The following is a 72,089-nucleotide window of genomic DNA, read 5'->3' on the forward strand; positions in this document are numbered from 1 at the left end:
TGCACCCCTACTGGGGACCTGGCCTGCAACCCAGGAATGTGCCTTGACTGGGGATTAAACTGGCAACCCTTTGGTTTACAGGCCAACACTCAATTCACTGAGCCACACCAGCCAGGGCTATTCACTGTATTCTAAGTGGACATATACAATTAATCATTTTATGTAATAAGAAATCTTTGTCTAACTCAAGATTAGATTTTTTCTTATTTAATATAGAAATTTTAAAGTTTCAGGTTTTATATTTATCTGTAAGATCCATTTTGAATTACTTTTTTGCATGTGGTATGAAATGAAGCTTGAGGTTCATTTTCAGGGGAGTGGGGGCACATGCATGTCCATTTTGTTGAAAAGAATATCCTTCCTCCATTATCCCCTACACCTTGGTCACATGTCCTTTGACTGTCAGTTCTGTTCCACTGACCTGTATGTTTGTTCTAATGCCACTTCTGCATTGTCTTGATTACTGCAACTGTGAAATAAAATGATTCTTCTATATTTTAATTCTATTTTTAATTCTAGATTCTGTGTTTTCCCATATAAATTGTATAGTCAGCCAATCAGTTTCTGGGTGGCCATGTCAACTACCTGCCAGTAGTGTGCAGGAAGATGTCCAGGGCACAGCTGTATTTGTCAAAGTGAAGGCCAGTCTGCTTGTTATCCACAATGTGTGTTATTGGAAGCCTGGGAAAGGGTGGGGACTGGAAGAGAGATGACTTGGGCTCCATACCATGGCAAATGCAGGTACTTACTCATCACAGACTTGACTTTGCCCTTGACTTTTCTATATTTCTCCTCTAAAACCCAGATGTGTCTTATGGTCCAGTGCATCTTGTAGTCCTAAAAATATGGTACTTTTTAGATAAGACAATGATTTGATAAGAAAAGAGAAGAGTGCAGGTGTTCAGGGGCTCCCTTTTTAAAATACTGGGGCCCCATATGTATCGATACGTTTTCTGTAAACAGACGCCTATTGGTTTCACTGGCTTGAATTGAAAAGATTAGACTGGGAATCTGCTATAAGTAAAGGCATTTATATAAAATTGACAGAGCAACCCATAAACTAATACTTTTTAAAAATAAGTTTATTTTTTAATTAAATTATAGTCCAATAGACTTTTATTGGACACAGTTCCATGGATTTTATCAAATAACTATGGATCCTCATGTCCCTTCCTCCCCCAGTACCTTCCCTTCCTCCCCCAAATTTCCCTCCTGCTGTCCAACTGTAGACAAAACCTCCCCTCTGCACTGGCTCTTGGCAACTACTGACAGGTTCAGTCACCCGAGTTTTGTCTTTTGCAGAATGCTGTGTAATTGAAATCACACGATGTAACAATTTTAGGCTTTTTTCACTCAACATGATGACTTGGTGAATCGTCCAAAGAATCCAGAAGTGTCCCAATTAAGACATTTTGCTTATTCATTTACCTGGTGAAAGACATGTTAATTGTTGCTACCTCTTAAAAATTATGTGTATAACTTCTAAAGCTCTGAGTTTAGGTGACATAGAATCCCTTCTCTCACCAGTCCCTTGGGGTAGGTACAGTCACTACCAGCTTCATTGTGAATGCATCATCAGGATAACTTTTGAAAGAATAAACACTTTTAACCAACTAATATTGTAAAAATCTTAATAATATAAGGCAGAATAAGAAATATTAAACTACACAATAAGAGCAAAGTCAATGTTTGCAGATTTTTTTGTGTAATAACATTTATAAATTAAACAAAATAAGAGCTCTGCATGATTCTTAGAGACTGAATTCCATTCAGCCCTACTGTCTCTAGCAAAATTTATTTCGCAATTTCTCCCCTGTAGTGAAGATGAAATAAAAGCAGACTGCCAACTCTGCCATCTCAAAATTTCATGAGAAGGGGAAACATAAAAATTATGTCAATGATAAATCATTTTAATACAAATGTAAAAGAAAAATACACAAAGACAAAGAAACTAGTGGATTTTTGAGAAATAACTGACTAACCTGCAAACATGATGTTTCTTCATCGACTTCATTTGAAAGTGAACATTATTTTTTGTTGTCGATGAGCAATATACTGACTGCAGCAGCAGCCCAGGAAGGTCGGTGAGGAGAAATCACTGTTCCTCTACAGTAACTGTAAGGCTTTGAAAATTTAACCATGACAGCTTTTGAGAAGTCACTTGTAGCTATAAGTTTATTTAGTAATGTTTCCAATTTATTCTTGATTATGTTCCAGTTTATTTTTGATCTTGAAAAGTCATAAAGGATTTTAATATTCTAGGTTAAGCAGAATATTTTGATAACCCCTGGTTTTTAGGCATTTGGACAAAATGCTTGTTCAGAGCATCTCTAAATGTACATGTTCATAGGATGATATGGAGAAATTCAGAAAAGAAATTATTCATTAGCTCTATTATCTTTAGACCTTGATGTGTGCCTCAGTTCTTATTATTTTCTGTCATCAAATGGTTGTAATTTGAGAGACTTGACTGGTCAAAGGGTAAATAACAATAAAAATGACTAGTGTTACTTTAATAATAAGATAAAATTCCCTGGTATTGAGATTGGCTAGTGTAGTGAACCAAATCGCTAACTCCAAATATAATTATAGTAAACAAAAATCTATTTTCACACAACTTAAATCATGTCCATTGCTGTTGATCTCAAAATCACAGTTATAAAGGAATTATTCACACAACAGATATTTGTGAATTACAAATCATGTGGCAGGTACCATGTTAGGGATTACGAAAGAAAAAGTTCATAATATTAACAGCCATAGCAGCTATAGTTTCCCGAGAGTATCTTATGTGTTAGGCCTTATCCAAATGCATTATATACTTTTCAATATGTGCAATAACAATTTTGTATTTTAAAGGTAAGGAAAATAAGACTAAGTGGATAACTTTTTCAAGGCCATATAGCAACAAATATAAGCACCAATACCTCCAACACCAATATGCTCGACACCAGTGTATAATATATATTGTTCGTTCCTCCTCAATGCACATCGAATGGGGGTACAAATCTAACACTTATCAAATAGTTTGTGAGCAAGGGCAGAGGTTTAAATTGTGAGCCAAATACAACATGTGTGATTAGAACTGAAATCTCACTGTGGGCTGGGCTTCAAGGATGAGCAGGGTTTTATTTAGAAGAAGAAAAGAGGGAAAACATTTTAGGTAAATAATCAATTATGTGAACAAAGGTATCTGAAAAGGCTGATGTTTCTAGGGAAGTAGGGAAATGTTTTGGGGTAGAAAGAGTAGTGAGTCAACTTTTCACATTATTTCTGTAAGTGTATTCCAAAATTTTTAGTTTTTATGGTTTGAATGTCCTGTCATTTAATGACTTACAATAATGATACAGATGACAATTGGGCTCTTGAAGGCATTTCAAAGTAAATAGAGCACTATGTTAAAACCGATGATGGATGGATTGAAGTTAATAAAATGGGACAAGGAATAAAAGTGATACTAGGTTTTGGGGAATAGTTTTTCTTTTTCTATCATTGCAATGAGGTAGATCACTGAGGAGATATTTTTCATTTACAGATAAAGATACCCTAACAAAGGGAGTAGTTTGCTCAAGACCACATAGCTACTTATCAGAAGAGAAAACATTCTAAACTTGAGACTTTTGGGAGCCAGCGTAAGTCAAATTTTTATGGAGACTTATAGCTCTTTCTCATATATATTTTAAGCCTTCTAACAATCCCATTTTCTACAAAGAAAACTAAGTTCAACTCTTACAATCCCCTCACTTAAAAAATTGTCTACCACTTTGGCATTGTCTCAACATTTGATTCCTGAGACTAAAATAATAAAAAATGAATGTAAGCATAGGACCTGTAGTTGGGTCAGTTAATGAGGAATAGTTATCATTAAATGTTTACTGTTTTCAGCTTTAAATTGTTCCATTGAAAATATTTCAGAGAAGGTCACAGATGTGCTATATAACCATACAACTGCTATTTATTTATTTATTCCTTCCAGGCTCGCTTTTAATCAAGAAAAGTCCAACATTTGTTACAATAAGATCAGGCAGTTCATATTGGATTTGGAGCAGGAACAATACTAGAATTAAATGATAATGTTTCAAGTTCTTATTCCGCCATCATGGACCAGAAACACACAGGTAGATAGGGATATCCATGGTCATCAGTGGGTACTTCTGGGAAGCAGTGTCGTGGAGAGCAGTGAGAGGGGAGGCCACTTCCAGCTGGGCGCTGCTAATCCCCCACTCTATCCTGAGGGGTAGAAAAGGTGAGCAAAGGAGACTTGGTTTCTTATCCGCAAAGAAGATTGATAACAGTAGGTTTGTACTAGAAATTTGCATAAATAATTTGCAAACATTTCTGCAGAATTATTTCATAAGTTCTAGAAAGCTGCCTAAATGTGTAATAATCATTAGAGCTAACACACATAGTTTATAGAATTCATCAACAAGAATTTGGAGATCTCTCTCTTTTTTATTTTTTTATTGTTGTTCAAGTATAGTTGTCTTCATTTTCACCCCCCTGCCCCACCTATTCCTGCATCCCACCTTGGGACCTACCCCCTTTGGCTTTGTTGATGTGTTCTTCATACATGTTTCTCGATGAACCTTTCCCTATTTTCCTTCATTCCCCCACTCCCCTGTCCCCTCTGGTTACTGTCAGTTTGTTCTCTATTTCAGTGTTCTGATTCTATTTTGCTTGCTTGTTTGTTTTGTTGATTAGGTTCCACTTATAGGTGAGATCCTACGGTATTTGTCTTTCTTGATATAAAGTTTTTCTATACTATTTACTTTTTATAACATCGAAGAGTTTCTGCTCACATCCAGGATGCCTCAGGAAAACCACAGGAATAATTTTGCAGTCACTCTCTTTAGCTTTAGGTATCTTATCAGGAAACTGAATATGGAATGGTATTCTATCAAGATCACACAGAGATTGAAGTGAGCCAATGTGAGAAATGAATGGGAAGGAAATACACGAAAATAAAAACAGCAGTTGTATTAAGGTGATGAGTATTTTTCTTTCTTAATTAAATAACATTCACATAACTTATTTAATCAATTTCCTATATTAATAAAAGTCACATAAATTGGGAGAGAATAAATACTCCTGTGTTTAATAGATATTAATGTTGCTTCATAACAAAGTTTTGGAATATAAAGTCTATCATAGATACACAGTTATGATAATTACATAGTTTTTCCTTTTTATATTTTTAAACCACAGCAATTCTGTAATATTTGAAGGAGTAAGCCAGAGTAGCTTTAGAGGAAGGCTTGTGTCAATAAATGACTTCATTAGCATTCTCATGAATACCATTTAGTGCATTGCATGCAGTAAGAAATAATATTGCTGCAAATTAGATACTATAATTAGGCATTTTTCCAGCTTTAATTTTCATTACGAAAATATGATTACCCCCACATCTAAATTTGCTTTCATTTCCCCGACTTAAGAGCAGGCTGCACCATAGGTCAGTTGTGCACATTGAGAATATCTATAACTTCATGGAAGAACGATCTGTATTTACAGTCTGCAAAGCAACTTCAGTAGAAAATCTGATGTTATGTTTCTGCTGATTTAATGCCAGCTTTATGCTATGCTATCACATGCCTCTTGCACTTTTATAGTCTAGGTTAGTTTCAGGTTAATTCACATTTAATGAAAAGTGAAGTGAATTGTAGTGGGCATATCCAAGGTAACTGCTATCGCCAGAGTGAACTGGCTCTTATATTATATATACAGATCTCTAAAGTACAACCCTATACTATTATAATTGATAAAGCAGAATTTAAAATTTATTATAAGTTTCAGATGAGATAAAAACAGATTTGTTTGTCTTATCTAAAGATATCTCTGCCTTTTTTCTAGGGTAAGCAGGGCTGAGGATGCTGAGTCTGACAGATGTTCTCTCCTCTCTTGAAACAAAAATACTCACCTCTGCTTTGGAAAGAAAAATTCATGGAGGAAGAGACAAATGAGCTTCACAATGTCATACAATAACATTGTACTATGCCAACAGGGTACATTTTAAAGGAACTGTTTATCTTTTGTTGAGAAAACCACTGCAAAAACGGACTTCATAAAATGTCATCTATATAAATGCAAATATAATACATAGAGCACCTGAACTGCCTTGTGAGGTAGATGGAGGGTATGGAATCCCGGTCTCTGTAGTGACTCGGAATGGAGACCTGGGCTCCAAACTAGACTGCACTTTTTCTTTACAGGAATATGTGGTTTTCTTATTAGCACAACACAGGGCTGTCTGAGATTGTCTCAAAGGTCACCTGATGTCTTTAACTCTGTTATTTAGAATAAAACCTTCAGGTCAAGGATAACCCTACAATATCTTACATCTTCAGTGTTTGTTATTTTGCTTAACCAAATTCACCAATTCTGATAAAGATTATTTCTAGTTTTATCTTTCAGTTTTTCTAAGCATCCTAGTACCCTTTGATGCTAGTCAAAGCTTTTTTTAAAAGTATGTGGGAAAAGATCAGATTGAATAAATGATTTAGAAGAATAAACAAAGTAATTTTAGTACAGAGACTATATGAGCAAAAGAAGCATGCAAATAAAATAGGAAGATACTATAATTACACCTTTTTCATAAGTAAATAATCATATTAGTACAGAGACTACATTTACAAATTATGTCTAATCTAAATTTTGAAGGAAAAAATCACAGATTATAATCCTTGCTTTCTTCCTATACATTTTTTTTAAAGAATAATTGTAATTGGGAGAAGTTGGACCTTGGCTTTGGATCTGGAAAAGTTAGCAATATTATCTGCTGCCACTATACTTCTGTGTCTAAATTAAGCTACCAATTATCTTGGGAAAACGGTCTGTATGCAGGTACTTTGGGAGTGCAGTGAGTTTAAATCCTGTGTGGGAAATGAATCTCTGAGTTTTTGATGGCTAAAAAAAAAGAAAAAGAAAGTGAAAAATGTGTATCAATATTTCTTCCACTTAAAATATCATATTAAAACTGTTTTTAAGGTTCTTGACTTTCTTCTTTGAAAAACACCAATCGTTTAATTGGTTATACAAAGTGAAACAGTATCTATTTGAAAATATCAAAGTTTGTGATAGTCAAGAGTTAATTGCCTCTCCAGGTGTTGAAAGACAAATACCATATGATCTCACCTTTAACAGGAAGCTAAACAATAAAACAAACAAGGAAGCAGAATAAAAACAAAGACACTGAAATAGAGAACAAGGGGACAGTGACCAGAGGGGAGAGGGAATGGAATTTAAGGGGGAAAAAGGGGAGGGATTTGGAGAAGCAAATATGAAGGACACAGGGATGAGAACTGGGGGTGGGTGGAAATGGGAGGGAGGGGGGGAGCATGGGGCAGGGGGGGCTGGGATGGGAGAAACAGGCAAAAAACTGTACTTGAAAAATAACTAAATAAAATTATTGAGAAAAAAGATTATATATTAAAAATAAAAGAAAAAACACTGCTAAAAGATAAAAACTTCAGCTAATGAATCTTAGCAGCATAATTTGAAATACAGGCACGAACGAAGCCATCATATTTAAAAAGAAAGGAGTTAATTGCCTCTCACAAAAATGTGAAAGGAGTGTACTTCTTGAATGAAGAGATGATTATAATGTGAAATTATTTTTGGCTTCTTGCAATTGGGCCAGAGGCTGCAATTTGAAGCTTGGAGTTTGAGAGATAGAGTGCAGCAGACAGGGGATGCTAACAGGAGAGATAGGAAAATATCGATAACCTGGCACAAGGTCAAAGACAGGACATGGCCAAGCAGATAATGTGGCAAAGAAGGGAATTCTAGTTGGGGTAATAATTTGAAAAATGTTTAGGTGTGTTTCCTTTCCTACATCACAATCTCATTATGCCATATGAAAGTCTTAGTATCAGTCCTGGCTGGTGCGGCTCAGTGGATTGAGTGCCGGCCTTGAACCAAAGGGTGGCTGGTTGGATTCCCAGTCAGGGCACATGCCTGGGTTTCAGGCCAGGTCCCCAGTGGGGGGCATGTGAGAGGCAACCACACATTGATGTTTCTCTCCCACTCTTTCTCCTTCCCTTCCCCTCTCTCTAAAAATAAATAAATAAAATCTTTAAAAATTAAAAAAAAGAAAGTCTTATTATCATCTGTTGAATGCTTTAACCTTTTGTTAGTTTTGTGCTGAGGAATAAAAGGAAGGATGGCATTTAGCATTCTTGGGTCCGATGAACCTGGGAGAAGGGAAGCACATGAATTTTTTTGTGAAGGGTAAAGGTGGTAAGTAGAGAAGGGTGGAGTGAAGGGGACAGTAATGTTGGTATCTAACATTTCTCAAGCATTTGGTACATTCAGGCATTGTACTAGGTTCTGCTGAGACCCCTATGCATCCATCCTCAGCAATACTTGGGAGGTGCCTAGACGTCCTATAGAAACACAGTGTATGTCTTGGAGATTTACTACTAATAAATTAAAGGGAAGGGGAGACAAAAGGTTTGGGATGCCAGGGAACCTTAGGATGATTCTAACCTATTTACATAGAAGGAAAGTACTCATATACATGGTCTTTTCTACTGGATGACAGAACAGGAGGACTTCAGGAAGTGGAGAAATAGTCAAGGACTTGGCAGATAATCCTATTGTCTATTGTAAGAGCTAAAGCTGTCCTGTCAGAAAATCCAGCATCTAAAAATTAGAGTTCCTATCACAAATTTACAATATATGAGTTATGAATGCTGTGGCAAGCCTCATGACTTGCTTGAATGTGATTTTTCATATCTACTAACAGGTTTGCTAAGAAGATGAAATGAAATTATATGTACAGATGTTAAATACAAAGTCCTATACAGTATTAGCCATTTTCATTTTCTTATTTTTATCTTCTTTTCTAGTTATACCATTAAAGATAGTGGAATGATAAGTTCAGAGAATGGGATGAGGAAGAGATGAGATTAGTGAAGATGTTAAGTTAACAGAAGTTCTTATTTATAATATTCTAAAGGTTCCCCTCAATTTTTCAAGCACTGGGGCATGATATTTAGAAAAACTTACAAAGTCACATACCTTAGTTTTTTCCTTCAAAATACTAGCCCTATGTAGATTATTCATGACCATATTTTTTCCAGTTTTTAATATTACAAAGCTACAGTATTCAAAAGAATAGGCTAAATTAGGATTAACCATTGAGAATCTAGTTAAGAAGTATTTGTTAATAAACAGAAAACAGCATTACCTGAGATTACTGTATCAGTGGCATATTATATATACGGGGTGGAGTGAAAAGTTGGTTTACAGTTGTGAGTACACAAAACATAGTTTATTCTTGTATTATTATTTATTAATTATTGTATTATTTTCCATATGATCAATAGTAAACCTACTTTTTACAAACTCCGTCTATTGCTCTACAGTTTCCCCAATAAGAAATAAGGACTGTTATCAATTAGAATACAAACAATAACAAAAATAAAGATCAGAATAAATCAGGAGTAAAAAAGGTTTAAAGGACACCCAGCCCCTCTTGGTCATAAAAAAACCTATAATATCTAGGGTTATACTATACCAGAAATATGTTAAAAGATTATGAGTGACTAGGTTAGTGATTTAACAGAACTAAATATATGTTTGAAACTCTTTAATGTTTTATGTTAAAGTGGAATATGTGTGGTGGTTCATATAAACAAATTAGAAAAAAGTAATCTCATTTTTGGAATATAAAATTTCACAATTCATGCAGATTTTAGTGTATTATTTGCATGGATTTATGAAGGTACTTTGTACTTAGTAATGCCTCTGCTCCTGGAGTGGTTGACAAAATGATTAATGTCCTGTCCTGTTTAATCAAAATCATTTTTATTTCTTTATAAAAATAAAAATGACAATAGTTTTCAATAGTGGAACTTTTCACTCCAGATCAGAATGACTCAGTCAGAAAGATACTATTTTTCTTACCCTAAGCAAAATTAATTAATTGGTCATTTATAATTCAGACTTCTAAGAAACAGACATAAGTCCAAAGAATTTATGAACAATCACTTTCCAGATTAAATTTAGTTATTTATTTATGCAGAAATGTTAGTGGATTGCCCAACATCACTCAAATAAACAGTGAAAATATAAAAACTAATTCACATCTCCTGATTTATCCTCCAATGCTTTTCCCATTATATTTTATAGCCTCTTATATAGTCATTCTTTTATGTTTTAATGTATTAGAGTCTACCCTGCCAGCTTTCTATATTTATTTTTTATCATTTACTGAATGTACTCTTTTTCTAGATTAATGTTCTTTAGAGAGAAAAGAAGTATTTCTCTGACATTTGTGAGGAAAGGTTTAATTTATTGAAGACAATTCCCCTACAGGTTGGTGCCCTAGGAAAAAAACTGTCCTCCTACAAGACTCCATGGAAACCAGCTACAAGTGAATGCACCCAGCATATTGAGCGCAAGGCTTGGATTTTGTTCCCATGCACGCTGCCACTCACCTGGTGCTGAGCTAGTGGGTGGGGCTGGGGCCAGGTCTCTGCCAAATCACAGCACTGTTGCATTATAGCCTGTGGTTACATGGCAGGGATGCTAAATGTTCTAATCTTATAGTTGCAAACCCCATAGTCCAGGATTCAAGTTCTTCTTCCAGAGTTTGCCATCGGGTGCTGTCAGGTTACTGTCAGGGGCCCTTTTCTTTTCTTTAGAGAAGAACTACTGCAGGGACAATGTGCCCTTCATGTCCCTCCCTGACTCTATTTCTTCTTTTCTCCCATTACTACTGAGATGAACTCTAGGGAAATTTCTGAGATACACAGTATTTTTCTTCCTTTGTATTATGCTTTCATAAACCTTATGTAGTATTATTGTCTTAGTAATTCTTATATTTTAATAAAAATATATATGTCAGTAATTTTTACATTCTTGGGTATGATAACAGCATTGTTGATATTCAGAAAAATGTTCTTGTTATTTGGATATATATATAGTATTTATATATGAAGTGCCATGAAGTTTAGAAACTACTTTCAAATGTTTCATGAAGACATGTGTAGAGAAATAACAAATGTGATAAAATGGTAACAGTTGGTTACTATAGGTTGAGAATTTATGGGTGTTCATCTTACTATTCTTTTAACTTTTTTATATATTTGAAATATAAAAATTTGAGAATTTTAAAGCACCATATAACTAGCATCACCCTATATGTTTTAATAAATAGCTCATGTATCTATTTCAACTCACATATATAATACTATTGAATACCAACCTTTTCTCTCTTAAAGGAGAATTAGGTTGTTTTTTATTTGAATAACGTTACAGCAGGCATCTTTGTGAATTACTCCCTGTGCTAAGAGCAGCAGTATCTGGAGAACCGGTCCATGTAAGGTAGTATATGTATCTTTAACTGCGTTTTGGAGAAAACTCAGAACATTACACACTGTTTCATGTTGGTTTGACATAATAACTGGGAACTGCTTAGATTGGAGGCCTCCCTGATGTCATATGCTGCAGGCCGTATTGGGTCATATCCAAGACTAGAAATGCATACCCCATGGAAACGAAAGGTGATTGGACGGTGATTTCTGGCCCTCCTTCTGTTTATTTCTGGGGTTTATTTAGTTGATTTTCAGCCCCGTCGATGCCTCTCTCCTTTCTTGCTCTGTCTGGAATGTCCTCCTGATTCTATGCTCTCAGTCCAAATGGATGATCTTCTAAACAAAGGGGAACCTTCTTTGCTACTGTTGAGATCAAGAGACTATAGGAAGAGCAGGTGTACAAGTACTAATGCTCTTTTGATAAGTACTCAAACTGATGTTTTCAAGGTAAAATGTATCAAATACTAAATTTAATGGAACAAGACATCTTTAATCTTGTTCAACTTAATGTTGCTTTATTTCATTATTGAAATGCATCCATGATCATTTAAATTTTAACTTCCCCCTTCAGCAAACAATAACTTTTCAAAAAATGCTAATCTTAACAATGTAATATAGATCTCTTCTCAATGCAAAATGGTACATTTACTTTGGAAAAATGTTTGGTAGTATTTCAAAATGTTAAGCATGTAGTTAGTTACCATATGACCCAGCAATTATAGAATCATAGGTGTGTACCCAACCAAAATAAAAACATACATTTACACAGAGAAAAACTTGCACATAAATGTTCATAATAGAATTATTCCCATTATCCAAATGAGAAAACATTCCAAATACCCATGAGCTGATGAATGCATAAAAATGCGTGGCATACGATGAACTCAGCAGTAAAAAGAAGTGATGTTGAGACACATGATACTTATTGCTTAACCTTAAAAATATTATATTAAGTGATAGAAGCCAGTCACACACACACAAACATGTTGTATAATTCCATTTATTTGAAACTTCCAGAATAGACAAATTCATAGAGACAGGAAGTACATTAGTGGTTGTGCCTGGGACTGGGGTGAAGATATTAGGAGTGACTGCTAATGGAATAGAGTTTGTGTTAGGAGATGATGAAATGTTCTAAAATTAGATTATAATAGTGATTATACAACTCTGAATATAATAAGAACACAGAATTATGTTTTTTAAATATGTGAATTTTATGGAATATGAACTCAATAAGCTGTTAAAATATTCTTTTCATGAAGTTAAGCAACATAAATATTTTAAGACTAATTGCATATGTGAAACTATAACTGTCTTTGCTTATTTTAGATCTTATTAAAATGATAACTTTAATACACTTAAAGGTGAGAAATAATATCAATGTCAGGGATAAGTAATTAAAGTTGACATTGTAGATTTATCTAAAAATACAGCAGTTGTACCATTTGTTGATAATATTTTTGTTTAGTACTTTAGTATAAAGACTCTAGATATTCTTCAGAAGTGCATCTCTTGTTGTTAACTTACATTTGCTTTAATTTTTGACTAAAAGGAAAGAGAAACATTGCCCTGACTGGGTGGCTCAGTTTGGTTGGAGCATCATTGTGTACACCAAAGGGTTGCAGGTTCAGTTCCCAGTCAGGGAGCATACCTAGGATCTTCAGTTGGGGCATGGACGGGAGGCAACTGATTGATATTTCTCTTTCATATTGGTGTTTCTCTCTCACTCTCTCCCCTCACTTCCTCTCTCTCTTAAATAGATAAAAGCATATCCTCGGGTAAGGATTTGCAAAAAGAAAGAAAAGAAACATTGAAATAATAATGATATGTATTATGAAAAATGATTGCTTCTGATTTTTCTCTTTCAGAGGAGTAATTTATATTACAGTTGTATATTGACGTTTTTAATAAATTAAAAGTCTCCTGATTCAGAAACAGTGCTTAGGAAACTTACTCACTTAAGCCAGGGGATGCTTTAACTTTTATGCAGTGAAGCAGAAACATTAAACAAAAACCCTTATAAGACTTACTTTCCAGGAGTGGATACAGAATATAAACAATAAACATAATAAATAATTGAATTACATAGTATGTTAAAAATAACAAGAGAATTGAAAAAAATAAGAAAAGTGGAGAAAAGGGTTTAAGAATGCAAGGGCAAAAGCTTCCAGTTGCTACTCTGGAGATGGGTAGACTATAGGAAGAGCAGGCTTTGGTATGTCAATGTAGGCGATTGAGAATCCGATCTGACATGTTGGTTTGAGATATCTAGTGCACAGCCAAGTGGGCATGCTGAGTTGGCACTTGCATAGGTGTGTGTGGGATTCTGGGAAGTGCTGTAGGCTGGAGGCATGGACTGCAATATGGAAGCACATAGGAGTTGGCACTTACAGACATGACACTGGGTGAAATCACTAAGGGAGTAAATGTAGGTAGAGCACTGCTCCGAGGTGTTAGAGAAGAGGAAAAATCAGCACAGGGGACTGAGAAAAGCAGCTGTTCATTTAGCTGCAAATGAAGAGAACAACATGCCCTGTCAAAAGAGGGTGTCGCTCAAAACTGGCCCTCGGATATAACTTTGGCGATACCAGCACCTACAGTTGATAAAGACACAAGTGAGCTCAGAATTTCTTTTGCTGTTCAAGTTTAAGCTATGCACACAGTAGATTTAATTGGAACATCCATCTGGCCTCAAATTTTGGTGCTTACGATGATCAGTTTCAGCAGAGACATGTGGGTATCTAAACAGCAGTTGGGGAATTGTGTTACTAGGTTAGGAAAAATTTGGGGGGAGAAGAGAAAAACATACTGAGAGTTGAAGGTTGGCGGCTAGTAGTTATATTAATTTCACTGTTAAAATCTATTTGTACCTCATATTTGTGAAACTGGTCTATTTATTAAAATGAAAATTTCACATTCTAGTAAAATACTTTATATAAAATAGTATTCATTTAGTATATTCAAAATACCCATAATGCCATTGTATTTCATGCTAATAGGCTAATAATGGCATGGTTAGAAAAAATTTCAGAGACTTAAAATTAATAAAATAAATATTGCGCAATCTTGCCAGACATGCAGTGTAGGTAGACAGTAAAGATAGTAATATCTAGATATATCCATAATGAAATAAGAATTAAAACACATAAAAATTAGCCACACTTAAATTGGTGAGTGAGGATTCTGTTCTTTTTAATCCATAGAAGGTCCAAGCTGAGGGACACATACACAGTGCATGCCCCATCATCTCAATATGAGGCTGCCAGGTTCCCCAAGACTAGAGTCCAGCATAGAGACTGGGAATTGGATGTTAAAGGCTCACGATTACACCCATCTCTTCAACTTGTGTTTTCTTGACCGAATAAGCCACTTGGCTATGCTTATTTTTCTGGACACAAACAAGTGTATCTTCCCTGTGCCTGGAATCAGAGAAGAACCAGGTATGTTGGGAAATGCCAGTGTTGTCTTTTAGATCCCTGTCTCCACTGTGCCTTGAGAATAATCAGAACTACCAAGCTGGTACCTCTTGTACTTCTCTTCTACATCTTTAAGCTCTGTATTTGAACTGTATTGAGGGCGGTGAGGAAAGGAAAGCAGTTCACTATGAACCTTAGGGAGTTTATCAGAAAAATGAATGGGGTGGTAGCAGGAAAGGGTAGAGGGTCAATACTTTTTTAAAAAGAGAGGCATAATTTGCCTTTGAAACAGAGAATGTTGAACTATTAAATGGTATTATTCCTGCTTCTTCCCCCATCACATTTATTTGTTTTTCTTACTAGGAGGTCCTCCCTGACAGTCAGAAGGAGCCATGTCATCCATTGGTCTGGGTAATCAAATAATAGCAGCCAAAATAAATTTAAGTTTATAAATTCAACTTGAAATCTCAGATGTAAAATAGAAAGATTCGGATCTACCTGAGCAAAACGGATGCTTTCCCCATTTTCTGACTAGGTTAAGACTTCTTTGACTGGGGAGGGATATCAGAGTAAGCCCACAGACAGAGGGCATGAACGGAAAGGGAGGGCAGAGAAGAGAGACTCTGTTCAAAGGTTTTCTGCAGCCTCAGATGAAAAGCGTCATGGAAGGAGACGTATCTGCAGTAAGTTGGAGTATAGTGGGGATGTGAACGACCCTTAAGTAGAATTTGGAAATATGAGCTGCTGACACCAAAAAAGAAATCAGTGAGGCATGATGAGTGGGCTCACAGGGCCAAAAGGAATTTAGAGCTGTAAACTCGGTGCGAGCCAGATAGGCTCTCACATGAAAATCTCTCTCTACTCGCCAGAAACAGGATAGGGTAGGGGAATGCTGGCGAGGTGGTTGGGGGTGTGGTAGCAAAGGTCTGATCAGGGCAGCCTAACAGAAAATCCTGGGGGCAGCCTAACAGAAAAAAATGACTGCCTGGAAGTCACAATAAAATGGTCCTAACAGAATTACTATAATTCTGTAATACACCTTTAAATACTGTAATACACTTTAAAATTTTTTAAGAAGCAAAACTTTCAGAGAGGAAAAAGTTGTTTTTCTTAGAATGTCATTTTAGAAATTTATGAATTGTTTATTCATTTTATAAACTCTGGAAATGTGAAAAGCCTTTCGGGAGTATGTTGATGCTGAAAGAAATTAATAAACTCCACATGCTTCTGTGATTTTCTATAAAGTTCATGTTATTTTACTCATAAAAAGTAACACATTGAATCCTTCTGACTGCATTCACTTCATCTCTAGAGCCTGTGCAGTTTCCCTGGATGAGAGGCAGCATGGTCTGCTATTAAACACAAGCACCCGGTGGGCAGACACGTTTGCTGGATGTGCGCCGTTCGTTTCCCAGGAATGGAATGGTGCTCAGGGTGCACACATCGTGATGCAGGTTCACATCGTGTTGTGAAGACTGGGAATGATGTGGGTGAAGTCCTCAGCAAAGTGCCTGCCACATAAAAGACTTTTGGCAAAGGTAGATACTATTTTTTGTTAGAAGAGATTTTGGTCTTTATAGCACTTATTCTATTTGCATAAAAAATGTTTTCCTGCCCTGGCTGGTGTAGCTCAGTTTGAGCACGGGCCTGTGAACCAAAGGATCTCAGTTCAATTCCCAGTCAGGGCACATGCCTGGGTTGCAGGCCAGTTCCCAGGAAGGGATCCATGAGAGGCAACCGTGCATCGATATTTCTCTTTCTCTCTCCTTCCCTTCCCCTCTAAAGATAAATAAATAAAATCTTTAAAAAATATATTTTCCTGTTTTGGCTGGTGTGGCTCAGTTGGTTAGGTTATTGTTCTGTAAACTGAAAGATAACAGGTTCAATTCCTGGTTAGGGCACATGCTTGGGTTGCAGGTTTGGTCCCTGGTCAGGGTGTGTATGAGTGGCGACCGATCATTGTTTCTTTCTTACATTGATGCTTCTCTCCCTGTCTCCTACCATCCCTCCCCCTCTCTAAGCATGCTCTTGGGTGAGGATTAAAAAATTGTGTTTTGTTTACAAAAAACAATAGAATATAGAGTCAGAGAGATCTCGCTAGCATGGACTTTAATATTCCACCAGAACTGGGCTTGTGTCTTTAGAGTGCCAAACGACATCTGCCAAACCGACCTCAAGCGATTTCATTGTTAGTATGTGCATGACTGTAGGTAGGTGCTAAAGTGGAGAGAACAGAGATTCATCTACTAAAGCACTACTTTTCTTAAATCAGTTCCTCACCTCTGAGAGTCCCACACACTGGTATTTATTCTGCTTCTGGGACTATAATGAAAAAAAAAAGCCTCTCCTATCCTCTACATGAAAATCCTTGAAATAAAAAATTTAAAACATTTCCCCTATACCTTTTCCTTGGGGTAAAAAAACTTTATTATGCATGTGGATTATAGTGTAAAATTTTAATCTTTTAGTAAATACTCATTTCTGAAGCACAATTCAATATAAAATGCACTTAAAAATGATTACCTCTCATTTTTCTTCCTCTGAAGTAATTTTTTTCTCCTGAATTACATAACATCTAGATCTGTGGATAATGAAATAAAAACTTATGATGCATAAAAGTTAGCCAAACAATACACAGTTTGGGCAAAATAAAAAAAATGATACACTATTTGGCAAAATCTAACTGAAAACAAAATCTCCCAACCCAGGAAATCTCCTCAAAAGTAGTGGAGAAAGAGCACCCATTTATTATTGCAGGAACATTAAGCCAGAATGTGACATGAATTGTGGGCAATCCACTAAGAAAGAGGCCGCAGAGAGAGAAGAACGTGTTATCCATTTATAATGTATCTTTTCAGGATAAACCAGGGTTAGAATTCAAGTAAGACGATTTAATATCATCACCTATTAGACGTAGTTTATCCTAAAATCACCTCTCGAATGGGGTGGCTATCCTTGTTGGTTAATTGGTGTTGTACTAAGGAAAAAATAATACCTTTATGAAAGGAGGTAGTTTTTCAACTGGAAGCAAGGCTCCTACCCTCCAACAGAAGCTGGGGGAGAGAGGTGCTATCTCCCTTGAGATTTACAATCCCGAAAAATGTCTCCCAGGTCTTCGTGAAGGACATTTTTGGGTCAGAGAGCTGGCAAGAGGTTTACTTAGCTTCTAAAAGGATTCACGTACATTTCAAAAAGGCAGAAAAAGAACATACAAATACAAGTTCTTTTTAAGTTAATTCTCTAAGAAATCAGGAAAGAAGTCTACTTATTTTTAACAGAATAATCTCACTTTTAATTTTTATTTGTCCTTTTTTTATTTGTCCTTACATGCTGTACTCCATGTTTGTTATTTGATTTTTGGATTGCATAATTATCATGAAATACTATGAAATACTAGGGAGGTTCATTCCTGGAAACTGGTAACTCAGATAGTCTATGTGCCATATAGGGGGACGCATGAGAAATTTGGAGAAAGTAGTGAAAGAAATTTGGGTATGTTGCAAAGGGACTTTGACCCCTAAGTCTATCCATTAACAAGACAGAATGACAAAGGCTCTTTATCACATCCTCCGAAGAGTTTGTGATAAAACTCATTCTCAGCCAAGAAGAAACAAACAGAGTAACCTCCACCTCAAGGCACAGTAGAGCTTTCCTAGACTTGACATTTACCAAATAGGTGCCCGCACTTCACCCCAGAGGTCCTCCAGGCCCAATTAAACAATCAGACTCTCAGGCCCGCAACCAGAGTCTCCCAGTGGGGCAGCGCTAGGCATTCCTCACTCTGAGTTTGTAGCGGCTCACAAGCTGTCATGGAGTTATCTTCCCCCCAGATGACAACTCATATTCAAGGAGATGGAACCACACTGGGCACATGTGGGAGATGAATTATTTAAAGCTTCTGCTTAGAAGCTTCATGCCTCACAGGAGAGAATATCTCTTGTAAAAACTATGTAGGCATAGCACCCCAACCCCCCCAAACGGACTATTGTAAGTGTCATTGAATCCAACTGTGGCGTCTCCATCAGGAGAAACTTATAGTTCATTTTTAGTTCCTTCTGGTCTAATGCAATTTACTGCACAGAGGTCATTTTGTAATAAGCAATGTTTGCTAGTATATGACAGAGTAGACATGTTGCATGTAACATGTCTATAGGGTTAAATCAAACGTGAAATGGCAGCAAAGAAAAGGGTTGTGGTAACCCTCGGTCCACTGTGATCTTAAGCAAGTTTTTCAACTGCTTTAATTTAAACGCTCTCATCTCTGAGATAGAGACCATGTTCTTATCTTGCAGTATAAAGTGTGTGGATGTTAGGAGACAAAGTGAGAGAGAGTGTTAGTCCATGGGTATTCTCTTAAACTATGACCTCTGAAGTTATGATGCTTCAGCCCTTTTCAGTAGAAAGTTCTGCTCAGATTTTGGCAGTAGAAAGTTCTGCTCTCTAGAAGATGGAAAGAGTGCCCACTCTCAGATCTGGAAAACACCTCTTCAAGGTTCTCTCCTGTAGCAGAGTTATAGCAAAGTCTTGGTGAAGAACTGAGTGGGACCTCAGGTTTTACATGAGTGATGGGCAAGGTGTAAAGCCAGGGGCGACAGTACTCAATCTAAACTCTATCATGGGTAGTTGACTAGAAGTCAAGTAACATACTTTAATAAACAAAAATCAAGATAAAGCAACAATATGTGTTAATGTTTCATAGTTGTATAGTGTGCGTATGTTAATATGTGGTCTTTGTTCATTTGTGTTAGCCTTATTGCACCTGCTGAGGCTTTAAAATGATATTATGTTTTTTCTCCCAAAATTGTTATGATGCTTATCAATTTTCAAGCTGTATCTTACATCTCACTTTGTATTAAAAATCGTGTCCAGGTATCTTAGCTAGTGTTGTACTTCTTGCCTCTAAACTTCACGGCAACTCTATTCACTCTCTGATTTAAGTCTATCAGTTCATATTTGTTAAAGCACAGGAATGTCTGCAATACTTTGTGTTCTGTTAAAAATTTCAGTACTCGATATATAGGGCCTAAAATTTGGGGATTAGTTGACAGAAGTGGCTCAAGAATATATGCAAGATAGGAATCCGTAAAGTCCTTAAATGGGTAATTTCCTCCTGTTCCAAATTAATAGCAGACTGGACTAATTTTGTTTTTTCTTGAATTTCTTAAAATGTTCCCAATCCTGCTCATTTTTAATGGTGAATTGCATTATCTGCTCTAAAGGGTACGTTTTTTTTCTCATTACTTTGTTCGCTCTCTCAGCTTTCCCAGCTCTTCCCAGCAGTAACTCTTAATAAGCTCTTTGAGCAAATTCAGCCCTTCAGTGTTCCGGAGTCATGCAGGTGGTCTATCAGAAAACTGAGCCTCCCCAGATGAGAAAAATTACAAGGTTTGCCTTGCTATACTTAGACCTATAATTCACATGCCAGCTTGAACACTGCTGCCATGTGTACCCTCACACCTAGTGGTTTGCCCAGCTCTTGTCTCACTCCTCCCTGAAGTATGAGGACTGTGCTGAATCTGTTGCTCCTATCGAGACCTGCCCTTCACTTCATTCCTGTTAGCACTGTTTGTTCTAGAGTTTTCTTCTTCTGAGGTGCCTGACATCATACCTCAATTTGGCATGGAACTCTGTCTTGCAATACTAACTTTTTTGGTAGGTTTAATTTGTCACATTAAAAATAATTATCTCATACCTTCTCTTGCTTCAAACTTCACTCCTACTCCTCCACCCTCACTGTCAGCTGATTTCAATTCACCCCCTTCAGTAGGAAAGGAGAGTTCCCTCATTGTCCACGTTCAAATCTACAAAACCATAGCCATGTCAATGTATCTTTCCCTTCTTCCCACCCACAACACCAAGGGCAGTGCCCTTCATCATGGCCTATTATGCTTTGCACGGTTTGCCATCTGCCTGTCACAATTTCCTTTTACTGATACTCTGCTAAATACTCTCCCCACTTGTAGCTTCTGTCTGGAACGTTCAACCCTGTTGCCTTCGTTTGAGTACCTTCCCATTGTGAACTACCTCAGAGACACGTTTTTCTGACCACCCAATCTAAAGCAGGTCTCTCACAACGATTTATATCAATCTGTTATTGATTTTCAACAAAGAGTGTGTACACTGTTGGCCACCTTCAGTAGATCGTAACCCTCAAAGGAAGAAAGCATGTCTGTCACCTAGTCCAGTGCCACATGTCCTGGTATATAAGTGTTATGGCCATATTTGATGAGGCCATTAATGGTATTTTCCAAACTAAAGTGGGAACCTGCCCTTACTACCTCACTTTCTACCCCTTCCTCAATTTAAACAGGCTCAGCTATATTGAATCACAACGAAATATTTGGCACCCTATGAGTTGAACTCTGAATTGCTGCTTATGGAGATGACTTTAAAAAACCTTGGTTTTAATTTGCATCTCTCTGATAGCTAATGATATTGAGCATCTCTTCATGTGTCTCTGGATGTTCTGTATGTCCTCCTTGGAGAAGTGTCTGTTCAAGTCCTTTTCCCATTTTTTTCATTGGGTTGTTTATCTTCTTAGAGTGGAGTCATGTAAGTTTCTTTGTATAGTTTGGAGATTAAACCTTTGTCTGTGGTATCATTGGCAAATATGTTTTCTCATACAGTTGGTTGTCTTTTTAATTTAATACTGTTTTCTTTTGCAACAACATGGATGGAACTGGAAAGCATTATGCTGAGTGAAATAGGCCAGGTGTTGAAAGACAAATACCATACGATCTCACCTTTAACAGGAAGCTAAACAACAAAACAAACAAGCAAGCAGGATAAAAACAAAGACACTGAAATAGAAAATAGGGGGACAGTGACCAGAGGGGAGAGGGAAGGGAATTTAAGGGGAAAAAAAGGGGAGGGATTTGGAGGAACAAATATGAAGGACACAGGGATGAGAACTAAGGGGGGTGGAAATGGGAGGGAGGTGGGGAGCACGGGGTGGGAGGGGCTGGGATGGAGAAATAGACAAAAAATGTACTTGAAAAATAACTAAATAAAATTTAAAAAAAAACCCTGGGACCACCAGTGTGTACAGAATCAATCAGCCTGTCCAGCGACTACACACACACTCCATTCCCCAGACACCTCATGTGCTCACAGTTCTCAGGCCTTCTTGGACTGCAAAGTTTGGAACCCTCCACAGGGGGGATTTTTTAAGACCCACATTTGAGCACTTGTTACAGAACTTTAACCTTGTGCTCAGATGCTGCTTTTTAAATTGAACAATTACTCTCCCAGCTTGCACTGCGTGGCTGACTCGATTGGGCTCAGTCTCTGAGCAAGTCACGGGTCTCTGAAGGCCCCTGGCTTTGCCCCTCCCGGCTCTCGTGGCTGAGGTGCACTTGCGTTCCCCTCAGGATGCACTGGCGTCCAAGTGTTGTTTGGTTTAGCGGACAAAGCAAAGATATAGGGAAAACCCCAAATCATTTTAATTATGTTTTCTAAATCACAGATTATATTGAATTATAGCAAGTCACTAAAATAATCTATTACAATGATTATTGTAACTTACCAGCTATTCAACATAATATTTATATTCTATTTCTTTGAGTTAATGTTAGTGGTTAAGAGCAGTAAAAGAAAAGCTAGTTCTTACATAAAGCTGTGAGTATTAATTATCCTTTGGTGTAGAAAATGTAGGCTTGCCTTGAAAATACAGTTTTACTTCTTAGTTTTTTTGAATCCTTAAGAACTTATATTCATTAAAGCATCTTACCTATTTAGACACAAAAAAGCCATTTTTCTTTTTTAAAGTTTCTATCTTATTATTTTATTGTCAATCTGTGTGGCCTTAAACTTTAATTTCCAGAATGGAATGTAAAATTCCATTTTGTTTATCTCAGAACTAAATGAGAACCATGAATTTTATTTCAGAGAATTGTTTACTCACCTAATCATAGTATGACTTCAGGAGTGTCAACATATTTTTCAATTTTTTATTGATCACTGTTGGCTGTATACACACATGCACACACGCTATAAATTGACTTTATTAAGACAGAAAATATTGAGGCAAAGATATGGACAAAAGGAACACATAGCATATCAACAACTTTCCTGATTACATTTCACAAACCAGTGAGATATAATCAAGGGTTTTTATGACTATGATTACATGATTATAAACCTAATGTAGGTACTGGGCTAAATTAGCCTGTTCTATGGTTCAAATAATTAAAAACATGTGGTGATATTATTTTACAGTAACATAGTTTTTATTTCAACTAACATGGGAGTTTCTGGTAACTGCAGCCATTACACCAGAAGCAGAAGCCCATTTTTGAAGCCCTGGCACATACTGGTACGAAAAGGAGTGCCCAACTCGAACCATTCAATTCAATTCAATTCAATTCAATGAAAAACATGTTGTCCTGCATATTTCAAAGTTGTTGGGAGTAGATGTCAAGTATTATCAACAAACACACGCTCACAAAAGGTAAGTATGTGAGATGATTGGTGTGTTAATTATCTTGACTAGGCATTATTCCATATTGCATATGTATATCAAATAAGTGTGTCATACAGTTTAAATGCATACAATCGTATTTGTCAATTATTCCCCAATAAAGTTAAAAAATGTTTCCCCTGTGAATGCCAAGTAAAGAGTTTTTAATTTCCTTTCTTGTTAGATAAACCTGATAGCTGTAATTTTGCCTATAGCTCCAGACAAGAACATCAGTCTTTGAGATTAATTTTTTCTTTAACATAATTTTCTCTGGGAAGTATTTCTGGAGACACTGATTCTAGTAGGGTATTTATGTCCAAATAGCTTTTTCCTTTGCATTTTCAAAATTCATTGTAGTTATGGGCTCATATGGATATTTTTATACTACTGGAAGATAATTTCTCTTTCATTTTTTGAAATTGGATTGAAGGACTGAACTTCTTACAATACATAACAGCTTAATATAAAGAGGTTTTATACATTGTAAGGGTCTTAACATAAGTTTCCCACCATACGTCTCAATAAAATAATGTCTATAGCAAATGAAAACAGCCATTTGTGCTTAGTCTCCTGCCCCACGCAGTCAGAAAATAATCTTAGTGGTAAGAGGAGATACATACAGCACAAAGTTGTGAGATTTGAATCTATTTCCACTTTGAAACAAACACCTTTACACAGGAAAACCTTTATGTTACCTATACCTGAAATTGACAGAAGGGGAGATTTTATGCAAACACCAGCTGTCCCAGTTACACAGAAGTCATGGAAATCCCACCATTAATCAGGAGTGTTGAGGATCAGTTCAGATGAAGAGCAAATGCCCTTGACATCTGTTTCAAAGCTGCATTTTTGCTGGGCTGATGGTGGCCTGTCCTGTGAAGAAAGCAGCAAAGCTCTACAGGAGGATTTGTGAAAGACAAAAAATATTTTTCAGGAAGTTTCGGGAAGTGCTTGGAAAAAGTAATTGATGATTTGATTCAAAATAATATTGAATAAATTTAGTACAGACTCAGTAGATTCAGCAATTTGAAACTGAATAAGTTACAGTATTTCAAATCAGGAAACATTATGACAACTACTTTGAATTATGTACAGCATAGAAACAATTTAGTTCATTAGAATTAACCTCTGTGGGGAAATGGAAAACAAAAGCTAACAGCTGCAATAATGATTCTACTGCAAAGAGTTACATAAATAGAACCACAAAGAAACTACTATTATAGTCAATAAAAATGAATGATAATTTACTAAATACAAATATGCCTGAAACACAATTTTCAGTCTATTTAGAAAAAACATATCACACAAAGGATATTTTAAACAGTTAAAAATTTTTAATTAAATACTTTTGAATTTTATTGTTCAAATACAGTTTTCTACCTTTTCCTCCTAACCCACCCCATCACCCTGGCCATCCCCACCTAAACATTAGCTTAAAATTAATTGCAAACATAAAATATTAATACCTAGTTTTGATTTGGGTAAAAAGTTATGGTCCTGTGGCCTTGTGGTGTATCCCTGACACAGTTCATTTCCACCATTCCTACACATTCACATCCTTCCCTGCCTTCCTCTCATCTCCATGGTCATGTTTTCTGAGAAGCGTTTTTAGTACGACAGGTAATGTATGAAGGTGAAAAAGCCACGTGTCTCTTCTCTGATCTGTCCACCAGCTTTGTAATAAGATCTTATCAAAGTTAAGACTCAACTATATCACGGAGGATTTTTTCAACAATTTCTCTTTTGATTTCAACAAGTTAAAAATAATTTCTTCTTATAGTATTTAGGAAATAATTACATTTGCTGTTTGATTTTTTACTTGAGAATGGAAAAAAACATTGTGTCTCAGATTCGAGGGTCGCGAAGCATGAGAAGCAGGTGGAGACACGACCCTCTCTCTGAAATGACATCACAAGTTTACTCACGTACTCTATTCCAACAGAACACAAACCCCGAGTCAAATTCATGAGCAGAAAAACCCTTAAATTGGATGAGTTCATTTAAACTCATTTTGAAAATCAAAAACAAACATACATACAAGTATAAATATAAATTTAAAATACTTCAGAATTTCAATCTTAGGCATAGACTAGTTTTGCACAGTTAGTTACTGGAACTCATAAGTTTTCCAACATTATAAAGTTGTAAATAACACTGCAATGAAAATAAGGGTACATATCCTTTTGAATTAGTGTTTTGCATATGTATTCAAAAGTGAAATTGCAGGGTTATAAGACAGATTCATTTTGAATTTTTTGAGAAAACTCCATATTGTTTTTTGCAGTGGTTGCACCAATTTGTATTCCCATCAACAATACACTTGCATCCTCTTTTCTCCACAACCTCACCAACACTCGTGTGTTGATTTATTAATGTTGGCCATTCTGACAAGTGTAAGATGATGTCTCATTGTGGTTTGAATTCACATGTCTCTAATGATTAGTGACGTTGAGCATATGTTCATTCATCTGTTGGCCATCTGTATGCCCTTTTTGGAATGTTCATTGAGGCTGTTTACCCATTTTTAATTGGGTTGTTTGATATTTAGTGTTGAGTTGTGTAAGTTATTTTTACATTTTTTAAAGATTTTTATCTATTTATCTTTAGAGGGGAAGAGAAGGAGAGAGGGAGAAATATCAATGTATGGTTGCCTCTCATGCGTCCCCTGCTGGGAACTGGCCTGCAACCTAGGCATGTGCCCTGACTGGGAATCGAACCGCAATCCTTTGATTCATAGGCCTGTGCTTAATCCAGTGAGCTATACCAGCCAGGGCTATTTTTAAATTTTTTATATTAACTCCATATTAGATTTATCATGGGCAGATATATTCTTTCATTTAGTGGGTTGTCTTTTCATTTTGTTGATGGTTTCCTTCGTGGTGCAAAAACTTTATAGTTGATTTAGATCTATTGGTTAATTTTTTCTTTCTTTCCTCTGCCCAAGGAGATATATGAGAGAAAAAATATTACTACAAAAATGTCCAAGATTTTGCTACCTATGTTTTCATCTAGAATTTTTATGGTTTTGTGGTTTACATTTAAGTCTTTTATTAATTTTGTGTTTATTCTTATGTATCATATAAGAAGGTAAATTAGTTTCATTTTCTTGCATTTTTTTGTCCAATTTTCTCATTATTTATTGAATGGATTGTTTTTACCTCATTATATGTTTTTGCTTCCTTTGTCAAGTATTAATTGACCATAAAACGTGGGTTTTTTCCTGGGGTCTCTATTCTGTTCCATTGATTATATGTCTGTTTTTAAGGCCAGTACCATGCTGTTTTGATTACTATAGCATTGTAATATAGTTTGATATAAGGTAGTGTGAGTCTTCCAATTTTGTCTTTCTTTCTCAAGAGTGATGTGGCTATTCAGGGTATTTTGTAGTTCATTATAAATTTTTGTATTGTTTATGCTAATTCTGTGAAATGCACCATTGGTATCTTGATAGGAATTGTGTTGAATCTATAGATTGCTTTGGGCAGTATGGACATTTTAATGATGTTAATTCTTCCTATTCATGAACACAGTGTATGCTTCTACTATAATTATCTTCTTCAATTTCTTTCTTCAGTGTCATCATAATTTTCTAGTACAAACAGGTCTTTTTACCTCCTTGATTCAATTTATTCTTTGCTATTATATATTTTTGATGCAATTCTAAATAGGATTGTTTTCTTGTTTCCTTTTCTGAAAATTTCTTACTGTATAAAATGCAACTGATTTCATTTTGTATCTTGTTACTTGACTGAATTCATTTATCATTTCTCTTAGTTTTTTTGTGGAATCTTTAGGGTTCTTTACACTGTCATCAGCAAAGAATGACAGTTTTACTTTTTCCTTCCCAATTTGGTTGCCTTTTGTTTCTTCTTCTTGTCTGATTGCTATGGCTAGGGCTTCCAGTACTATGCTGCATAAGAATGGTGAAAGAAGAGATCTTTGTCTTGGTCCTGATCGTAAGGGAAACAATTTCAGTTTTTGCCCATTGAGTATGATGTTGGCAGTGGGTTTACCATATATGGCATTTTTATGCTGAAGTATGTCTGTCCCCTCTATCCCCACTTTTCTAATAGTTTTATCATAAATGGGCTCTGGATTTTATCAAATGCTTCTTCTGTATCTATTGATATAATCATGTGGTTTTATTGAAAGAAACTCAAAAGACTAAGTAGAAAGAATATATGCACACCTATATTCTTGCAATATTATTTACAGTGACTAAAGTTTGGAAGCATCCCAAGTGTCCATCAGTAGACAAGTGGATATAAAAAGCTGTGGTACAGTTATGTGATGGAATACTACTCAGTCTTAAAAAAGAAGGAAGTCTTACCCTTTGTGACAGTATGGATGAACTTTGAGGGCATTATGCTAAGTGACATAAGAAAGTCAGAGAAAGGCAAGTACCATGTGATTTCACTCATATGTGGGATTTAACGAACAAACGAACTAATAAGCAAAACAGAGAGATACCCAACAATAGAGAGCAGGCTGACACCTGTTGGAGTGGTGAAGCTGGGTGGGGTGGTGGAGGGATTGAGCAAAAAAGAAAAAATAGAAGGACATTCATGAGCATTGCAACAGTATGGCAGTGGGGGGTGGGAGTGGAGGAGGGTTAGGGGGAATAAATGGCGATGGAAGGAGACTTGACTTGGGGTGGTGAACACACAAAATACGGTGTATAGATTATGTATTGTAGAATTGTGCTCCTGAAACCTGTATAATTTCGTTAAACAGTGTCAATCCAATAAATTTATTAAAAAGTTTTCACAAAAATGTGGTTTGATAGATATGATTGTGATTCGCTTCACAAAAGGATTTGATAGCCATATTTCTGTGGGAGAGTGGGCAGAAGCAAGTGTCCTTAAGATTTTTGAACCTATACTAGTATCAAGGCAAGGATAGATAAATTGTGCTGCAGAGGCAGATACACTATGTTTTGTCTGAAGTGCTTTGTGTGTGTAAGCATGTATATTGTGTGTAATATCCATTAAGCGGAGATGCTTTAGGAATAGTTAAAGCCATGAAGTTGAATGAAGACCACTAACAGTGAATGAATGTCTCGTGACTATAATGACACCTGCTTGGCAACAGAAAACAGACTTTTGGAACATTGCTGGTGAACATGACAGAAATATACATTTTTTGTTGCTTAATCAGTTAAGCAAAGAAAAGCTGGGTCCGTCAGATTCAGTGAGTACAGCTAAAAGGCTTACAATGCCTGGGTTTAAAATTGGAAATTTAATTTAAATCTTAATGATGTTAATAGGTAGGATATATTTGTGGGTCAAATGAGATTTTTTTTTCAAATACTAAGTCACCAAATCCAAACTCTGAGAATGATGCATATAGTTCTTTAAAAAATTTCAGGAAAATCACAAAGGAAGTTAGAAGACTTATCCAGCAATGGTTTTCACTTACTTCTTCACAGTAACTGTGTTTTTCTTCTATTTTAGTGTGGTGGCTTTCTGACGTTTTTCTTTTTGAAACTTGTAATTTATGTTGTACTAAAATGATAGATTTTAAATGAGTCAAGGTCCGAAATTAGCAAGAAAGGGCAAAGACTACGTGAAACTTTTCATCTCTTGTGATTTGAGAGGTTTTCCATCAGATCATCCATCTCTTGCTTTATGCTCATAAAGCATCAAGGCAAAGGATATATAAATTGTACCACAGAGGCAAATATGCTATTTTCATAAAACAAGATATATCCAAGAAAGAACATTTTAATATACTATTTAATTTGCAAGCAAACATTGATTTTAATAAGGGTGCAACTTTAGATTTTCTGCATTATATACTATAATGTGTATTTACAGTTAAGTTGCTTTAAAGTAGTCTCCTATGACCCATAAAACCAAAACGACTTCATTGTTATGACAGCTTCAAAGAGTTGGCTAAAATCTGTTAACTCAAACAAACATTTTTTGTAGATAACTCAATCTTTTCTAAAACTTATATTGACAAAGCTTACTACTTTCTATCTTTCTCAATTAATTTTTAGGCCACTGGATTTAATAATATTTTTTGTTACTTGGGTAGTAAGTAGAAAGAAATATTATCTCAATTTAACCTCAGTTCATAGGGTAAATTTCTTCCCCACTGGCATAGATAGACTTTATAACAACATCATCTTTGTGAAATAATTATAGCAAACATTTACTGAGTAAACATTTATAACCTTAGGCACTGGCTTCAGACCGATTAAGTCATTTAACTACTATGACAACAGCAGGTGCTATTAGCACCTTATGTTACGAATGAGAAAATGTAGTTACTGCTTAAGTCAGTAGTTGTCAGACTTGGGGTGTATTTGGGTCACCTACAGACTATTGAAGACTATGAGGCCTAGGCTTCTTGAAATAGAAAATGGTTTGGACCTTTGTATTTTTACCTAATACCCCATGGTGCTTCTGAATAGAACCCCTGGTTCAAATGCCTTGCCTAAAATAGGTGGCAGAGCTGATATTTACACCCTAATTAATGAGATGGCAGTAATTCATGCTTTCTACCAACAAGCTATACTGTCTAACTATATTCATTCCTTCAAATTACTAAGATGTCCATATAGTTTCTAAAATAACAAATATCTAACTGACTCACTCCTCTGAGCAAAAACAACCAATGCTCTATTTTAGTCTATAGGTTTTTAATGATCTCTACTATTACTAAGAAGTGTGCTATTGACATTACATACAAATATAGCAAATACATGTTACATTGTAGTGAATTGGTCTGGCAAAATTTCTAGCAGAAACAGGATAGAGATACTGCAGAAGTCATTCCTGTATTGGAAGTGGGGTTAAAGTTAAATTCTGAGGTGCATGCAAGCCGTCAGGTCTATAGTCTTGTGAGACTGTGCACAGTATTTCCACAGTTTATTATAATACAATAAAATGAAATTTGAATAATGTGCTGACCTTATTCACTGGACATTTCAAATAATTCGTACTACTGTATTAAGAGAATAACATGAAGCTGCACATTGGCAGTAATGGCTTAACAAAAAAAAACATCCACTTTGAAGTTTTCATTCTAAATCTGTTTTTTAAACAAGATAATGGAGCTGCTGCCCTTAACCTTGAATCAGCTACTTTCCCCAGGAGAGACACTGATAACAATTAAAGGGGGAAGTTACGGTTTTCTCTTTCTGGCCCACAAGATTTTCTTTTTCCCCTGTGTTTGGAGTAGGAAAGGATTTTCAGGCAGTTCGTGGGAAGTCCTGAAAAATCTCCAAGTAACGTTTATGGACATATGGCTGTAGCGCCCCCTGCTGATGACATTAATTATACTGTATGTAATTACATAGTACATTACAATGTACATATTATGTAATTAATGTTTGTGGCACGCTGACCTCAGAATCCAGAATTCCTCCAGCCATTTCACTTCACTGCTGAGAGAGAAAAATAATATATCTCAAATTGTCTTATCTTATCTTTAAACCCTTGTTAGGTTTTCTTTGAAACTCTAAATCCTCAGCTATCCTTCGGTTATTATTAATTTGCATGCCCTACTTAAAATTGTTCATGCATTCATTAAAAAAATATTAAGTTTATGCTCTGACTGGAGGCATTCTAGTTGTCTGTGATATAGGTATGAACAAACCAACTCTCCTTCTTCATGGGGTTACACACTGGGGTGGTGCAGAGAGTTGATAAAAATAAAAATAGAGGGAAGGGGAAGGTAAACGCATGGTATGTCAGGTGGTGATAGTCTTGTGGGAATGAAAAAGAAGCAAGTTAATAGAAAAAATAAATTAATGCAAGTGAGGGCTGGAGATTCTATTTTCTGTAGGTGAGCGGTGTTTTGGGGCATTTTCCTGCCAGTCTTTCAAAGAGTGCACTAAACATAAGCAGAAGAGAGGCTGCGTACTTCATAACAGCTGCTCTTGAGAAAATGCACACACTGCATGCACGGGACTTTATTTGTCACGGAGACTTCAAAGTCCTCCGCCCAGGCAGAGAGAGCGGAGGTCGGAGCGCAAAGGGAGGCAGTGCTGGGCGACCTCGAGGGCGGGGTGGAGTGGGAGGCTTATCTGCACAGGCAGGGGCAGGTCACATGTCTAGACAAATTTTATATTCGAAATAAACTCATCAGTCTTTGCCTAGCTTCAGAACTACATTTGATGTAGTATTTGAGATGAAGCTTCCTTTATTTAGAAAAACTTTGACACAGAACACTGTAACAGTGATACAGAGTCGTAGCTGTTTGCACTTGACATTTTATCATCTGAAGAGATGTCATTACAATCCCATTAACATGAATGTGTCTGCACAATGGTGAGGGAGGGCCTTCGGCTGTGTCCCTGTTTCCAGCCCTTTTCCTGAGACTCGCTGGGTAGCTATGGCCGCACTCTAACCATCTCCGCTGCTCAGCACACAGAGGCCATGTGTCGGGAGTTCTCGTGGGTCAAATCTCAAAGCAATGGGATAGATAATTCTGTTTTCAGTTATGTTAAACCAGGAAGAAAAAAATAGTGGAACCTATTAAATAATATAGAGTAGTAGAAAAACGTGGATTAAAAAGGGTGATCCATCATGAAGAGGAAGGTGGCAAACAGCCTGAGCATTGATGGGCTTTCTCTCCTGTCTCTTTTCCCCATTCCTGCCACTCACAAGGTCAAACCCCAAATCTGAATCAGTCAAGGCTGCTGCCTTCTCCACGTCTATACTCAAGCTGCTATGTGTTCTCAAGAGAAATCACATATTTTAGTGGATTGGGAATATGACAAATTCGTGGTCCTCAAAATAACATGAAAAATGGTCCTCAAAATGCCTGGGAAGTTCCCACTGCGTTTCTAGTCCATTCCATCTCCTATTTTTAACCTTGACTTCTGTCCTCAATAGTGGTACTCATCAGACTTTATCAAAAGCTTCCCCTCAGGAGCAGAGCTGCCGTCTCATTACAGGCAGAGGATAGAGGCTGCCTGGTTGTCCTTCCCTAATCTTCCTGACAGCTACATTGCTGTCAAAGGTTTCGGCATCTGCGGAGCTTCCTCAACATGCCTCTTTCCATGGCAGAGGCCTTTGTCCAGCTGTTCAAAGATGATCCCTTCTCAGCCCGCCCATGCCCTCGGTGACATTGCCACATTATTCACCCACCCAGCCCTTCACTCCCTCTGCCTGCTGGCTTTCTGAGGCCTGTGTATTAGGGGTAGATCAGTGGGCTTGAAATTCCAGTTTCTCTCAAAATAGGTTTCCTCATTTGTCGAGTGGTTACCAGGATACCTCTCCCACAGGGTTTTGTCAACTTTAAGTGCCATAATATGCAAAGCACTTGGATCACAGCAGGTATTCAAGAATATGACAGTTTTTATTATTGCTTCTATCACTCCTACTAGCAATTAGCATACTACCAATTTTGCAATAGTCATGTTCAAATCATGTTTACACATATTTACCTTTGTATCCTTATAAAACTTGTAAGCCGGACAGGTCTTGAAATGGATTCAAAGTAGTCAAGTTGCTTTCTCAAGGTCACAGAAATAGGTGGCGGCAAATTTTGGACTCAAAATTCGGTTTTCTGGGTCCTGCTTCATGCTTGCATACATTTAATACCTTTTCAGTATCTGACTCCTTGTGGGGAGTGCGGTAATGTCTGTGAATGTCGGACTCATTGAGTTTAGGAGCCACAGAGCTGCTGTTATTTGTGAAATATACTTGTTTCACTGTGTGCATATATCATTTGTGTTTTTCTTTATATTTGGCCTACTTATAAGTTGATGTTCTGTGAGTATGCAAAGTGGGATAGGCATTAATTGCATTATCTGAAGCAGAGTATGGCTGTGTGAGGTTGAGGAAATTACAGTAGATTTTACAAAATACTTAGGGAACAAAACTACCAACACTCAAGACAAAGATTTATAACATATGATTTAGCATCCATTTGCATAGGCAAGTGTAAAACATCCAGGGAAGAAAATACGTGTGCCTTTTCTTCAGTAATTTTTTTTATAAGTTCTAGGTTTAGGAGCAATTTTGAGAAGTTAGTTCAGTTTGAATTTCAGGATACTTTAGAGACTATGTAAACAACTTACATCAATATGAAATCACTCTATGGAAATTATTTATTCTGTTCAGGAAAGAAATAACTGTTTTTGAACTATTAAAATAAAAATAAAGTTGGTGAGTAAAGAATCAGAAATACACAAGAAAGTGGTGGCGTAAATGGAAGCACAGAAAGTGGATTCCTACAGGAGTTCTCAGGACTGAGGTATTGGTCTTGCAGCAGCTAAGAGTGTTGGAATTGCTGTGGCTGAAGAAAACTGACCCATTTAAGATCAGACCTGGCTCCTGGGAAGCCCCTTCCAGTGGCCAATAAGTGGGATTGCATAAAGGCCTGGCCTCCTTGCTGCAGTTGGAATGGCTCCAAAGGGGGTCAGAGTAAAACACCACCAGACTCTTGTTAAAGGTGACAAGACATTTTATTCAGACTACTGCATTAGGACAAAAGACTCTCTTACAAACTAAGCTCAGTTCTAATTAAGACAAAGGTAACTGAGGTTTTTAAAAAGATAAGGGGTCTAGAGGTATTGGAAAAGGAAATAAAAAAACTAGGGGCCTACTGGGAAATGAAATTTATGGAAGGACAGTAAATGCAAAATGACTGAAAGTGATTTGACAATGTGAGTCAGGGTAGGGGCGATGTACATTTTGTGGTTTGTCAACACTGTACTTTTTTTTTTGAGCAAAGACTCTGCACAGGGGCTGGGGACCCCTTTAGGAATAAAGCCCAGTGCAGGTGAAAGCCAACCAAACACTTGGTCAAGTTCCTTAGCATCATATTCAGGAAAATCATTTGTGTTGTGTGGGAGCTCAGAGTTCCCAAGACTACCCATTTTCAGAACTCCTCGTAGGGCTTCCTGAGCATTGAGTCAGACTGCAATGGAGCTGGACTTCCCCCTTCATGCAATCTCACCCCTACCCACTAGGCTCCCTCCTGCAGATGGTGATCCTAAGATTGCTAATGAATGCCCTACATGCTCATCTCTGTCTGTGGATACTTCTGATGGAATTGAGCCTCTAAGAATGTACAGCAGTCTCTCATAACAACAGTCCCTAGGCAGTTCACAAATTTGAAATCGACAATTCTTTTCTCTCTCCAAAGACATTTGCTGTATAAGTCCAACATCATTATAACTTTAGAATATGCGCCAACGTTAGGACTGTGACACTTTATTTTATCTAAAAAGGCACGATTCATTTGGGCTGACTCATTTTAGTCTTTTGTGTGTTAATTTCTACACATTTTAATTTTTTGTTTTTGCTATAATGGTTTGTTATAACCCTGAATAATTGACATCTTATTCATTTAAAGCTGGTCTGCTAAATCAGGAACATAAAGAGTTACATCCTAATATAAATGCTGCAACTCTACATTATAAATACAAATCTATTACATTTTAAGTACAGAATTAATTGGATGGTTATAGCAAGTAAATATGTCATGATGCTATTACATAAGTTAAAAAAGTGCTGACAGGAAGAACATTATACATGAAAATTAGATTTTATTGCACCATTGATCCATTTACCTCTATTTCTTGGGACATAGTTTGTATTAGAAATTTGTCAAATAGCATCATGGAACCATTAAAGCTATAGCATAACTTTCAAAGTGATTTTATTAGTTTCCAACTTAGTTGTTTTTTAAGAATTATTAACATATTATTTTTTGCATGAAATTTATTGATTTAGTTGCTAAATGTACAAAAAGACCCCAAGTTTGAGTCTTTTGACAGGATTCATACTATTGCCAAAAAATTTAAAACAAATATAAAACTATAGATAAAGATTAGCTTCAGCAAGAAGACAACAAAAGCAATTGTTAAATTTATTTTATTAAAGAATAATGATAGTCATCAAATTATACTAATGCAGATATTGTCAAATAGCAATTACTTTCTTAGATAAACTTATGGTGGAGCAAGACTTTGATATGCAGAGAATAAATGAGTTCCTAACACATACGTGAGAAACTTGTGAAAGGTAAGTATTTTATGAGATTATGTTTTCTTTATTATGAAAACTCTATGCTATAGAAAATGTTTTGTTTTAATTTTGGTAATAATTGCTTTATAAGACAGAAGAAGGCATCAAAAGGTGTACTGGCATTAACACTGAAGCAATATCATTTCTTTTCTTTTTTTTAAAGATTTAAAAAAATTTATTTCTAGAGAGAAGGGAAGAGAAGAAGAAAGAGAGGGAGAGAAACATCAATACATAATTGCCTCTTGTGCACTCTCTACTGGGGACTTAGTTGGCAACCCTGGCATGTGTCCTGACTGGGAATCAAACCATGACCCTTTGGTTTGCATGCCTGCACTCAATCCATTGAGCTACACCAGCCAGAGCTGAAGAAGCACCATTTCTATCGAGGCAGCATGGAAGGCCATTGCTGCCTGACAGCTGCTATACCAACGGTTTTACTCTCAAAGTGTACTCGGTATCCCACTGAAAACTTCCTGCTGTTGTTTCTGTGTTGAGGAGGAATGTGAAAATTATGAATGTAATGAAATTTTAACCATGAAATTTAGGTGCCTTCAACTTCCTGGAAAAAATAAGTGAGCAACCAATATAAGATTGTTTTTTCTTTTTTTAAGTAAGCAAATAGAAAAATATATATTATTTTCTATTATTAAAACTTTTATAAACAAATTCTTTGAACATATATTACCCTCCGGTATCACTGCATTTTCTTGCAATCCAATGAGAGTAAAACTTTCAAATAATATTTTGCTTTTCTCTCTTTGCTTTATCTTCTGTTCTATCAACAGTCCACTCCAGTAGAACTTTCATTTATACTCAGTGAAACCACTTTGTCAATGAAAAAACAACTTTCATCTCAGCAAGTTTAAGGGTAAATTGTCAGATTTCTCATCAAGTGTTTCCTTAGTTGATTTCATATATACAATATGTAATATATGATATATAAATAATATGTGAAGTATATAATGCAATATGAAATATAGTGTGTAACAAATATTATATATGTGTGTATATATATATATATATATAAAATCTTAAAACATCATCATCCCTTATCTATTCTCCCCACTCCTCATTTTCTGGAAAAAGTGTATACTTTCAATTTTTTATTGTTTCTTCTCATATTTATCTTCATAAAACTATTATTTTGAGTTTTTCTAATTTTATACTTTATTTATTGATTTTATATTATTAATGGGCAAACAACCTGAAGAGACATTTATCCAAGGAACATATACAGTTGGCCAACAGGTACATGAAAGATTCTCAACATCACTAGTCATTAGAAAATGCAAATCAAAACACCAGTAAGATATCACCTCTCGCCTGTTAGAATGGCCATCATCAAAAAGACAAGAGTTAAATCCAGACAAGGATAAGGAGAACAGGGAACGCTTGTCCACTGTTGGTGGGATTGTAAACTGGTACAACCACTATGGAAAATGGTATAGAGGCTCCTTTAAAAATTACAAATAGAAATACCATATGATTCAGCAATTGTACTTCTGTGAGTATATCAAAAGAAAGTAAAAATACTAACTTAAAAAGATATCTACATCCTTATGTTCATAGCAGCATCGTTGACAATAGCCAAGACATGAAGACATAAAAACAATCTATATGTCCATCAATGGATAAATGAATTAAAAAATGTTTATATATATTATGGATAAAATTAAATATATATGCATATATAATGGTTAAAATTATATATATAATTTTAATATATATCTGTAATTTATAGTACATAATTTAGCTATAAAATTGAGAAAATTCTACTATTTATGACAACATGGACCTTGAAGGCATTATGTTAAAAGAAGTAAGTTGAAGAAAGGCAAATATTATATGGTACGGCTTATTTGTAGAATCTAAAAAACGAAAGTCAAAGTGGACTAAAAGAGATTAGATATGGTTACCAGAGATGGGAGACAGAGGAGGAATTAAAAGAAGGTAGATAAAAAGTATAAACTTACAGTTGTAAGATCAATAAGGATGAAGGCAGTAATGTACAAGGTGATGACTATACTGAATACTATTGTACATTATATAGAATAGTTGTTAAGACAGTAAATAATAAACATTCTCATCACAAAATTTTTTCCTTTTTATTGTACATATATAAGATGATCATGCTAAGTAAACTTGTGATAATCACTTCACAATATATGTAACTCAAATCATGATGCTGTATGCCTTAGATTTATAGTGCTGTATACTAATTATAAACAAATAAACTGGAAATAAGAAAAACAAGATAAAAAGATGTTCCTACCCCATAATACATTTTATGTCCAAAACACAATGCATGCCATCCTCAAGCATAGTTAACCTCGAACTTTTAGTTAAAATCAATATTTGCTACTTATATTTATTATGTAAATATACTCAACTCTTAATGTATAACAGGGTTACATTTCCTTTATTTTCATCATTTTTTAGAGTTTAATAATTACCTCACTTTATTCATATGCGTAGTTTTCTTTGTCACTGAGACATCTCAAAATATATACAAGAATGATAAGCAACCTTTTAAGAAATTCAAACCCATAGGATTATTAATGTTTCTTTTTAATTTGAAGACGTCTATGAGAAACCCTCTGTTCTACAATCTCTACTGGTTACTTTCTATGATCCCTGTGGAGCTGGGTACCTGGGACCCCCTTCACTGTTATTTTGTGATCTTCCTGCACACTATTTGTGTGGGATCCTCTAGTTCTTTGTTCATTTCTCTCTTTCTCATTTTACTTTCTTATTGAATAATGCATACAGTAAAAATAACTCTCTGAGAAACTGTGTGGATAGTAAACATGTCTATATTTTCAATTCATAGTTGCTTAAAAGTTTGGCAGGTATAAAAATCTGGGTTAGAGATAGTGTCCCTTGTAATTCTAAATATTATGCTGTTGTCAAATTTCCAGTGTGGCTCTAAGTCAGTCCAATGATATCAAGGTACCTGATCTTTGGATGTGACGTGTTGTCTTTCTCTATCTCAGGAAGAATTTTACGTTATTATCTTTGTACTGAAATGTTGTCATCATAAATCAGTCTTTTGTCATTCAGAGCAGTAGCGTTTGGGTAATCCTGTCAGTCCAGAGGATCATGGTATTGACTTATAAATTTTTATTTTATTGTTTTGTATTGTACTGAAGTTTTCTCAAGATCTCTACTCTCTCTGTTTCTAATATTTAGTAATTGAAGATTGGACCTTTGGGATTTATTCCTTTTTATTGTATTTTATATTTCTAAACCCTTGGGTCTTCTTTTTTTGAAGTTTTGTTAACTGTTACCCTCTCAAATTTCTGCTACATTTTTAAAAAAGCTATTATATTTTAAATTTATAGTAGCTCCTTTTTTGTACTCAGCATTTTGCTTTAAAACTGTGTTATCACTTCAAGGATACAATATCATTCAATAACCTGTAGTGTTAATTACAGATTTAAAAATGCTTCATGTAAGAGGTCAGTTGCATCTCTGTTAGTCTTGCTGAGGTGGATTACGAAGGAGTCAGTTCTTTCAAAGGCGGATCTGCAGATGGTCATTTTTTTTCTCCTGGATCGGTCAGTTTTTCTAGACACCTATCTTCTAATCTCTTGCCTTGGGAAATAGAAAACTTTTGTTGGCTTTCTGGTAATTGAATGGGAAATATAGGCACTTCCTCATTAAATTATTTAATTGAGTTTAACTATTGAATTGTCTCATTTAGTCTCTGTTTTCAGAAAGTAACCTGTGCTGGATATCCCCAACTCTGGAGTGTCCCTCACAGACCACCAGGCTGCAGCCCACCTTTAGCACAGAGTATTCTTATGATAAAGTGATTTTTATTTTCTTAACACTATTAAAGTGGTACCAATTATCATGCACAGGTTTGGGAATTAAATAACTCAGTGGTTCAATAACAAAATATAAACATAAATTATCGCATAGGAAGCAAAGACAATGGCCAATCATATAACTATTAAAGTACTACTCCCAGCTTGTTGTTCAAACTGGGTTTTACATTTGGCTCATCTTTGTCTTAAAATTTCTCATCTCTTCACCAAATGTTCCATGCTCTGCTGCTGCTAAGGTCTTATTGCTATAACCAAAATCAATGCTTCTTGCTGTATTGTAGAGTTAGTATCATCAACTTCAGTAATTCCACAAATATGTATTGAGCACCTATTATGCACTAGATACTGTGTTGAATGCTGGGATTCCAAAATGTATAAGGTCGAGTGTGTTTTATTTTATGAAAAATATTTTAATAACTTTATAAGTAAATTTAATCTTGTATTACAGAATTCATGAAGGGTTTGAAGGGCTGACAAAATTTCATGCCACGAGGTGCATAAAGCTCTTGGAGAAAATGTGACAGATTGGACTCAGTTTGCAGGGAAGACAGGGAGAGGATGACTGGTTAACATACAATACCAGGATTTGGTCCCTCCGACTTCCCTCAGCTCTGCCCGGCCACTCCTCCAACTCTCTCCACCCCAAAGCCAGCATGTCCCAGATGCTTAAGTCTCAACTTATTCTTACTATTTTCTCCATTCTGCTTTATGACCAATTTCATTTTAATTGGCTATTTACCTCGAGGCTATGTCCTCCAGGAGATTGAAAATAAACCAGTGCGGGTAGTTTTCCTCTTAAAGCTTTTGGCTGACCAAACACTTTGTAAGACACAGTTGGAAACACTTTCTGGGTCACATCAGTCTTTCCTACTGTTTGTACAGTTTCTACTTTTGCCAGTGCAATAGAAGCTAATATAAATTCTTTGTTTATACTTCTATTTAAACGGAAAGAAATGCATATTTTCACTTCATGGAGAGGGTTGTACTTAATGGAATAAATACAATATCTACATATGTCAGTTACAAGATTTCATGCTTTAGTGTCATATTTAGATGCTTGAAAACAATTTCATTATTTGCTTTCTGGCAACTCAAACAAATCAATAAATTAATCAATTACTCTGGTAAATTATGGAGTACTTGTGATGCATTTTGTTGTTTGGGGAGTTTTGATGCCAAGTTATTTTTAGGATTTTATGGACAAAGCAATACCGTGTAGAGGATCCAGGTGGATGAGGAAGAAACTCCTATCCTGTAGCCTGTCTTGAGTCATTTAGTATCTGTGTGACCTCATTTATTATTTAGCTTCTCGAGTTCTTTCTAGACTCTTTTATATCATGAGATTATACTGTTCTGAAATGAAGTGATATACTGAGGTTCTTTCTAATTCTCAAAATTCTGATTTGATATCCTTCCAGTCATAAAATTTATAATTAAGAAGGTCAAAACGAACTAGTTTTAAAGTAACAAAGACATGGATGTTTTATTAGGTACTTATGGATAGGATGGATTATTATGCTGAAAAACTTGATTTCTCTGTTTTCAAACCTTTGTTCTTCAAACTCATTTTACTAGCTACTAGTGAAGTAGGTATGTGACACCTTGGTAGAAATCTTTAAAAATGAGCCTGATATGGGTGGTTCATTTTTTTCAATCAGGCAGGGTGCAGAAATCTGCAGACCCTTTTTGAGTCCTGTTCGTCCCTAAATCTATTTAAAGAAATAAGATCAGAAGTCATTTAATTGTTTTATATTTTAAAAAGTTGACTTTACTGAGATCTTCACAGCTCCAGGAATGTACTGGCTAATCACATTCTTACTCAGTTTATACATTTGTTATTTACATTTAATCTGCAGTGATTTTGACACAGATTTTTTCCTCTTATAGAATAGTTACTCCTTGAGTTTATATTTATAATGGAATAAAATAAGATATACATACCAAACTGAAAACGCATTGTGCATGGTGAAAATTCAGGTCCTTAGAATATCTTAAAAGTTAAAGGTATCTGGCTTAGGGGAAGAAGAGGGGTGGGCATTGAAAATTAACATAACTTTTTGGAAATCATTTAATTTTTCAGTTCTGCATATACAGATGCTAAGTCAATTGATACATCTCCATATATATATATATATTTATGTATCATTTAATTGTTCTTGGAGTTTGCCTTTTCTGTGACATACGCATGCATACATTCACTGCTTCTATGTAAATGCATTAGGCTGCTTGGTATAAATGTTACAGCATGAGGAAGGCTGTCCTTTCAACATTAACATTGTTGCTTAATAATGATTGCTTTGTAACTTTACTATTGGGCCAACAGTTTTATCATCTGTAAAATGATGAGGCTAAAATTATATGCAAGTCATTGTTATTATTATTATTAAATTAATGATAATAACCATTGTAACTTCTTTTTTGTTTTGTTACCATGACTTTAGTTTTTATTGTTGTTGTTATTTAAGGTTAGGAGAAACTTGTTTGAGTAGTTTTAAATACTAGTTATCTCTTACGAATCAGCAAAGAAACATTAGAGCTATACAGGCCACTGTATGTGTTTTCTGTTTGAAGATATAGTTGCATTTATATTAGATATCTGAATGTCAAAAAATGGTTTTCAAACAAGAATGAGTATAAGAATATCCTCTAGAGGGATCCATTATATTGTTTTATAACCACAGGCCTAAAATTGCACTAAAGTTTTGTTCAGTGCATCTCAGACTATTGAAGATTTACTGTCATGACTATTTAATGAAGGAGGGGAGCGAAGTGACAAGTCATGGAAGATTTCCAGACTTATTGTTTTTATAACGATGGAAACTTTATGTAATTCAAATAAACATCTTTTAATTGTGATGGTATAAAGCTGATAATGTAATTGATTTTCATGGAAAAGAAGAAATTTCTTTTTTCATACATCAGAACACTTAGAACTTCATTTTTAAAATGAAACTTATATTGTCAGTTAAATTTTAGTCTTAGCTTGATAAAATGTTCCTCAATAAAGAAAGAATTATACTTCAAAATTTTCAGAACATATTTTACTGCTCCATAGAACTAACTGAAAAAAATAATAAATTCTATTTTGACAATATAAACTTACATTCTCTTTTATGAAATAGTAGCCTATGAAACTGGAGCTTTTTTTAATCACTTATCTCAAGGTCAAAGATAACTAAATTTGTAGGCTCTGATAAATAGAATAAAAGCAATCATGCTTCAACTTGCTCTTTAAAAAATAAATACTCTGCTTGATTTTGAATTTTATAGTATCCTTTAACTACATATATTTTTGCTACTGAATGTATATAACCTATTGAAATTTTACATTTTGATTTATTTTCTTAAATAATTCTGTCTCATTGTAAAATTGCTCTAGAGTTGTATGCAAATATTTTAGATCAGTGTATGCTATTACACTCTTCTAGTTCTAAACACACAACTGACAATATAAATAAAATGAAATCTCAATGAACTTTTAAAAATAGGTAATGTAAATTATTTCTTAATGATTCTAAAAGTCATATAAGTGTTATTTTTAAAGACATGAATTTTCAAAAACTGTGAATTCTGTTAATACATTTTTGTGATTGCAAAGAAATTTTATTAAGCGATTTTTGTGTCTTGAAGAAGAGGGAAAACAAGAATTACATATGCAGATAAGTTAAATGGCATGTTTTTTTAGCCCAGTCACTTCTAAAATTTGTCTGCATTGTTTTGATCTCAGTAATTGGATTTCCTTCACTGAATTCTCATCATCTTGCACCTTTCTTGTCTCTGACATTGCTAATCCACTGGTGACCTGGCTCTCAGCAATATTTTTCGTCTGTTTTTCACCTTTTACTCTCAAACCTGCCCTGGTTCAGGCTTCTATTCTCCCATCTTCTCTCTCTCTCCCCCCACCCCTTTCCTCCGTCACCTCTTCCCACTTCGTTTCTCCTTCTCCCAGTCTCCAGTTGCTCATGTTTGTTCCCTGAATGTTAAGAGGGAAATCTCGGACACACACATGATCTATTAGTTGTTTACAATTTTAACCTGAGTGACTGTAACCAGGCTTTTATTTATTAACTCTTAATGAACTTGAAAGTAGATAAAGTTAAAATTACAAGTTGTCTCCCTGTTACCGAACAACAGGAGGAGGTCCGAGGGAGGGGCAATACAATATTTGGCCCGCTTAGGGATGCCCAAAACTGCTATACAACAGGGGCCCCTCCTGAAAACAAAATACTAAAATCTACTGGGCCCTTCTGTCCGCCACCAATTGGAAAGACATCTCTTAATGCCAGAGATTTGTGAAAAGGAAACAAAATGTTTATTTAATGCTATTCAGGCCTAATGCCACCACTAAAATATCAAAGTCCTTTATGTATACACCTACACCCACACAGTGCTCCCTTCTCCCACTGTCCCAACTCCGGGTACCGTAAATCAGGAAAAGAGCACACGTCTGTGTTGCAGGCCGCTGGCACCGTCAGCTGTGTCACTGTGCAGGATCTCGAGTTAATCCAAAGTACTGTGGTACCCTCTCATGGTCCACTGGCAGAGTCCTTTGTACCCAGTTCCAGTTAAAGTCTCTCTTGCTTTTTCAGGCCCCGCAGCCAAAGGGGGCACCCCAAAGCCGCGTGGGCCTCTTCTACCAAAGCTGCAGGAGTCCGCACTCCACCAAAAGCATGTGGCTTTCTTCTTCACCTGGCTGCAGGGATCTCCCTTCTGGCAAAGCTGCGTGGTTCTTCCCTTTCACCTGGGAAAGAGGGGGTCCACACCCTGCCAAAACCATGTGGCTCCCTCTTTCACCTCACCAAGAGGGGGGTCCTCACTCTGCTGAAACCGCGTGGCTCTCTCTCCCAGGCCTTCTCACTCAGGAGCGCAGCCCCTAGTTACATTCTGAGTCCAAGCCCTTCTCCCTCAGGAGAGCAGACCTTACTTCCCATCTTGAGTCCCTGCCACAACCTTCTCCCTTCTGCCTGGCTCCAAACTTGGCCACTGCTATTTAACATATCTATGAAACCAGTTAAAGGTTATAGATATGTTAAATAACCATTCCTCCAGAGGTTAGCTCCAAAACTGTTGCTATGCAAAATAGCTCTCAATGGCCTGGCTCCATTCATCCCTTCCCCCTGGGGGAGGGGGTGGTGAGGACATCTTATATGTCTCTCCAATATTTCTATACACTTTGAATTCTGGACACCTTTCTAAATCTTTTTTTTGGGGCCCCCCTGGCTGCACCCTGTATCATCCCTATCAGATATTAAGCCAAAAGTATCCTTGCTGGTTCTCTGCTCAGCTCATATTCTTTCCTTAGTTCCAGTGGGTCTCCAGACTATTAAACTCTTGGCCTGGCCTATGACTACCACCAATCAACCTCAAAACCTCTCCAAATATATCTGAAAAGATATGTTTGCTTGTATTATTTTCAGCTAATCTTTAATATACTTCTTGACTTCTGTTGGCTTATCTGATATCTGACCCTTTATTTATTTGCCTCATTTACTACTTTTAGTACCAAAAATTGTACAGGATTGTTTTGAAAGGTCTGGGTCCCAGCTCAGACTCTTTCTTTGACTAATTTTAAGATGCATTTATTCATCTTTCTAAGCCACACTTCACATTAGTAAAGGGAGATAATAATATCTATGTCATGAACTTTTTAAGAAACTCATATGTGATTCACCTTGCATCATATCTGGCTTGCAAAAGGTACTAAATAATTTTCCTCTTCTATCTTATTTGTGCTGTTTTCTTCATTCTGGTTACTTCCTGATACAGTTCAGCCCGTTGCTGCCCATCTGTGACCCCGAGCTGCACAAGTGGGACTGTGTTGTGTGAAGCATATCAGATACAGCAGGGATGAATTATAGCACCACGCATTCCTTGACCTTCCTACCTGTAGTAACCAGTGAACTCTGACAGATGCTAATGGAATTTTCTTGCTATGGAAAATTTAATAAGTACTCAAGGTTATTTCATGTTGATGTGATTAGTCAAACCAAAAGGAATGCTATTTTTGTAGATTCTTGTAACCAGTGGGCAAAGTAAACCTGCATGAAAGGTGCTATAATAAAAATCTTGCATAATCATACTTAAAACACATATTAAGTTTGAGAATTTTTTTCCTTAGGGAAACTCTTACAATTTATTGTTCACTGTTGATAACAATGTGGTTAAACAAAAAAGGCAAAAAAGGGTATAAGTAAAAAGTTAAATATAATTAAAAGAGTACCTATATTTGAAATATAGTTTGAAAATTGGATACATGTTGACTTACATGGTTAAAACAACCAAATAACTTTTCTCATAAAAATCCTTGTTATAGTTACCCTTTTATAGAATATAATAAAATAACCAAATGCATGTGAGTGCCCACTCACACAAAGACACCCAGTATGCTCAGAATCAAAGAACAGAAAACTCTAACTCCAAGAATACACACTACCTTTTTCTCTATTTAATGCTAATTTCCCAGTGACTGACACAGTCCTATCTTCGTACACTCTCCTACACCTCATCATCTAGAGCCAGCTGGTCATTTTATACAAGGGGCACCTTAACCTCACTAACCATAACAAGGCCCATCTCCAGGGCCTTTCGTTTCAGCAGCAGGAAGGAAGCTCCTAGCCCACAGCAGGCTATCACCTGCATCCTCAGATTCAGGTTGGTGGCCTGGTGCTTTGGAAGATGTGTTGCTTTGAGGGAACCAAATAGCTGCATCTGGAGAGGAAGCCGGAGAGGAGGGAGCAGGAGTAACAGCCCAGGGGGTGAGTGGGCTGTGGACGTGCTTACAGAAGTTGCTGTTGATGTTTTCCTTGTTTTCATTGAAACTTTTTTCTTTTCTCTTACTCTTTCAGAAAAAGTTTTTTCGTTACCAAGATTTAGAAAGCAGGTAGCACAGGAAATATTTCAAGCTTAACTTTATAAACTTTTTTTTCTTAGCTTTCGTGCAATATAATTGGTGTAGAAAGCCAGTAAAGGCTCCCAAAGCTCCCATCAAGGCTGGCTGCCAGGGGCTGAGGGTATTTCTTCTCTGTCCTGAGACAGCAGCCAAGACAACATGAAATTACACCCACGGGAGCACACAGGTTGCAACCATCCACCTTTCTCCAGCAAAAGGGAAGAATGGGAGGGTGGTCAGAAGGGCCTGCTCTCTCTACACTTGAGGTTTCCTTGGCCTGGGCCTACCTGGGGGTGTAGACAGGGAAACCTGCCATTTTTAAAGGTTAAAAATTATGATAGCACAGAAAAGATATTTTTCTGTTATTGTTTTTGTTTATTTTTCCAAAAAGAAGACAAAAACATCATGAAAGCTGTTACTTTTGCAAACCATAAACTACTGACCATCTTGATGTTTTCTGAAAGCAAGGTAACAGACTCAATTCTTATCTTCTGCTTTATCATTCAGACATGTGTTTCGTCTAGTTCTCCCTCCACAGGACATTTCCAAATTGTATAAAGTTAGGCTTATAGAAACTAATGCACTATAGAACCTGCAGATATTGCTATTATTTTGAAGTCATAATAACTAGCAATATAAGTAGATATTAAGTACACATAGAAAGTGAACAAATGGCATAATATAACTTGTTACAACCTTTAAAAATGTTGATTTTTTTCCTTCAATACACACAAGAAGGTAAAGGCAGTAAAACTCCTATTACATAACTCTTCCATATGCCATGAATTTGGTGTATATATACACACATATTAAGCAAATTATCTTTTTTTCTCTCTATTCCCATATAATGTTATCTAAGATGTATTAACCTCACAGTGGTATTTAAGTATTGTTAGTTTTATATCATAGTGTTTACATTATGAAATATCAGAGGATGAAACACCACTCAAGGACTTTACCTCCTCTTCTGGGGAATTTGATTTTGAATAGTTGTATTATGTTAGGTGGAATTATGAGCTTTATTTAGAGATTAAGTATGGTTTAAAAAGAGTCGGAATTTCCTTTCTTAGATAGCCCCCAATTACCACTTGGGGTTCAAATTAATGGTCAAAAACTTTCTTTTTTTTTCCCCAAAGATTTTATTTATTTATCTATAAAGTGGAAGGGAAGGAGAGAGGGAGAGAAACATCAATGTATGGTCCCTCTTGTGGGTCCCCTGTTGGGAACTGGCCTGCAACCCAGGCACGGGCCCTGACTGGGAATTGAACCCCGATCCTTTGGTTTACAGGTCCGCACTCAATCCACTGAACTACACCAGTCAGGGCTAATGGTCAAAAACTTTTCAATAAGTAATCTCTAATCTCATACCTAGTGTGGAAGCTGCCTATAAACTCTGACAGTTCCTATTCCTGGCTATCTAGGGCCATAAGAAAGACATTCCTAGGCTCTTCTCCAAAATCATGGATGTTTCTGGAAATCTGGGAAAAGTTAAGATCCTTGGCCTGATGATAAGCCCAGGAACTAACTGTCTCCACCCTCCTTGTACCCCTTTCATTTTGAAAAGGATCAAAAAGTAAATCTCTGCTCTTGGGGTTCGGGTTGTATATGCCCATTGGATCAAGCTTGCTATTTTTGTATTATGATCTTCATTCTTATATATATTTTGAATTTGCTTGATCCTTCAGTTAATGAGAAATTTGTTTTAATTTTCACACAATGATACTAATAATTTTAATTTCTCCTGTAGTTCTGTTAGTTTTGTTTTATAAATGGAGACAATATGGTTAGATGCATACACACATACGATTAAGTTTTTGGTGAATAATTTATCTTGTCAGTATATTATCTTTAAACCTAAATAATGTGTTTTGATAAAATGTCTGTTTGACCTTACTTGGATATGTTTTTTGCCATTGTTATTAATGTTAGTGCTTGGTATGCAATTTCTATCATTTAATTTTAAAATTCCTCTGTCTCATTTTTTATTGAAGCATGTTGTAAAAGGCAAATGTCCTGATTTTGCCTTATAGTCAACTTTTTGGTTTAATTAGAAAAGTTGACCTGGTCTGTTTTCATTTATTTCTTCACCAATATATTCAAATTCATATCTAATAGCATTTTTCTTTGCTTTACTACTATATACCTCTATATCAATATCAATATAGACATATAGATATAATGTCTGGCTTTCCTTACCTCATCTGATATAGCTAAGCTTTGTTATTTATTTCTTCGTGCTGGTAAACAGATTTTCTTTTACTTTTTTCCTTTTTTCACGGTTGTAGCCCTTCAGAGTCCCAGAGGAAAAGCAGGACATTTTCTCCTGTTCTTATAAGCAAAGTCTCTGTGTCAGTGATTTCCAAACTGAACTTTCTCTGTGAAAGGACACCTAAAATCCACTCCCGAACTATGTGATACTCACTTCCAATCACAATTATGCACTACTAATGTACTGAATGTACCAAAATAAAAAAAATGGCATTCAGAACGAATGTAAATATATTGCTGAATGCTCTTTTTGTGGCTCCCCAGTGGAATGTCTTATGCACCAGTTTCTCTGGATGTACATACACATAACTTACCTTAGAAATTGATGTATTAGAAATACAACTATTTGCCAGAGAAGCTGTACCATATTACTAGATATTTTTGTTTTCCTGTTTTCAGCCCCTTCTTCATCTTTGACCCAGGGGATTTCCCTTCATTTTCAAAAACTCAGTAATAAATTTAAATAAATAAATAATAAAATTTTAACATATATATTTATTTAGCCAATCTAGCTCTTTTATTTTTCCCTAAAATTTAAATATCATTTTACTTGTAATATTTCTGAAAACTGGAGGACCTACTAAACTTCCTATGTTATTTCTTCCCTAAATTCTACTATTTAGAAAACTGAAGCTATTAAATATATAGTGCACGCATGCCCTAAAAATGCAAAATAATAATAATAGCAAAAAAAAATAAAACAACTGAAAGCAGCTTTCCTACTTTGCCGCTGATCCTCTTATTTTAACGATTTGTATTTAATTGACTATATATCATTGGTTTAATTGGAAATTTTCTGGCAAGGGATAGAAACAACACAATATGCAGATAGCAATTATTTTAATCATTGTTATGACTATTGAACATATGGTATTTTAATATAATTGAGACATAATTGAATAGTTCTTGAAGCAAATGCCAAACATATAAATTTTTCCACAACAGACTTTAAGAGAACAGTGGGTTCTGTTAACCTAAGGACAGCGCTTTTCCCTTCCACAACCTCTCCCTCCTCTTTTGTTTCGTTATGCCTAATCTAGTGGTGTTTGAAATAATGGGGAAAAAATGGGGGTTTTGGAGAACTAGGATGTTTCAGAGGGAGAGCAAAGAACTGAGGGCTGGAGGAAAACGAGTGCCCTTCAGTTGGCTTTTCCCCCTTTTTTAAGGGAAATCATCTCAGCAGCGGAGCACTTCATGATGTGAGGCCACCTTTGGTGTGGCGCCTGCCCTGCCTGCGGGCGGCGGTCCTTTCTTGTGGTGGGGCTGGTGGCGGGCCCCAAGGGGGCAACTATTAAGTACGCCCAGAAGCAGACCAAGATATACACTATCACACAGGGCTGCAATCACAACCGGTTGTTCAAAATTACGGGTGACCCAGGCAATCTGGAACATGTAGGCGAGGAGATCAAGACACACGGTGCTGTGTATACCAGCAAGACCCTGGAATAAACAGCGAAAATGACTTCCTGGCGGGGAGTTATGACTCCGTACTCGACAGCTGCTACTCAGAGGCTGGGCGGGTGCACCCGCTGGATTCCAAGCCCCTCTCCACCTTCCAGCAGAATAGCCTGGGTTGCATCCAAGAGTGCTCAGCAGGCTTGGCTTTGAGACCCCACTCTTAGGTGGGCAAGGTGGGGACTTTGGCCAACGCAGGTACCTGTTTCCTGTCTACAGTATGGACAAGCAAGATGTGTGCTAGGGGGTGGCAGAGACCAGGCTGCCCCCCACCCCCTCTACTCTGGCTGTGGGCAGGCCAGGAGAAGGCAGTGCCCACTTCTCTGTTCTTCTCTTCTGCCACCAAGACACCTGCTGAGTCTTCAGGCAGTGCACAGCTCTCCTGCCACCTCCTCCTAGCTGGCAAGACTCCTAAGACACCTGCCTGGAAAGCCACTTAGGGGCTTTTCCAGGGGCTGGAGGTCTGAGGAGCCCTGGTGTGGGCGGGATTTCATGGTGTGCTTCTCTAGTGAGGTGACTGCTGTCTTAGTGCGCTGCGGCCACAACCTATTTTGCATGGAGTGTGCAGTATGCATCTGTGAGAAGGACCCCGAGTGCCCCGTCTGTCACATCACAGCCACTTCAAGCCATCAGCATATTCTCCTGTTTGTGACCTGTTTTCCCCTTACTCCTACCCCCCCAATACCTTGAATGTTTGTAGAATCTTCTTTATACCCCAGGAGTTCGGAAATTTCAGGTGTGTGACTTGGTATGGGTCTTATTTCCCTCCCTGATTAGACACTAGTCTGTCCTTCCAATCTAGAAATCAAGTTCTTCAGTTTTGAGAAGAATATTTGCGTTATTTCATAGGTAACTCCCTCCTCTCTCTTTTCTCTTTCTGGAATTCCCTTTTGTCAGCTGTTGGAGCTCCCGAATTAATTCTCTAATTTTCTTATATATTTTATCTTTTATTATTGGTGTTTATTTGCTATATTTTCTGGAACATTTCCTCACACTTCTTTTCTTTTTTGGTTTTATTTGTTACATTACAGTTGTCCCAATTTTTCACCATTTGCTCCCTACACCCAGCCCACCACCCCACTCCCACAGCCAGTCCCCGTACTGATTTCCTTGTCCATGGGTCTTTCATACAAATTGTTTGACTAACCCTTTCCCTTCCTCTCCACACTTTCCCCCCTTCTTTTTCCCTCTGGCATCTGTCAGTCTGTTCCATTTTTCCATGTCTCTGGTTCTCTTTTGCTCCTTAGTTTATTTTGTTCATTAGATACCTCTTGTAAATGAGATCGTATGGATTTGTCTTTCACCAACTGGTTTACTTAACTTAGCATAATAGTCTCCAATGCCATCCATGCTGTCACAAAAGTTCTTGTCCCTGGACTTCTTTCTTTCTTATTGTTGTATAATATTCCATTGTGTAAATGTACCACAGGTTTTAATCCAAGCATCTACTGATGGGCACTTAGGTCACAATAGATAAAGACTTTGAATAAAATTTGAAGGATAGATAGATTTCCAATCTATCTATCTACTCTACCATCCTTGGATTTTTAACTTGTAGGACAAATTGGGGAGCTCAGTTCCCAGTGTCATTGAAAGGATGGACATTGATCATTCAACCAGGTGGGGGCAGGAGAGGAGGGTGAGCAACTTTCCTCTGCACTCCTCTCCATCTTAGGGACAGGGTTTTGCCATCTTGACCACTCTTGTCTCTGCTGGGAAGCCCTTACTCCAAAATAATTATGTCTACTCTTGGGGCTGTCAGTTAGGCTCCCAGGCCTAACTAAGAAAGTCCTTCTGGAAGTGTATCCTCAAGTGGTACAGATCGATTCAAAAGCCTGGTAGGTCATTCCACAAAGAGATGCACACGTACACATTTCTTCTCTCAACTTCAAGTGACTGAGGGTCCGTACTCCGTCCCTGTTCCCACCCAGTTTTCCACTTAGCTTGTGGCAGCAGTGGGAGCAACAGTTTTCCTTTAAGCTGAACTCTGCTTTTCATGTTGGCAAAGTGCTTTATTGTCTTGCAGAATTTAGACTCCAGGAAGGACTTCCAACCCACTGGAGTAGAGTGGAGACACTATCCTTGAACACCTGGGAAAAGAGGTTCCCAAGGGTGAGAAAACAGGAGGAGGGCAGCAGAGACTCTGAGTGACCTTGACTCTAATCCTCTGCACCAGTCCACCTCCATCGGTATGTGTTCAGTTAGGGGTCATTCATTGTGCTCTGGCCTGGGGGCATATTGCCCTCCCCACTGAAAATTGGGGAGCTTAGTTTTTGCATGTGCGAAATAAATTTTTTACGTACTTCCTTTCTACCAACCTCAGCTGGCACTCAGATCAGTCCCCTTCCTCCAGCTATCCAGGAGGGTGTGTGGGCCCCATGACTCTCTTTTTGTCAAGAAGAGACTGCTCCATTACACCAGTGGCTCAGTCATTCTCCTCCTGGCCCTAGACCCCAAACATATCTCCCTGTCTCTAGTTCTTCACCCTTCACCTAGGGACAGATTACCCCTGCTCTTTTTGTCCTAGATACCCCCACAATTTGGGAAGCCAGCATCTATTGTGGGGAGGGTCTCCCCTTTTCCACCCAAGGGTGTGGGTAGAATCTGTGGGTGAATGGAGACAGCCCTGGGGCAAAGGGTATAGTGTCTCCACTGTAGAAAATAGAGTAGAATTCTGGTCAGACTTAATTTGGGACATCTAGAGAGGACATACACAAATCCGTCAGGTAAAAATAGTTCAAGTGCAAAATAAGAGTTAGGAAATAAAATGGACCTTGATTATATGAATAATCAAGTCAAAGTGATAATGCATAAAATGCAAAGAAATAAAAAAGGGGAAGGGTTAATGTATTAAATGTGTAATCAATAAGTTAATTTTATTAAAACTGTTATTACTTAAAATATCTAACAATAAAAACTGGTACCATTTGTCAAGTGACATAGTTGACATTTGGGATGGTTAACCTACTGCAGTAATCTTCTGGGCTTCTCGGGTATCAGAAAGAGAAGATCTAAAAAAGATAATAGGGTATGACTTTAGGAAAGAATGTGTGACAAACTCAAGAAAACCTTCCTCTCAATGAGACATAGGAGGTCAAAATTATCTAAAACAATCACTCAAAGTTTTTTTTGAGACTGACAAAAGTGCTTATTACAAATTGAGAGGCATTTGTTCAACAAAATCTATGGAAACTCAGATTACTGGGGGCCATGACACTGGAGATAGGCCCTGTACCTGCAACCCACAGCTATACCCAGAGAATCAGCTGTTTCAGCAGCCTCCTGGTGAGGAAGAGGTAGTCATGGTGGTTTTAGCACTCTGAAAGTTCCCATTTTCTAAAACCTATTATGTCATATATGGCCTAAAGTAATGACCATGGCAGCCACCAGGTGGTGGTACCCATTTCCCCATTCCTCGCTCTTACCATATATGGAAGATATGGGTGGGCAGCTCGTAAGGGTATAACTCACTTTTGAGGTATAACTCTGTGTTACAGAAAAGTTGTTTCAGTGGACTGAGCCAAGTGGCATCTCCCAGCTCCCCCAGCTTCATAGTGTAGACTGATCTGGGTGGATTTGGCAGCCTGTGAATATTGGAATATCTCATCTTTCCTGGTTCTGGGTTATAAGAAAATTTATACTAGGTAGTAGCAACTAGGCTACTACTCCGCAAGGAGTAGCAGATCCTGCGCCATAGAGAGGATCCAAATGGCAGCCAGTGGAGAGCATTTTCCCATATCAGCCTTTAGTTCTGCTCTGCAGTGCAGAGGAGCTGCCCAATGGAGGGTCAGAGAAAAGCTTGAAGACTAGAGAACCCTGCCAAGGAGCCTGACCTCAATTGGTTCAGACCATGAAACAACTTTTGTTCTAGGGATCTGTCAAAACAACTAATAGCTGTGATACCAATGGAGGAAAACCAGTTAGCAGTCTAAAGAGGAGACTAGTAAAAAGTCCAAGAATGCCCAGCTAAAATCACAATCATTCCTAAGGGTCACAGAGAATGCATGCATGCCCAAAGCTGCGTCCTTTGATGAGTGACGTCAGAGCTGTACACTGTGGGGAGCCCAGATTCACCAACTCTGCCAGCTAGGTCACTGAACAAATGAATAAGCAGACAAAAATGTCAAAAAGCTTAAACCCCAGATATATCACTATCACAAACCAAATATATCACTATCACAAATTCTTATATTGATTAAAATATCTCTCTTCCACAAAACTATTGTGAAATATTAAAAAACAAGAAAAGAAAGTGTAACACATAAAATAGATCACTGCCATTGCGGGTTCAGATGTTGGTGTTAGCAGACAAAGACTTCAAAGCAGCTATTAGAGTTATGCTCAAAGACCTAAAAAAGACACAGTTAAGAAATGAAAGAAACATTTTATGGTAATAGCTCTTTAACATAAGATATTAATAAAGAGAGATGATAGAAGAACCAAATAGAAATTGTGGAGTGGAAAGATGCTATTGTACTTTTTGAAATAAAAATTTTACCGAAGGGTTTAGGGTATAGTTGAGCTGGGAGAAGAAATAATCAGTTAACTTGAAGACAGGCTGATAGCACACAATCTAAAGAACAGGGAAAAAGGGGTGAAAAATAAATGAAGTCTCAGACACGCGGGGCATGTTAAGTGCACGGACATGCACTTAGTGGGGGAACTAGAAGAAGAGGAGAGAGAAAGAAGCAGAAAAAAATTAAGAGAGAGAATGACTGAAAATTTGCAAATATGAGGAAAAGCATTAATTTACATACCCAAGAAGCTCAATAAACCCTTAGGTGGTGTCAGTGTAAGGAGATGGACAATCAGCCACATCTTAGTAAAAATATTGAAAGACAAAGACAATTATCTTCTAGGCACCCTTGTTGGGAAAAAGTAAAACTTGAGGACCTGTTTTTGTACTCTGAAGTTTATTCCACTGGCCTAAATGTCTATCCTTACGGCAGGATCATACCAACTTAAGGACCATGACTATGCGGGAAGTAAACAGGGAAATAGAGAGATTAGGTGAATTGCTTGAGTAATTTAGGGGCTACTGTCATTAAAAAATTTTTAGACTTTATGGTCCATGAACACTATCTATATTTCTACTTATTTAGGTCTTGTTTAATTTATTTCAACAATGTTTTGTAGTTTTCAGTGTACAAGAGGTGTTACTGAACATAAAATAGAGGACAGAAAGTTTGTCTCACCTTCGTCACAGGAGTATTGCCGTGCCCAAATTCCCGTGGTCAAAGCAGCCATTGTCTTAAACATCCTGCTCTGACCCAATGAATGACAGATTGATGGTAAATTAAACTCACCAATAGTATGGCCACACCTAAGGGGATCCTGTTAGATGGATCCTGTAATGGGTGGATGTGCCTCCACTCATTAAAATATTTAATATGGCCCAGTATAAATTAAAGTCCATTATACAAGAGCGGTTTAATGAAGGGCTGATTAGTCCCATTTCTTCTCCATTGAACAGCAACTGCTGTTCACATATGGGGATCTCCCAGAGGCAGGCTTTTGCAGGCTGCTGAGCCCGTGACCTCTGTGTTCAGCTCTCCATTTTGTTTGTGACAAGAAGTGGGAAAAATCACCTGATGGTGACATATTATAAGAAAATTGAAATTTTCTTTTTTATACAAATGAAGACTTACAGCATTTTAAAAAGATTTTAATTTGTTTTGAGAAAAAGGAAGGGAGGGAGAAAGAGAGGGAGAGTAACATCAATGTGTGGTTGCCTCTCACATGCTCCCACTGGAGACCTGGCCTGCAACCCAGGCATGTGCCCTGACTGAGAATCAGACCAGAGGCCCTTTGGTTCACAGGCCAGCACTCAATCCACTGAGCCACAGCAGCCAGGGCTCTAAGGAAAATTTACCCAAATTATACATCACTACATGTTAAATGAAACAAATTGAATTAATGGCTATAGAGTAAAAGTAGACTCTTAATAAGAACATTGCTCCAAAAGCTGTTGCCTGAAGCACTTTGTAGATATTGTTGCATTGTCTCAATTATTTACAATTGGCTTAATCAGATTTTATAAATCGAAAACATGAAAACAAATTTAAAAATTTCACCTGACATTTTTATGATTTTGCAGTGCTAATAATAATCATTTTTAGTTTCATTTTAGAATTTGAAAAGATGTTTCACTTCAAGAAATACAAATATTGAACTGTGCATCTGAAAGTTTGGCTACTTCTTCATCACTTAGATTTATCGGCTCTGGGGCTCTGAGTTGTTCTTAAGCCATGTTTTGATCTATTTCGTGCCTGTTAAGTATGAGGAGCGGAGCCTTAGTTGTTCACCAGGGCAGGGCCACCCAGGTCGCTGGTTTGTGACGTTGTCTGTGGAGGCAGGGTCAGAGAGGGACAATGGCAGTCCCCTCTGCTGTTTCCCACAGCTGGGGCCTTCATAGTCCGTCTCACCACCGCTAGCTCCTTCACCAGTTTATCTGGGTGCGAATATATGACCATGGTCCATCCTCAGTTCAAAACACTGGTGATCAGGATGCTCACAGAACTGGTTGATTTTAGTCACAAATTAGAGGAACATATGAAGGCTAAACTAATTGAAATGAAGGGAAATGCACAGGAAACCAATAGTAATGGAAAGGAAACTGGGACTCAAATAAAAGGAGTGGACCAGAAGGAGGAAAAAAATGAACAAACAGAAAAGGATGAAGAAACAAGAATTCAAAAAAATGAGGAGAGGCTTAGGAACCTTCAGGACATTTTTAAACGCTCCAACATCCAAATTATAGGGGTACCAGAAGAGGAACAGCCACGAGTGGAAAATTTATTTGAACAAATAATAAAGCAGAACTTCCCCATTCTGGCAAAGGAAATAGACTTCCAGGAAATCCAGGAAGCTCAGAGAGTCCCAAAGAAGTTGGACCCAAGAAGAAACACACCAAGGCACACCATAATTATATTAGCCAAGATTAAAATGAAGGAGAGAATTCTAGAAGCAGCAAGAGATAAGGGGGACAGTCACCTACAAAGGAGCTCCCATCAGACTGTCAGCGGATTTCTCAAAAGAGACCTTACAGGCAAGAAGGGGCTGGAAAGAATATTCCAAGTCATGAAAGGCAAGGACCTCTATCTAATATTGCTCTGTCTAGCAAAGCTTTTATCTAGAATGGAAGGGCAGATAAAGTGCTTTTCAGATAAGATTTCTTTGATGGTCAGTCAATTCACAATGCCTTTTCTTTTCTGATAATTGTGAATTAATTTGCGTGTGTATTCACAAAGGTAACATTATTAATGACATTCCTCCCACCCACAAAAAAGCAAATTTTCCTAACAGTTGGTTAAAATAAGCAATTCTTCATCCCAATCTATTTTTGCAATATATACAAGGTAGGAGGCAAAAATAAGTACAGCTATGAAGTATTGGTTTACATACTGCACAAAGATTCAACATATCAAATCTGAAGATGCATTATCTTTCCCGAAAACTTTTGAAAATATTTTCCTGGGAAAAGCTTGAAACTAATTTAAGCATCAAGTAAATATCACACTACCCTAGAAATGAACTTAAGAAAGAGATTTATAAAATGATTTTAGGTAAATGCCTCTCCACATCCTCTTTCCATTTGTGGTTCCCCTTCTTTCTAAGCACCGGAGATAAACTTGGTACAAATGCTCACACTTAGGGTTTTTTTTTAAGTTCCATTCAGCCCACCCGGAACCTGTTAATGGCTTAAAAGTGCTATTAAATGTTTTACAAAGCTAAAGAAATATTTTAAGAAGTAACCTTAATACCTCGATAATTGATATATGTTTTATTATAATTTTCAATTTTCGAAAGTTGAATTTATTCTTTCTGAAATTAGAATGAGTGAAACAAAATCAGTATTTAAAATTGTTACAATATTAATAATCTACCATGTACCATTAAATTAATATTCATGCTGTCCTACAAATGTATCAATATATTCTATTTAGTGGGTCAGTAATAATACTAAATATTCATTCCACTCATTCTAAAAACATTGGCCTTACAGGGTAATAGTTACACCTCATTTTTTAAACCCTAACTGACCTGTGTTTGAATAATGGCTATGCCATTAACTATCTATGTGAGCTTGGGAACTTCATTTAATTTCTCTAAATTTCAAATTTCCCATCTGTGATATAAGGATACTAATAATGGCTACACTAGAATGATCTAGTAATAATTAAATGGGCTAATCCATGTTAAGCAACATGCTTAACAGAGAATAGTAAAATCTCAAGAAATAGTGTCATCAATATACTTATTATTATTAAAAAATAGTACACACAAGATTGATACACAAAGGATTTGACTTTATGTGGGGTCAAAATCCTGAAAATTTTCCACTTCTCTACACTTTTCTAACCACCATTCCCTCAAAACTACTATCCTGTTTTGGGGAAAATTAATTATGTTGTGTCTATTTATATCTTGAGATCTGCCCCTCCCCAAATTCAGAACCTCAGCCATCCATTACTTATAAAAATGTGCCTCTCTCTCTGTCTCTCTCTTGCATGGTGTGATGTTCAGGCTGGATTTCAGACCCCGTGCATCTCCCACCCTTCGAGTCCCCGTGCTGGGTGTTTGTGTGCGGCACACTATTTTCATACAGCTTTGATGGGGTCCTGGGATCAACGCCTACAAATATGCCCTTGTTGTTACTTTTTATATTCCTTGACTCAATAAAGATAAAAGAAATACCTTCTCAGTGAAAGGAGCTAGGCCAGTTGCTCTGGAGACCGACAGTCTCTTGATGGCAAGTTGATAACAAAGACCAAGAACTGAAGACAGTGCGTGTGCAATTTACATTTCAGGTAACTTTACAAAAACTAAGAGGAGACTGAAACTGCTTCTAAGCAGAGAAATCTTTAGAAAAAACTATATTTAAGATGCAATGAAGTTTTGTGGTTGCCGTTGAATAAATCACTCTCGTATTTCATGTATTCCACATCTCATCTTTGCTGTCAAGTTGGCCTCCCAATTAACCTTACCACCTACAGTTTCTGCCAGATCTACACCACCCTCTACCTTCACGCTAGGTTAACTTTCAAAAATATGAATCAAATTGTATTACTCACCTGCTTAAAATTCTTTATTAATTCTTCATTTCTTTCAAGATACAATTGGAATTACTTTTTAAAGAATTTGCCCCTACTTATTTTTCTGACCTCCTCTGGAGCAATGAGTAACATTTTCTTACAATGACCTTGAGATCTCATTCTAAGCTGACTGGACAATTTGTCAGGTGGGAACCATGGCCCCTTCTTCCAGCAGGAGGGGCTGCATCCACTTTCTTCAATTTCTGGGCCCCCAGGTCCTCAGGAGGCATCTGGATTTCCCAGGCAGCTTCTACAAAAAAAGAGGTGCAACCTAAAGCCAGACGAGCTTGCTATTTCTTTCTCATTCTCGCATTTCTACTACTCTAAATGTCTGTAGGAGAGTAGCTCACATGAAGCCTCAGTTACTCCTATTCCTGAACCCGTACTGTGTGGTGAGACCTGGGCACCAAGCCTTGTTGGAGACCACGGAGGAGCCCACTTTTAGTGACTCTTCTTTCCCTAACATTTCCTTTTAATCTGTTCTATTTTATTTTTAGCATATGAAGTATTTTGAAAAATAATGTTTATATCAAACTTATTTTACATTTTGTACTTATAGTAATTATTTTAACAATCATAAGATAATAAAGTTCCTTTGCAATGTATAGGTTAAATTTTTCTAGCTTTTTGCACATCTCTATTAATCACTAATCAAATTGTTCTTTTGGATTCTAGAGATGCACACATTCAAGACTGCACATAGGTTTTGTGTGTGCATGTGTATGTGTGTATATATACCAAACACATTGTAAGAAGAAACTCAGTGTTAGCTCTAGTTGTCAGTTTTGCTGGAGAAGCCACACTGACACAAATGCTCCAAACCTCAGCAACCCGTAAACAGTGGAACATTTCTTGCTCCCATTAAGGGAGGTTGCTATGAGTAGGGTGCATGAAGTGCCTCTACTCCTCATTTTTACTGTAGAATCCAAGCTGAGGAGGCAGTCACTTGCTGGGAAATGCAGGTGTTTTTAGCAAGGAAAAGAGCAAGGGAACAGGCAGAGCATTTAATGGTTTTTGAGGATTCTGTTCAGATGTGTGTGTTACAGCTGCTCCTATGCTGTTGACTGAAACAATGTGGTGGGGACTTGAAATTCCGTAGGAGGTCCAGACGTCATGTGGCAATGATAGGGTTACATAAACTCTTACTTGAAGGGACAGCAAATACTATGAAACAAGAATAAAATTAACTATAGCTGCTCTCTGTACTATTTTCATATTTGCAATACTTAAAAAGTAGCATGCCATAGCACCTATTTAGGATAAAAACACTCATCAAAGTGGGAATAGAGGGAGCATTCCTTAACATAATAAAGGCCATATATGAGAGATCTACCATCAACATCATACTCAATGGACAAAAACTAAAAACTTTCTCACTAAGATCAGGAACGAGGCAAGGTTGTCCACTTTCACCACTCTTATTCAACATAGTATTAGAAATCCTAGCCACATTAATCAGACAAGAAAAAGAAATAAAAGATATCCAAATGGTAAAAGAGGAAATAAAACTGTCATTGTTTGCTGATGACATGCTAGTGTACATAGAAAACCCTATAGACTCCACCAAAAAACTGCTCAACCAAATAAATGAATTTGACAAAATAGAAGGATACAGAGTCAATATCCAGAAATCAAAGGCATTTTTATACACCAACAATGAAATATCAGAATCAGAAATCAGGCAAAAAATTCTATTTGATGTAGCAACAAGAAAAATAAAATACCTAGGAATAAACCTAACCAAGAAGGTAAAAAACCTATATTCAGAAAACTACACAATGCTAAAGAAAGAAATTAAGGAAGACACAAACAAATGGAAACATATACCCTGATCATGGATCAGAAGAATTAACATCATCAAAATGTCCATACTACCCCAAGCAATTTATAGATTCAATGCAATCCTTATGAAGTGCCAATGACATACTTCACAAATATAAAACGAACACTTCAAAAATTTATATGGAACCATAAATGACCCCAAATAGCTGCAGCAATTTTGAGAAAGAGGGCCAAAGTAGGAGAGATCACAATACCTGATACCAAACTGTATTACAAGGCCACTGTAATCAAAGCAGCCTGGTACTGGCATAAGAACAGGCACATGGACCAGTGGAACAGAATAGAGAGTGCATAAATAAACCCAAGTCTCTATGGTCAATTAATATTTGATAAAGGGGGCAGTAACATAAAATGGGGCAAAGATAGCCTCTTCAACAAATGGTATTGAAAAAACTGGACAGCTATATGCAAAAAAAAAAAGAGATCTGACCACCAACTTATACCATACATGAAAATAAATTCAAGGTGGATAAAAGATTTAGATATAAGTCTTGATACCATTAGAGTCCTAGAGGATAACACAGGCAGGAAAATCTCAGATATTTCACACAGCAACATTTTTACTGATGTGTCCCCCGGAGCAAGGGACATAAAGAAGAGAATAAACAAATGGAATATCATGAAAATAAAAAGCTTCTGCACAGCTAAAGAAAAGAGCATGAAAATGAAAAGAGAACCAACTATTACAGAAAACATATTTGCCAAAGATACTTCACACAAGGGTTTGATTTCCAAAATATGTGAAGAACTCACATGACTCCACTCTAATACAAGCAACCCAATTAAAAAATGAGAAAAGGACTTGAACAGACACTTCTCCAAGGAGGACATACGGAGCGTCCAGAGACATATGAAAGGTGCTCAGTATTGCTATCAGAGAGATGCAAATTAAAACCACAGTGAGATACCACTTTACACCCATCAGAATGGCTATCATAAAGCAACAAACAACAAATGTCGGAGAGGTTGTGGAGAAGCAGGAACCCTCCTGCACTGTTGGTGGTATTGCAGACTTGTGCAACCACTATGGAAAACAGTATGGAATTTTCTCAGAAAACTAAAAATGGAACTGCCTTTTGTCCCAGCAATTCCACAGCTAGGATTATATCCTAAGAACCCTGAAACACCAATCCAAAAGAACTTATGCACACCAGTGTTCATAACAGCACAATATACAATAGTCAAGTGCTGAAAGTAAACTAGGTGCCCATCAGTAAATGAATGGATCCAAAAACTATGGTACATCTACACAATGGAATTCTACACAGCAGGAAGAAAGAAGAGGATCCTACCCTTTGCGACAGCATGGATAGACCTAGAGAGCATTACACTAAGTGAAATAATTCAAGAGGTGAAAGACAAATGCCATATGATCTCACCATTAGCAGGACCCTAATCAACAAAACAAACAAGCAAGCAAAGTACAGTCAAAGACATTGGAATTGAGAACAGGCTCACAATGATCAGAAGGGAGAATGGAGGGAATAAAGGGGGAAAAGGGTGAAGAGTTTACAGGAACAATTATAAAGGACGTATGGACAACAACAAGGTGGAGTGGAAATGGGAGAGAGCTGGGGTGGTGGGGAGGAGCGGGGGGGAAGGCAGAAAACTACTTGAAAAACAATAAAAAAGTTTTTAAAAAGTAGCATGCCTTTTATTTTTAAAATTGTTCACATGTACAAGATACAAGAATGAAAAGATACTTTTAAAATTAGAAATTGTGGTGACATATTTATTGAAGATTAACTTTGGGGGAGGAAAGGAGAGGTTTATTCATGCCCTTTAAAAACTCTAAATCACCATAATTATATTGTAAGTTGATAAACAGCAAAATTAGTTCTATTTGTAAATTTCCAATGAATTTCCAGTAAGTGAATCTCATTACAGAGGTTTGAAACTGAATGACAAAGTTGAGAAATCAAAATACCTAAACCCCCCCAAAAAACTAAATGACCCCAGATAGTTTTACTTGAGAGTTTCCAAGTACATGAAAGATTAACAAAATGATCTGTTTCCTAGATACCTTTGTACTCATTTCAACATAGTTTCTGTATGTAAACACATTAATCAGTACTGGAGAGACTATCTTGACATATTGTGTAATAATAATCTTAATTCGTAAGCTTCTATTGAACGGTGTATTTGACAATAGTAGAGAATTAGGTAGTTTGTAAATGCACTTTACCATACAGTTCAGTTATATGATCACTTTTAAAGTTGAACACGTTTTGCTATTCAATAATTTCATATATCTCAACGAAAATAACTATTAGATGCAGTTCAAGTTAAGATCCTTATTTCATTTCAGGCGTGCAGGTGTTTTGGTATTGGCACAGAAATGTTTGAGATTTAACATAGACATTTTCCTCCAGATCATGTCTGTGGTATAAAGGAGGATGGAAAACATCACACAGGCCCTACTGTATGTTCTACATTTTGTCCTAGTCTCCTATAAATATAACACCCAAGTTGCAAAATTACTGTGGAATAGGAACATCGACATAACTTTCAGTTACACTTGCTTAAACAATTAAGTAAATTTACCAAAGAAATATATTGCTTTGTTATTTACCCACTGTAAATGGTATATATATATATATATTTACCATTTAACAACCAAATAATGTATAATCTTCCAGTGAGTACAAAAATATAGAAAACTCTGAGACTATTACTTTTAGGCCCTTTATATCAACATCATTTGATGTTTTTTCATAGAAGTCATACAACTGAAAAACCATGGCCATGTAAGATGGTTTGTATTATCAATATTAAATGACATCGAGCAGCCCCAGCAAGTACAGAAAAATGACTGAAATTTGAATATATTCTGATCAAGGTCAGGGGCTACTGTGCACATGTGGACTGCTCTTAGCTCAGAGAACAGCATGCAATCAGCCATTTCATGTGTAACCTTCAGGTAAATATAATACCATTGCCTTTTACTTTCAAAGATGCTGGTTCAGAACTGTGGCTAGAAGCTCTGTATTTGGCTGCAGAGCTAAAGTACTTGTCATATTTTCCACATTAAACTGTGACCAAAATCCAGCCATTGTCATCATGACATTGTTTTTATTGAGAAATGTCAATCCCATAGCTTTCAGCTATAGAATTCTCCATCCATTATAGCAACTTAGTTATTTAAAAAGAGAAATAACTTATAATGACAGAATATTTGTTCTGTGTGAAGAGGTAACAGGAAGCTAAACAACAAAACAAATAAGCAAGCAAAAATATAACCAAAGACACTGAAATAGAGAACAGGCTGACAGTGATCAGAGGGGAGAAGGGAGAGAATTTCAGGGGAAAAGGGGAAGGATTCACAGGAACAAGTATAAAGGACACATGGACAAAAACTAGGGTGGGGTGGAAATGGGGGGGAGGTGGGGAGCCCTGGGGGGGTGGGCTGGGATGGGAGTAAAAGACAGAAAACTGTACTTAAACAATAATTAAATAAAAAATTGATTAAGTAATTTATAAAAGAGTGTATTTTTTCTTTATGGGCAAACAAAAGCGAACATTGAAACCATACTGGAAGGCCATTTTGCAGTCATGGAATCAAAATAAGAGCTTAATAAATAAAGTATATAATGAGTTCAGTTTAAAATTAAGGGGAACCTAATCAATAAAACAAACAAACAAGCAAAATATAACTAGAAACATTGAAATTAAGAACAAACTGACAGTAACCAGAGGGGAGGTGGGAGAGGATACAGGAGAGAAGGGTTTTCAGGAACATGTATAAAGGACACATGGACAAAACCAAATGGGGTTAGGATCCAGGGTGGGAGGCGGGATGGCCGGGGTAGGTGGGAGTGGTCGGGGGACAGTGGAGATAATTGTACTTGAACAACAATAAAAAAGTGGGAAAATAATTTAAAACTTCAGAGAACAGAATTTGTATTCTCAGTGCTTTTCAACTAATTAATTACTTAATCATCAAAATAATTCTGTAAACTAATGCTGTTATCATTGCTGTTTTAGAGGTGAAAAAGGAAGACATAGAAAGCTACATGCTCCGAGTCGCAGTAAGGGGTAGAATGAGGACTTCAAATCAGGCAGCCTGGACTCACAGTAAAATCCACACTACCTTGCCTCTCTGAGAAGCAGACATATCCATCTCATGAAGAATACATAATTAATTAAATTAGTACAGTAAAGTATTGAATTCATATGCGTGCAGGCATTTTTTTAAAAACTGCTTTGTTTCTATTTTTTTACTTGTCATAACTACCATATGAAGTAAATACTAGCAGCATCAGGAAACTGAGGCACAAAAGGTAAAATAAATTGTCCAGAATCACATAGTAGGTAAGGGCCAGGTTTCAAGGCTTGACAGTATGACAATATCCTCATGCTCTTAAGAATGCCTTTCCGGAAAGTACCAGAATCCTCAAAGACACAACAGTTGTCTCCTGCAAGGGGGAACCACTGGCTCTTTTCCCCAAATAGTGATTGGATGAGTCTAGTCATTAATAATTTTTTTAAATGTCTTTCCATTTCCATAGTTTCTGTAACAGTTTCGATGACATGTTCGTTCTTTGGCTGTGATAATGCATGATACCCAGTTCAAGCTCTAACAGACCTTACTCCTTCCTCTAGTGATAGGGTGTGTGGCTATGAGACACTAGGGGGCGATTTTTGTTTTCTTTAGCAAACAAGTTCAATATGCTGCTAAATCTACTTAACTATTTTAATGTTTTTTCCAGTCTTGAAAAGTTGATAGAAGTTCTCATTTAAGAACGTAATGACTTACAATAACTTACCTGTCATTTAGTTCATTTTGAACAACTGTGTCAGGCTCATGGTCAATAACTAAAAAAGTAAACTATTTACATGTTTTATCATAGTATTATTTTGCTATTTAAAATTAACTAAATGAAAAAACAAAATGAAATTAATCTCTATTATATGAGAATAAGTAAATTAAAACAGATCATAAATACAATAAATTTACTATGTATAGATAAGACTATATAGTTAATTTCCCACAAGTATTGGCTTGATTTATAGTAACTGGATGACTACAGAAAAATGTGTTTAGAGTCATTAATTTTTTTTAAGATTTTATTTATTTATTTATCTTTAGAGCAGAAGAGAAGGAGAGAGGGAGAGAAACATCAATGTACGGTTGCCTTTCGTGGGTCCCCTGCTGAAAACTGGCCTTCAGGGAACCAGCCTGCAACCCTGGCATGTGCCCTGACTGGGAATCGAACCGCGACTGTCTGGTTCGCAGGCCTGCGCTCAATCCACTGAGCTACACCAGCCAGGGTATTTGAGTCATTAATTTTTTATATAATCTCACAAAGAAAATTCTATGTTTGTCTAATAGGGTGGACTAAAAATTGAATTATATAGTGATACCTATTTTCTATGTCACTTATTAATTTTTATTTTTATTGTATATTATTATTATTGTATTTTCCATGATCACTTATCTCCCTATAACCTCTTCCACCTCCACCCCCCCAACCACCACACCATTGTCTGTGTCTATGAGTTCTTTCTCTTCCTTTTTTGCTAGATCCCTCTGCTCCCCAAGGTGCACCCCACCAAGAGCTGTCAGTCTTCTCTTTACCTCGGTCTCTATTTTGCTTTTTAGTTCAGTTTGCTCATTAGATTCCATATATGAGTAAAGTCATATGGTTCTTGTCATTCTCTGACTGTCTTATTTCACTTAGAATAATGTTTTCCAGGTCCATTCATGTGGGTGTAAGAGTAAAATTTTCTTCTTTTTTATGGCTGAGTAGAATTCCACTGTGTAAATGTACTATAGCTGTTTTATTCACCCATGAGCTGATAAGGTCTTGGGCTGATTCCAATTTTTGCTATTGTAAATAATGATGCAATAAATGTAGGGGTGCATATATTCTTTCAAATTGGTGTTTCAGATTTCTTTGGATAAATTCCCGGAAGTGGAATTGTCAAGTCAAAAGGCAGTTCTATTTTTATTTTTTCCAGGTAACTCCATTCTGCTTTCCACAGTGGCTGTACCAGTCTGCATTTCCACCAACACTGTACAAGAGTTGTCCTTACTCCATGTCCTTGCCAATGATTGTTTGTTGATTGATTGATAATAGCCTTGTGACAGATGTGAGGTAACATCTTACTGTGGCTTTAATTTGCATTTGTCTAATGATTAGTGACATTGAGCACCTTTTCATTTGTCTATTGTCCATCTCTCTGTCCTCTTTCTAGAAGTGTCTATTGAGGTCATTTGCCAAATTTTTAATTAAATTTTGTGTGTGTCTTGAGTTGTATAAGTTCTTTATAAATTTTAGATATTAACCCCTTATCAGATATGTTGGCAAGTATGTTTTCTTATTCAGTAGGTTGTCCTTTCATTTTGTTTATGGTTTCCTTTACAGTGCAAAACTTTTTTAGTTTGATGTAGTCCCCTTTGTTTATTCTTCTATTGTTTTCTGTGCCCATGGAGATGTACTAGAAAAAAATATTGCTGAGAAATGTCCAAGATTTTACTGTTTATGTTTTCTTCTAGGATTTTTATGGTTTTGATTCTAACCTTTAAGTCTTTACTATTTTGAGTTTATTCTTGTGTGTGGCATAAGAAGGTGGTCTAGTTTCATTTTTTTTGTGCATCTGTCCAATTTCCCAACAATATTTATTGACTAGACTATCCTTAGCCCCATTGTGTATTTTTTCTTCCTTTGTCAAATATTAATTGACCGTAAAGATGTGAGGTTATTTCTGGAATCTATATTTTGTTCCAATAAAGTATATGTCTATTTTTATGCCATTACCATGCTGTTTTGATTATTATGGTCTTGTAGTATACTTTGATATTAGGTAGTGCGATTCCTCTTTGTTCTTTCTCAAGACTGCTGTTACTATTTGGGGTCTTTTGTGGGTCCATATAAATTTTTGGAATATTTGTTCTAGTTCTGTGAAATATGCCATTGGTATCTTGATAGAAATTACATCGAATCTATAGATTTTGGGGTATTATGAACATTTTAATGGTCTTTATTTTTCCTATCCATGAACACAGTATGCGACATCTGTGGAGAAAAAGTCCAGCAGAGGAATGTTCAAGCTTAATGCAAGGTTTGAACAGCAGATTTTCTGTTTTACTTGCTTATTTATTTTGAATGTGATAGCCACACAGTATACAAATTCACTCAACCTTATCTTCTGCCCCCACTGACTGCTGCAGTGAAGCCATGATTGTTCACAATTGTGTATTCCAGTCCACTTGCCTTGGCTGCCAGGTTACATGGATACAGAGCAAACTGTTCATTAGATTAAGTGGCTGGAGTTTTTCCAGACAGATCTCTTACATGTTTTGTTTTCTTTTTTCATTCAGCAAAGCTATGTCTTTTGATTAAAGCATTTAAGCAGTTTGTGCTTAAAGTAATTACTGATGAATACATATTTGTTTTCATTTTATTTATTTATTTATTTATATTTTATTTATGCATTTTTAGAGAGAGGGGGTGGGAAGGAGAAAGAGTGGGAGAGAAACATCAATGTGTGGTTGCCTCTTACTTGTCCCCTACTGGGAACCTAGCCTGCAACCCAGGCATGTGCCCTGACTGGGACTCGAACCGGCAACCCTTTTTTCACAGGCCCATGCTCAATCCACTGAGCTACACCAGCCAGGGTGTAAATAATAAAAAAAATCATACCCAGCATTTTTAATTGTATTGACCCTGGAAGTTATTTTAGCTCTACATTTCTAGAAATAAGAGTTCTTCTATTTATCTTTTTTAAATTCAGAAATAATTTATTTGGTGTTGTAATCACAGAAAGAAAAGTCTACAATATCTTTATTCAAAATTGTTTTCTTATATTTAATATTATTGAGTAACTCAGTCAAAATGCTACCATTGCCTCGTCCTGATTATCCCTCAAGTGGCAGTGTGTTTGGTCTATATTATGTGACACCACAGCTCCCTGTCAACCATAGCTACTAATTTTGGCCTCAAAAATAGCTAACATATCAGTCAATCTTCCATTATAATGTGGCCCAGGGTAAAAGCTCCACAACAGACACACATGAACTTTATTGAGGCTAATTAGAGACTCTACCTTGGATTTGAACTGAGCAACATGGAATAGTCAGTTGTCAAGAATGGTTTAGAATTCAAGTAAAATGTCAGGAATGGTAAATAATTCAAGAAACAAGACCAAGAGTATAATTGTCCACAAGTGAACTGAGGAAGCCAAAGCTCAAATATAGGAAAAGGGTTAAACAGAGAAGGCAGTGATTTGGTTAATTGCCTCAGAAAACATGGAAGTAGATTCACTGAGCAGAGAGTGGCAAATCACTAAAGAGAATAAATATTTTTTAACTTTTGCTCTTGGAGTTTCACTAAAGATAATATGTTCCCTGGAGTACCCTTGTAAGCTGAATGGATGTTGATGTCCAGTGCTCGGAAGCATGGCTGCACTAGTGTATAGAGAAGTGCTGCCTGTGGTAAAAGACCAGTTCTTTGTATGTCCAATATATCGTAGGGTGATGCTTTAATGAATTATGATGAAATTAAAATACCTGAAAATTAGATTGAAAATAAACAAAGAAAATGCAAGTCTGTATTGTAAAGCTTAGTTTCTGCAGATAAAATACTATCCTTTCAGGTTCTTATAAATGTTACCTCCTTACTCTCACTTTCTGAACTTAGCTACTTAATGAGAACATTGTAGGGAACAACAACATCTGTGCTCCATACTTTGAACACCACTGGCTTATTTGGAATCTGTTTACTCTTTCCACGTGCTTTTACCTGTACAAGTAGGGGCAAAAGAGTGATTTCCATCTCTTGCTCCAAAGTTTATTACTTGGATCCAAGAGAAAGAGAGTATAATCAAGACACAGCTACTTTCCTTTTGTGTTGGGTTGGTATTCTGTAAGCATAAAAGGTCTGAGTGGCATGCCTTGTTTCTTAGAGGGCCTAAGAAACTCACCTGTCTTCTATCTTTCTGACCTCTTCCACCTTCTTACTGCACTGGTACAAGTAATTTAGCTCACAGTCAAATCTACAGAAACAGCCATAATTATCTCATGGGGAAGAAGGAAGAACTTAGGTTGTGGAGCAAACTTCCACATGAAAATTTTTAGGCCTCTTGATTTGGGCTGGTGTGATAAGGTAAGGTTGGGATCAACTACTGCAATCAAGGCAGCATATTTTGGGTTCAAGACAGCATACTCTGTGAGCATCTGATATTAGTTGAAACTAAAGTTTTACTTCTAGTTTTCTAGGAGTAGAGGAGATCTTCCTCAGTAACATTTGATTGTAGAAATTCACATTTAAATGTGGAAAGGAAAATGACCTTTAAAATGAAAGGTCACTTGAACAGAAGCATTCTTAGAAGTAAAATATATAAATAACCTCTTTATATTCTGTTTTCATACTTAACATTGAAGTTGCTTATGCTTCTTCTGTACCAGTCAGGTCTTGCTGTTTCTGAAACATAGGGTGTGAGAAGAAATACTTTTGTTTTTAGTATATGTGCTGCCGAAGTGAGCATGAAATACGTTTGTTTTTAGTGGGTTAGTAAAACTAAATCAAGACTCAATAATTTAAATTTTAAAAAGAAAAGAATTGAATAAATCACAAAAAAGTCTTACTTTGATTTCCTCTGTCTAGTTTTGATCCTCTTTAGTCTACTTATTCTCATATCTATTTTATGGTTCATAAGAAAAAATAATAAACATCCTTTTTTGGGGAAAATGTTATTTCTGCATTGTTTTGTTTTAGATTTAGACTTTGTAGATAAAATTTTAAGAGCCATTGTTGTGCTATGTTCTCATGTATTATTGTCCAGTTGGAAGTGTGCAAAGAGTTGAGTGCTATTACAGATTAACTTGTTTCTCCACCCCCAATTCATGTGTTTCATTTCCAATCTTAAGTACCTCAGAATATGACTGTATTTGGGGTAAGGCATTTAAAAAAGTAATTAAGGCAAAATGAGGCCATGTGAGTGAACACTAATCTAGTGTGACTGGTGCCCAAATAAGAAGACAAAATCAGGACACGGACACACATAAAGGGAAGAGACCAGGTGAAGCACAGGGCACAGGTGAGGATCTACAAACCAAGGAGAGAAACCATGAAGAATCCGAACTTCCACACACCTTGATCTTGGACTTTGTTTGAACTGTTGGAAAACAGTATCCTCTTATTTAAGATACCCAGTTTGTGGAATTTCTTGTCAGCCCCAGAAAACTAACACAGGTATATAGAGATAGATCAAGATATACTTAACTTTGGAAATGCTAAAGGGATTCTATATATAATTTAGTAAAGTGTATTTTGGGTTTCACTGATGAATATGAAAAAAAAAACATACTTCTAGCCAGTCATCAGAATATTGCTAATTTTTGGCTTAATCCAACCAAATGTGAAATTTTGAAGAGGAAAATTTTTGTGTATTAATTTATTTTTTTATTGAATTCTATAGAGAGATTTGAATTTATTTAGAGAGGTTTAATGTATCTCTGGGAACTTGATTATTAGAGATAGTTTTGATTTAATTGTGAGGGACTTATCTTTTTACTGATGTAACTGTTGTAAAATTGGTGTGAATTATGTTGGACAAAATGGAAGTTGCTCACCTGATTGTTTATAACTGAGTGTCCAGTGGGCTGAATGTTTAAGAAGGATGAATGTAAGAGGATGCACTAATGGAAGTTACTCACCTGATTGTTTATAACTGAGTGTCCAGTGGGCTGAATGTTTAAGAGGGATGAATGTAAGAGGATGCACTACTGTATCTTAAAGATCGGCATCCATGAATGATGCCAACTTTCACTGTTCCTGGTTTCTGGGTTTTAAACAGCAGAAGGGCCTGCCTGCTTCTGTGAAATGGCTTGTGTTTTAGCACTCACACTGCTCAGTAATAAATGACCCAAAACTTAACATCTTAAAACACATATTTATCATCCTAGAGTTTCTGTAGATGAGGAAGCTGATCTTTGCTTAGCTCAGAGTCTCTCATAAGTTTTTTATTAAGGTGTCAGTTCTAGCTGCAATGTGCTCAAGATTTGTTTGGGGATTTTTTTCCAAGCTCATTCAGTGGGTATTGCAGGATTCAGTTCCTTATGGGCTGTTGAGCTGAGAGCCTCAGTATGTCACTGGCTACTGAAAAGAGTCCGCTCTTGGTCCCTGCCATGTAGACCTCTCTGTAGTGCAGTTAACAACATGGTGGCTGGCTTTAGCAAAGTGAGCAAGAGAGACAGTGGGAGAGTTCCAGCAAGGAAGATGTCACAGTCTTTTGTAACTAAATCTTGAAAATGACATACCACCATTTTTGCTATATTCTATGTGCACTTAGCACACCCCCAAGTCAGGAGTCATGGGGGAACATGTTAAATGGCTGCTAACTTTTGGCTTTGTTACCTCTGTTTCTGTAACTCTACATGGGCACTAGGTGGATCAAAGCTGTCCTACAACTTGCTTTGCAGACTGAAGCACCCCGACTTTAGGAGAACTTGCTTAGGTGTCTAGGTCTAAGTCATTGTTTTACATACCAGTGATACCTGGATTGTGGAAGTTATTTTTTTCCCA

General features: G+C 36.6%; 1 pseudogene; it reads left to right on the forward strand.

Moving 5' to 3' along the window:
* Nucleotides 1–14,571: 14,571 nt before the first annotated feature.
* On the forward strand, nucleotides 14,572–50,314 carry LOC119047025 (RNA-binding protein MEX3A-like; annotated as a pseudogene).
* Nucleotides 50,315–72,089: the final 21,775 nt, after the last annotated feature.

This window comes from Artibeus jamaicensis, unplaced genomic scaffold, assembly GCF_021234435.1.
Source record: "Artibeus jamaicensis isolate MK-2021 breed Jamaican fruit bat unplaced genomic scaffold, CSHL_Jam_final contig_466, whole genome shotgun sequence".
NCBI lineage: Eukaryota > Metazoa > Chordata > Mammalia > Chiroptera > Phyllostomidae > Artibeus > Artibeus jamaicensis.